Below are 72,089 nucleotides of genomic sequence, written 5' to 3' on the forward strand. Positions count from 1 at the left end.
AAGAAAATCTTAAAAAAAAATCCCAACAAGGGTGGAAAAAGGCAAACTTCAGACTGGGATAGTATATTTACAAATACACATCTAGAAAACATAAAGAAATCCTACCATTGGCCATTATAAGGGATGAAATCTCACAATTTGTGACAGCATGAATGGACCTGGAGGTAAGTTATGCTAAGTGAAATAAGCCAGAGAGAGTAAGACAAATATCATATAATATTACTTATATGAATATCCAAATATATGGGAACAAAATAAAAGTAGACATAGATATTTCTCTGAAATCAAGATAAATGATTTAGCCTGACCTGTGGTGGCGCAGTGGATAAAGCGTCGACCTGGAAATGCTGAGGTCACCGGTTCGAAACCCTGGGCTTGCCTGGTCAAGGCACATATGGGAGTTGATGCTTCCAGCTCCTCCCCCCTTGTCTCTCTCTGTCTCTCTCTCTCCTCTCTCTCCCTCTCTGTCTCTCTCTCCTCTCTAAAAATGAATAAATAAAAAAAAAAAAAGATAAATGATTTAAAAAAGTATGCAGTGAAATCCTTAGACTCTAAATCAGGGGTCCCCAAACTACAGCCCGCGGGCCACATGTGGCCCCCTGAGGCCATTTATCCGGCCCCTGCTGCACTTCCGGAAGGGGCACCTCTTTCATTGGTGGTCAGTGAGAGGAGCATAGTTCCCATTGAAATACTGGTCAGTTTGTTGATTTAAATTTACTTGTTCTTTATTTTAAATATTGTATTTGTTCCCATTTTGTTTTTTTACTTTAAAATAAGATATGTGCAATGTGCATAGGGATTTGTTCATAATTTTTTTATAGTCTGGCCCTCCAACGATCTGAGGGACAGTGAACTGGACCCCTGTGTAAAAAGTTTGGGGACCCCTGCTCTAAATCCTAAGTTTCTAAGTAGAGACACAGTATGGTATAAAATTTGTAACAGTGTATATATGGTAGGTGGCCTTCTAAGAGGACACCCAGAGATCCCTGCCTTCTGGTATTCACTCCTATGTCAGTGACCAAACTGATGGAGGCCAGAGGGACGGGATGTTGGAGGACTGTGTAACAAAAGATGAGGAGATTGAGAAGTATAATTGGTAGTTACAAAATAGGCATAAGGATGTAAGTAAGGTAAAGGACAAGGAATATAGTTATAATACCAGGTAGGCACTTGAATTATCAGACAGAACACTTTGAAACCTATATGAATGTCTATCTGCTGTGCTGTACACCTGAAACTAATACCAAAAAAGAAAGTGTTAAATGCAAACTGTGATCAAGAAAAAAATTCCTACCGATATGTAAGGAAAAGACAACCCATTTAAACAATTGACAAAAGACAGGTACTTCACAAAAGGGGATAACCAATGGTCAGTAAGCACATAAATATTACTGACCTTAGAGAAACAAAGTGAAATTCCCAACAACATACCTCTACACACCCACCAGAATGACTAAAATGAAAAACACTGATAGCACTAGGTATGCATGTGGGTGTATGGAGTTGGTAGATACTGTGAGGCGCCGCCTGGAGCTCTTTTCAATGAAGTGATTGTTGCCCCAACTGCTGAGAGTGCTGACAGCCTCCATCTCCAATCCAGAAATTGCCTGGGCTGCATCTGGTTCAAGGTCACAGTGACAGATGAGTGGAAGGCACAAAGGATTAGTCAGATCAGCCCAATGTGGAGCAATTCTAAGGGGCTATTCTAACCCTCCGCCCCCCAATCCCAGGTTGTTGGCTTGCATTGCAGCCCCACTTCTTCATCTATCTAATTTTACTCCCTTCCACAGGAGTCGGTCCTGATGGATCCTGATGGCACGTGGTCATAGCATCCTGCACACTAAGCTCTGCTGCAGAGCCTGCCTCCCAGGGAGTCCATCCTGGGACACAGTACAGCTGAGTTCGCACACATTGCTTGTTATTGTTCAACCACTTGAGACAATTGTCTATTGTGACTTAGCAATTCTAATCTTAGATATTTACCTAGGAGAAATGAGCATAGTGTCTGTCCACCAAAAATCGACTAGAAGAATATTCATAGCAGTTTTATTCATAATAGACCAAAACTGGAAACAACCCAAATACCCATCAATTGTAGCTTGTATAAATAAGTTTAAGTATGTTTATACACAGGAGTACTGTATAGTGGTACAATGATGACAGAGGAGAAACTGAAATGAAGATAAATGAAAAAAAAGTATGCAGTGAAATCCTTAGACTCTAAATCCTAATTCTCTAAGTCAGTGTTTCTCAAAGTGTGCCCTAGAAGATTTCCAGATGTGCCCTAGAAGATTTCCAGAAATATGTGCCTGTTGGGAACCAAAAAATCCAACAAGGTTTTTGAAGTTTAGATTTTTGGGGGACAGAGGTGCGGGGAATTGGCTGTAAACTGGCAGTCTGCCCAACCCCCCACCTCCTTTGCCTGATTAGGTTGCAAAAGGTTGTTAAGCTGTGGTTCTGGAGTGTTTACACCACCCCCATGTTCCCCAGAAAGACTGGAGGCAAGCTTCTTTTATCCTTTGTTTGGTGTAAAGTTAAGATGATATGTATGGTGGGGGTTTTCTGCACTTGGTAAAATTCTTGGGTTGCCTTGGAAACATGATCAAAGATCTCATTGATTTGCTAATGGCCCACTTTGCCCTATAAATAAAGCAAGATGCAGTTTTTGGGTGCGCTTTGTTCTTGCCAGCAGCAATTACAGGGCCCTCCCACCCAGTATTTTCTTTTCCTTTTTTTTTTCTTCTGTATTTTCTTAATCCCACGTATTTTCCTAATTCTGCACTGTTCCCACTCGGGACCTGGAATTACTAGCTGTGCCAATTTGTGGCATGTGCCCAGATATAAAAACAAATATAGTTACTCTATTATACCATTTCATTATGGAAATACTGCTCTTTTTGTTAATACATCATTATTATATTTATTATTAACACATCATTATATTATTTTTAGATAAATACACCCAAATAAAATGGATAGATTTCTCAAAAAGAAGCGTGATATTGAAGAATCTGACTCTGGAAGTGAGTGAAAGTTAAGTGTAAATAAAATAGGACTTGAAGGCTGACGGGCAGAATTTAATTCATAGCATTTTCCATCACTTAACACTAAATAATACGATTGGATTAGAAACTCATTCATGGAAGCTTCAAGTGATTTTTGCTTAATATTAACAGAAGAAGAACTGGCAGCTATATTCACTGATCTTGGATTGATGATTAAACATAAGGAATTGTCTCTTGAAGCCTTTTGGATTTCTATAAAAGAAGAATATGTGGCAATATATAAAAAAGCTTTGAACATTTTACTACAATTTTCAACATCCTATTTATGTGAAAGAATTTTCTACCCTCAACACAATTAAGAGTAAAAAGAGAGGAATTCTTCAATGTATTGATGAGGAAATGAGAGTTTGGCTTTCAAATATATGCCCAAACATTGAAGAAATCGCTAGGACAAATTAGGCTCATGTTTCTCATAAACACAAGAATGAAAAAACACATTCGTGCTGGGATCTGCCAAATTTACTAAATCTTACTAAGAATGTATTTATGTATATAAAAAGATAACTTTTTTGTCAATTTTTTATTTTTTAACCCCTCTTTTTTACAAATTCTAAAAAGCATAACTCAAAAAATCTAACATAGGCCTGACCTGTGGTGGCGCAGTGGATAAAGCATCGACCTGGAATGCTGAGGTTGCCGGTTCAAAACCCTGGGCTTGCCTGGTCAAGGCACATATGGGAGTTGAAGCTTCCTGCTCCTCCCCCCCTTCTCTCTCTCTCCCCTCTAAAATGAATAAATAAAAATAATTTTAAAAAAATCTAAGATAAACAGTTTTTTAATGTCAGAATAAATTTAATTTTATCGTAATTTATTTTAATTACCATAAAAGCACACTTGGACTTTATTTTTTTCTTTAATATTTGATTTAATTATTATACCATATTTCTCAGAAATTTGTATATAGTGTGCCTACAATTATTTGTAGGATTTTAAATGCATCCCAACTTCAAAAAGTTTGAGAATCACTGCTCTAAGTAGAGAGACAGAATAGTATAAAATTTATAACAGTGTATGTATGGTAGGTGGCCTTCAAAGAGGGCACCCAGTGATTCCAGACTTCTGGTATTCACTCCTGTGTCAGTCAGGGTTCTCTGGAAAAACAGACCAATAGGACGCACTTATTTTTCTTCCCTCCCTCCCTCTTCCTTCCCTTCCCCTTCCTCTCTCCCTCCCTCCCTCCCCTCCTCCCTTCCTTCCTTCCTTCCTTTCTCTCTTTCTTCCTTCCTTTTCTACTTTTCATTTACCTATACAGACATAAAAAGATTATAAGGAATTGGCTCATGGGATTATGAAGACTGGCAAGTCCCAAGCCCTGCAAGGTGAGTCAGCAAATAGGAAGCTGAGAAGAGCCAATGCTACCCCACCAGTATGTGTGAAGAGCCAATAGCATAGTTCCAGTTCAAGGATGTCAAACTTGAGGTCTAGGAAGAGCCAATGTTTCTGCTTGAGTCTGAATGTAGGAAGAAGCCAGTGTCCTAGTCTGAAGGCTATTAGGCAGGAAGAATTCACTCTTCCTTGGAGGAAGTCAGTCTTTTTGTAATATTCAGGACTTCAAGGGAGTGGAGGAGGCCCACCCACATTAGGAAGGGGAATCTAGTTTTACTCAGTCTATTGATTTAAATGTTAATCTCATCCAAAAACACTCACAGAAAAACAGAGAATAATGTTTGACCAAATATCTGGACATCCCATGGCCCAGTCAAGGTGACATGTAAAATGAAACACCATGAGACTCTAGTGTAATCTCCTTTTGGGTGTGGGCCAAACCTAGTGACGTGCTTTTAATGATGAGGCGATGGCAAAAATGGTGAAGTATTCCTAAGATTGAAATATAAGACTGACTTCCGTCTCATTCACACTCCTCTCTTGCTCTCTCACTTGCTCACTAGGATAAAGCCAGTGGCCACACTGTGAGTGGCTCAGTGGTGAGCCCCATGTGGGCAGCCTCAGGCCAACAGCCAGCAAGGAAGTGAGGTCCTCGGTCTAACAGCCCGAGAGAAAGTGAGTCCTGCCAGTGACCACTGAGGGAGGTTGGAAGTGGATCCACCTTGAGTCCAGGCATAAGGTGACTGACCGCCCAGCCCACAGCTTGACAGCAGCCTTGTGAGTGATTAGAGCTGTTGGATTTCTGACCCACAGAAACTGAGATAATAAATGTTTGCTGCTTTAAGCAGCAGAGTTTTGGGGTCATTTGTTACATAGCAATAGATAACTTTCACAGAGTGTGTAAATGAACTGAAAGGTAGTACGGATGCAAACAAACAACATAAATCAAGGGAGAAAGAAATTTAAACTCTACTTATAAGAAAGATGTTGTTGGGCTCTGATGGAAGAAAAGCTGTCTTCTTACCTGAATTTGTCTTCCACTTTCTTTATTTCACTCTCAAGAGGAGGTCAGCTGTTGGAGGATGAGGGGATTAGGACCCCTTTGCCAGAGTAGCAGGCTGCGCAGACAGGCCCCTTCCAGAATAAAGGCCAGGGCTTCTCTGCTCATCCCTCTTCTCCCCTGTGAAGTGAGGTGCCTGGAGGCCCCTCCCACAGGAGCACCCTGTGCCTGTGTGCCCTCCTCCCATTCTCCCAGCAGGACTGGGCAGATGGCCTAGAGCTCCTCGCTAGACACTGGATCAAACTTTCTTGCCCTACTGGTTCTTCTCACTGGCAGAGGTTCGCTAGCCTTCTTTGCATAGCTGGGACAAGATTCAATATTTGGATTCAGGCCCAAGATAGAAGTAGACAGAGGCCTTCGGGTCTGCTTCTCATTCTGGTCTCCCTGGCAACCTGATGTGTGAGGGCCCAGTCAGTGCACTAGCACTCTTCACTGCCGCTTTAAAATGAAAGCTCTAGCAAGTAATTGCTGTCTCCTTCCCCTGGTGTCATAGGGCGGGTCATTGTGTGAGGGTGCATACACCTCTCTCAGGAATGACAGGAGGACAGGGATCAAGGACAGGGTAAGATTCAGGGATTCCTGGATATGCCAGCCAATGTTTCCTTAATGGTACCCCAACTCATCATTTCCTGGCATGAACCGAGGTCAAGGACACTGGCAGTCCACAATGCAATGGGGTGGGTACTATGGTTTGGGGAAGTAAGGTCCAGGGTGCTGTCTGCTAAGAAATGACCCTCTATTGTGAATTGGCCTAGGATTAGACATATAAATGGGCCAATATAGGCTTTAAGAAGAAAACAGTCATTACTTTAGACTTGACCTTTTTCTTGGTTTTATTTTTCCTTTTTCCTCTTCTTGCCTTTCTGAGAAAGGTAAGCTCTGAGGGTCAAGGTTAAGTATGGGTCTGAGGAAAGTATACAGACATCACACACCTCTCTCTTTCTCTCTCTCTCCCACTAGAGTTCTCAGGTTCACACGTGCCCCACATTCTGGGACAGAGTCCCCACAGCAGGGTTTGGAGGGTATTGGTCAAATAAGTTTTTAAATATGACATATACGTTTGCTCATTTTGGGTGTGGGAGACAGGCTGTAAGCTGGCAAAGTTATTATAGCCTAAGTCTTAGTTTTAAGACTAAGCCTTTGCCCACACCCTTGACTGTTGCCTGATAGGGGGTGGTGCACTCTTATGAGGAATCCCATTTATGCCTCAGATAAGTGACTTTGTATCATAGACTTCCTTATTTGTATATTGAATTAAAGGTTTTGATTTCTACACTATAAAATGGGGACAGACCAGGGGCTCCCTCTCAGTTCCTGCTATCACCAATGCAGGGGCCTCCCTGATCCCTTCCCCTTCATGGGAAAAGCAGGTTTTCTGCTTTTTCCCTTGGCTTCCCTTGTGGCTTGCCTGTCTTGGTGAGACACCAATAAACAGAATGGCCCACTGCTGGGCAGTGTAAAGCCAGGAGCCGCCATTGTGGCCATTCACATGCAGGTTCGCATTGGATTCGGATAGTTGGTAAAGAAACAACGGAGCCAAAAACTGGTGGGCCATCATCTTTAATCCTAGCTTGCACCCAGCGGGCAAGTAAAAACACATACTGGGCTCCAAAACCCACTCATTCAGTGCTCACAAAGCTACTGACTTATCCAAGTTTCCTAGAATCAAAGGTTTCTAGCTCACCAGACTTATTCACCTCTGTTCCCCATCTCCTTCCTTCTCCCTGCACAAACTCTGCACAAACTGGCTTCTCACTCAACACTCCACCATCTCGGCTGCTTTCCCCTGGCCCCCTCCATGTGGCCCTTCTCTGCTCTCCTAATGCTAATCTCAGGAACCGAGAGAGCAAGCTCCCGTTCTGCCCCACTTTATAGTGCAGAAATCAAAACCTTTAATCCAATATACAAAATAGGAAAGTCTCTAATACAAAGTCACGTATCTGAGGCATGATGGGACTGTACCACCCCACATCAAAAAGGGTAAGAAAGGCTTAGTCCTAAAACCAAGCCCCAGGCAACAAGGACCCTGCCTGCCCACAGCCCGCCCCCAACACACATTAGTATCACTTGGGTGATGGGCTTCCATGTGGGCAGCACCATCTTTAACAAAGTGAGCATAATATATTTTATCTGCTCAACAATCCACCCCTATGGTCACTTTTCTACCCACAATCTACACCACTGGCATCCCTGTGCAAGGAAATTAGGCATATTACACAAATTACAACAACATGACAAATTATATAATTTCAAGAATTACAAAAGTACACTTCACCAGTCTCTGAGCACTTTGCCAAAAGTGCAAAATGTCCTTGGCCTTCTTTCTAGCCATGGGAAAAGCTTCCCGGGGCAGGGGAGTGCTTCCAGCAAAGCCACCCCCCACTCCCATCAGGGTATTTCACATTGTCCAAAATCCATAAGTCCATCCAACAAAGGAGCCAGTGCCCACTCCAGTTGTAGTCCAGGAAATCAGTCCATCACATGGGAGAACAGCCACCCCCCTCATCCCTGCTATCCTGGCAGGTCTTACACTGTCCCAAAGAGGAGCACGAGGCAATGGCAGTCAGCATTTCAACCTCTGCTCTGGAGAGCATGATGGCATCCACCCCTATATCCCAAAATCGCAGACCTACCAGGACCATAGTAGGTGCTGCTTCTAGCTGGGCTCTCATCTTCTGGAGTCTGCGGATTGCAACTCCAGCCCGATTCTTCTCATCCTCCAAGGAGGAACTGAAAACACCAGCTCCTGCTGCCGGGCTTGGGCTTGAGTCCTGGGCTGCTGCCGGGCTCAAGTCCCGGGCTGCTGTTGCCTTCTGCTCTGCAGACCTTGCAGCTCCAGCTCTGGCCTCAGCCCCAGCCTCCTGCTGCTGCTGGCTCTCCACAACGTCCAGGGCAATCTGCAACTCACGAACCTGTGATTCCTCCTCCAGCAGTTACTGTATTTCCAAGTGAATCTCACGAACCTGGTCGGCCTCCTCCGGTGCTTGCTTCAGCTCCAGGGTCAGCATCTCTTTCTCCCACATTTGCTCCAGCTCCTTCCACTGCCCGATTTGCAGGTCCTGGGCAGCCTCTTACACAGAGCTCTTGGTTTCCTCACGCATGGCTATAAGAGTCAGCCAGCCTATGGTCCCCAAAAGGACAGCCATGGGGAACCATAACAGCAGCCAGTCCTCTACTCCACCGCTTAAAGGTGGTGGTGGCTCCATACTGATCTGTATCGAATCCTGCCACAGACTACGCCAAATGTAAAGCCAGGAGCCGCCATCATGACCATTCACATGCAGGTTTGCATTGGATTCGAACAGTTGGTAAAGAAACAACGGAGCCAAAAACTGGTGGGCCGTCATCTTTAATCCTAGCTTGTACCTGGCAGGCAAGTAAAAATACACACTGGGCTCCAAAACCCACTCATTCAGTGCTCACAAAGCTACTGACTTATCCAAGTTTCCTAGAATCAAAGGTTTCTAGCTCACCAGATTTATTCACCTCTGTTCTCCATCTCCTTCCTCCTCTCTGCACAAACTCTGCACAAACTGGCTTCTCCCTCAGCACTCCACCATCTTGGTTGCTTCTCCTGGCCTCCTCCACGTGGCCTTCTCTGCTCTCTGCTCTCCTCTCTAATGCTAATCTCAGGAACTGAGAGAGCAAGCTTCCGGTCTGCCCCACTTTATAGTGCAGAAATCAAAACCTTTAATCCAATATACAAAATAGGAAAGTCTCTAATACAAAGTCACTTATCTGAGGCATGATGGGATTGTACCACCCCACATCAAAAAGGGTGGGAAAGGCTTAGTCCTAAAACCAAGCCCCAGGTTACAAGGATCCTGCCTGCTCACAGCCCACCCCCAACACACATTAATATAATCACGCCCATCCCAAGCAAGAAGGGCAACCAATAACATCACCTGGGTGACGGGCTTCCACGTGGGCAGCATCATCTTTAACAAAGTGAGCATAATACATTTTATCTGCCCAACACCAAGATTTGAGATGTATTATTGTTGGGCAGATAAAATGTATTATGCTCACTTTGTTAAAAATGGCGCTGCCCACATGAGGCCGTCGCCCAGGTGATATTAATGTGTGTTGAGAATCCTGGTAGCCTGGGGCTTGGTTTTGGGATTAAGCCTTTCCCACCCTTTTTGATGTGGGGCGGTACAATCCAATCATACCTCAGAGAAGTGACTTTGTATTAGAGACTTCCCTATTTTGTATATTGGATTAAAGGTTTAGAATCTACACTATAAAATGGGGGCAGAATAAGGGCTTGCTCTCTTGGTTCCTGGGATGATTAGCATGAGAGAGCAGAGGGAGCAGAGCAGAGAGCAGAAAGAGGCCATGTGGCCAGGAGAAGCAGCCAAGATGGCAGAGTGCTGAGTGAGATGCCAGTTTGTGTAGAGTTTGTGTAGGGAGAAGGAAGGAGATGGGAAACTGAGGAGAATAAGTCTGGTGAGCTAGAAACCTTTGATTCTAGGAAACTCGGATAAGTCAGTGGCTTTGTGAGCACTGAACGTGAGTGGGTTTTGGAGCCCAATGTGTGTTTTTGCCTTGCCCGCCGGGTGCAAGCTAGGATTAAAGATGACGGCCCATCAGTTTTTGGGTCCGTTGTTTCTTTACCGACTGTCTGAATCCAATGCGAACCTGCATGGGCCGGGCGGCTGCTGTGATGGTAGCCCTGGCCCTGGCTTCTGGCTCTACAATTACGCACTTTTCCAAACTTACTTGACTCTAGAATCATTTCCTGCAAAACATCTCATGGTATAAGACCTCTTAGAATGCACTTGGAATAAAACTTATTTGAAGAAATAATGTCCAGGAGCTGGCACATCCCATGGGCAGTTCTCCTTCTGGAACCTGGCCCCCCGTTGCCTTTGGTTCACACTTTGTGTTGGTCAAAATAAGTTTATAAATATGATATATATGTTTGCTCGCTTATAATTTGCATTGTGTGTGGGGAACAGGCTGTAAGCAGGCCGGGTTGTTATAGCCTGAGGCTTAGTTTTAAGACTAAACTTTTCCCCACACCCTTGACCATTGCTTGATGTAGGGTGGTGCACTCTCGTGAGGAATCCCATTATGCCTCAGGTAAGTGACTTTGTATCAGAGACTTCCTTGTTTGTATATTGGATTAAAGGTTTTGATTACTAAAGTGGGGCAGACCAGGAGCTTGCTCACTCTTGGTTCCTGAGTTTAGCATTAGAGAGGAGAACAGAGGGAGCAGAGCAGAGAAAGGCCACATGGAGGAGAGGAGAGGCAGACAAGATGGTGGAGTTTTGAAGGAGAAGCCAGTTTGTGCAGAGTTTGTGCAGAGAGAAGGAGAAGGGGAACAGAGGTGAAAAAGGCTGGTGAGGTACAAACCTTTGATTCTAGAAAACTCTGGTAAATCAGTGGCTTTGGGATCCCTGAATGGAAAGGGAAGTGTTTTCCCACTGTGTGGATTAAAGGTAATGGCCCACCAGTTATTGGCTCCGTTGTTTCATTACTGACTGAATCAAATGCAAACCTGCACGGGTCAGGCGGCTGTGATAGTGGCCGTGGCTACTGGCTTTACACTTTATTTGTTGTCTTACTCAGATTTTGTGATTCTCTTCATGGAAATGCCACTTGTCCTTCCAGTAATAGTGTATAATTTCTAGGTTTTTGTAGTTCCTCAATAAACAATGATTTATTTCAATTACTCTAAATACATGTGAATCGCCCCTTATATGAGCATCTTAGAAAATGCTTTCCAATCCTGATATTTTAAACTAAAAATTTCACTAAAACCTAAAAATGTCTAATCTTTAACTATAGGCAAGGACCCAGGATTTATTCTTCAGTGTAGTATCTGATAGGTTGCTCTGACCTCAGCTTTGCCACTGTCCCCAAACTAGCTCAGTGCCCCCAGTGTCCACCCTCCAGGAGCTAGCCCCTTGCAGATTCTGTTGTTAGCCTAACAGTACCTTAGGAAGCAGATACACTCTTTAATAGCAGAACCCTGGAGCTCTGTTGTATTGCCATCCACCTCCACCCATCATACAGATGCCTCGAATTCCCAGAACGGAAGAGCTCAGGATGGTGATGCTGGCTTTGCAAAACAGAGCCAGCAGCAGTCTCTGTGGGCTGTGCCCAAGACTTTGGTTTGGCCTGTGTTACTCGAGTACTGGCATGCAAAAGTTGAAAAGGTACAAATGGATTATTCCTTGCCAGTAGGTTAATTCATATCTGCTTGAGATAAAGGGAAAGGCAAGGAGATAGGACTAGTGCTATAGACTGACATGTTTGACTCCCTTCAACATTCATGTTGAAACCTAATCCACAGTGTGATGGTATTAGGAGGGGTGGCTTCTGGACATTGACTAGATCATGAGGGTGGAGCCCCCGTGACGGGATTAGTGTCCTCATGAAAGGGACCTCAGAGAACTACCCTCTCCCTTCTACCAAGTGAGGTTACAGTGAGAAATCAGCAGTCTGCAACCTGGAAATGGGCCCTGACCAGACACCAAATCTGCCCCAGTCTTAATTATGGACTTCCCAGCTTCCAGAAGTATGAGTTGTGTTTGTTGAATAGTGTTGGTCAAATAAGTTTGTAAATATGATATATATGTTTGCTCGCTTGTGACTTATAATGGGTGTGGGTGACAGGCTATAAGCAGGCCAGGTTGTTGTAGCCTGAGGTTTGGTTTTGGGACTAAGCTTTTCCCCACACCCTTGACTGATTGTATGATCTGGGTGGTGCACTCTCATGAGGAATCCAATTATGCCTTGGATAAGTGACTTTGTATCGGAGACTTCCTTGTTTGTATATTGGATTAAGGGATTTTGGTTTTCTACACTATAAAGTGGGACAGACCAGGAGCTTGGACACACAGTTCCTGCTATCACAATTGCAGGGGCTCCCCTGATCCCTTACCCTTCATGGGAAGAGCTGGTTTTCTGCTTTTCCCTTGTCTTCTTTTGTGGTTTGCCTGTCTTGGTGAGACACCAATAAATAGGATGGCCCCCATCCTCTGACTCCGCCATTTCTTTGTCTGCCCGAATCCAATGGGAACCTGCATGTGAATGGCCACGATGGCGGCTCCTGGCCTTACAAATAGCCACCTAGTCTATGGTATTTTGTTACAGCAGGCAGAATGGGCAAAGACAATGAAGAGGTCTCTCACATCATGGATTATGTATATGTGCAAGCCTGTGTCAAATGTAGGAGGAACCCTCAGTAAGTAAGAGCTGAATGAACCTGGAATGAGGGAGCCCCATTTCACTAAAAGAATTAACAGTGAGGAAAAGGTGATTTCAAGTAAGAAGCTTGGGTCTGCCCCTTACCTCTGCCATTTCATTAGTTGAATGACCTTCGGTAATTTGTTTTTAGTACTTAGAACCAGTTTCTCATGAGTAACACGGAGTTATTCATCCTTCTACTTATCTCGATGTGTATCTGCATGTGTGTATGTGCATAGAAAAATGTTTGGAATGATTCACAAATGTTAAACATGGTTGTTCTGGGGATTTAGGAATTAGGTGGCTTTTCCTTTCATACTTTGTATTTTTCACTAATAGCTAATTTTTTTAGGGTCAAATATAAGTTATCTCAAATATTGCCATTGTAAAAATTGTAATCATATGATAGAATAAAATATTTGATGCTTTTGAGGTTTTAAATGGGAGAATCTTATACAATTCCCATAAACCAACTATCATCACTTATTTCTTTTTTCCTAACTTGTGTTAAACTAAAAGACTTTTTAGCTTCTTATCCACTATTATTATAACTCTTGGAGGAATTCTCATACAGTAACATAAAGAGTGTTGCTCTAAGAAAATATCAAAACAAATATCACATCACCTTTCTGGAAGAGCAAAAATAAAAAGCCTAATATTTCAAAGGGGGAAAATCTCCCAGAAAATAAAGCCCATTTAGTTAATATTAAAAAATGTAAAACCAGTTTAAATTACTCATTTAACAAATGAAGTGTCGCATTTTTATTCATATTTATATGGAAAGATGGATATTTGAAATTAAGAAACAAATAAAAGGTCAGCAGCTTTTTTAGAGAGTATTTAACAATTTTCTCTGCTTTACAGTTCCCAGAGGTCAGATGGGTTCCAAATTGGTCGCCCTTTATTCCTTCTGCCATTTACATGTCCATTCTACAAGCCATAAACTATGAAACTTGGGAGAGTTTCAAAATACTATTTTTTAGTCCCAAAGAAATTCTCCCAATTGAAATTAGAATTTGATCAATTTACGTGCTTGACAAATGCTTCAAATGAGAATATAAAGCTAACCGTAGATATTTATCCATTATACCAAAATATAGGCACATTTTCCTTAAATATTTGAGATTCTGTCTACAATGCGTCTGTTATATTCAGTCAAATTATTATTACATTCTAAAAACAACACAGCTTCTAAACTGGTGGAATGTTGCCAGGGGATTTCAACAGAATCTGAAGGCTACATAACTAACAGGCATAGTTTAAATTGGCTTAGGGAATGAATGGGCTCCTTATCAGAGCAGCTGAAGCTGTAACAATTAACAGCATATAATCTACTAACCTCCCTTCTTTTAATTATTATGTTTTTTTAAAGACTTTATTTATTCATTTTAGAGAGGAGAGAGAGAGAGAGAGAGAGAGAGAGAGAGAGAGAGAAGGGGGAGGAGCAGGAAGCATCAACTCCTAAGTGCCTTGACCAGGCAAGCCCAAGGTTTCAAACCAGCTACCTCAGCGTTCCATGTCGATGACGTTTTTTCCACTGCTCCACCACAGGTCAAGCAACCTCCATTTTTATATGATCATTTCTCAATTTTATTCAGCTTGAATACTTCCATATAAAGCATTAAATTCATTTGGTGGTAATTCCTAGTTGTTTTTGTATTATATTAACTGTATTTCAATCACGAACATGTACAAAACCAAATAAAATCCAGAAGAAATTTCATTAAATAAATTTATTTGTTAAAATAATTTAACTCCAAATACAACTGCTGAATTTACATTGTTATTACTACAATTCATGTTTTAATTGAAATGTCAAGGTTTAACAACTGACATTGTTACAAAACAATAAACTGTTTTTCAATTTTAAATGGTCAGTTGTATTAGAGCTCAACAATTTACTGTGAACTATATTTATCTCTTGGAAACCCCAAATCAATAATGAAAAGTCTGTTTTCAAAACCCACTGCAGTCATTCTTGAAACCCTGATCAAGGTTTAATAGATGCACAATGGCATGTTAATTAAAAAAAAAAACACCCCAAAACCCCCTAGTCTTTACCACTTGATTGGCTAAGGAGACAATTAAAGCTTACCCAGTGCTAACACAAAACTACTGAGAACAAAAAACTAAAAAACAAAAACAAAATAAGCACTTTCATATTCACATATAAAAAGACACATTCCCACTGGACAACTCTTGAAAACAAATAGCAGACATTCTTAGGCAACATTTTTTATATAGAAAAGCAAATACAGTATCAGTAGTTTTACCACAGACAAGCGATGGCAACTGCAGTGATTAGAGTGTGAAGTTCAGTCCTAATTCTACAAAGCAAAGGAGAAAACCATCAAAGCACCTTTCAATAGTTTAAGATTTTATGTAATACTTTTGACCAGATGCTGGCTTGTTTTGTGTAAGTTGAAAAATGAAAAGCATCAGTTACCATCGCTACCACAGCTTACAAGAACCAAAAGAAGTTGCAACGTAAAAAGAAAAAAAGCTTTAACAAATGCCACCTCTATATAAAAATGAGACAAAACAAAAAACCTTATCGTAATTGCTTAAAAAAAAAAAAAAGTGGGTCTTTGGATCAAACCATAATATTTAAGGCATGTTAGAAAAACTTCCACTTACCTAGCTGCTAGTCTGATCAGGGCATAAAATAATAGTGACACAAGGTCATCACCTCTTTTCTGTAGCCACTATTATTTCATGTGCCAACAAATTTAACCTTCCTGTTCTTAAGCTTTTTATTAACATCTCAACAAACACATTCATTCAAGCTGAATTATACTCATACCAGATGAAATACCAACAGTAAAAGCACACAAGGGTTTCCCCGTTTCTGGATGTCTTTGATGCTTTGTCACTAAATATGTAGGAAACACTGTGATCATGTAACCAAGTCAGTTATTATTATCATCTCTACAGTAAAAGCCCACCTATTGTCTGACACAAACACTTCTAACTAAAACCTCAATTTTTAGATAGTTTTTTCACCTTATATTTTACCACACCAGTCATATTATTATTAAAGTTTTTTCTTGTCTGCATAGCAATCCATTATGTAAAACTGTAAAATCTTTACAGATGTTTCTAGAATGTAATTAGTGGTCATAAATTACTATTGAATGTGGAATTCAAAAAACCAGAATCATTCTGAGAAGTTAGAGGCTTCAAAATTTAGCCAATTTTCTAACAAATATTTCCATTTTAGTATATAAATCATAATCCTTAATCTTTGATTTCTCTACATGCTGAGTCAAATCAACTTTTACACAGTGAAATTTGTTTCAATATAACCAGTTAAAACGTTTTGTCCTATAAACAAGGTGCTTCATCATTGGGATTTATAAAAGACCTATACTGAAGAATGCAAATGTTCACAATTCAAAGACTTTTGACAACCATGGCCTGGTTTTACCCATCTATCTGTTTTCTCATCTATGAGAAGTTACTATCCACCATTTTTCCTATTCTTTAAGCTTAATGCCAGTTTATTAAACACTCGGGGGGCTACCAATGATTTCAATGATATATAACAAACACAAGTAATATTTTAAAAAAGGTATTTTTGATACACTATATTCTGCAGCATGGATTCTCAGTATAGGCAATTATCTCTGACTTGTGCCAAATCCTTAGGAACAATAAACATACATGCATACACAAACATACACTATTCTCCCACTTACACACATAAGACCAGAGGTTACTTGCACAAGAGTGTGAAATCAGCAAAATGTGGGGCAGTATGCAGATCACAGGCTCAGTGATATTGCAGTTCTGAAGGCCAAATTTATTTCCAGAGAATCAGCTCAAGGTACTCTCTTCGGCATTTATAACTCTGAAGTTAGTTACAAACCCTTCTACACCAGATTGTAAAACTTATGTGTAGGTTTTTCCTGTGCCATTAGTCATGCAAATGGTAAATACTTCACAACTATGAAAACCAGAAGAGTTAGAGCTTGAGCACCTTTTCAAAACAAAGTATTCTCTAGCTTTATTTGCCACTTCAGTAATCAGGGAAAAATTGTTATATGAAAATCTTTATATAATGCTCCAGGAAAATTAAAGAGAAAAGATTTTTTTGTCCCTTCCCTTCCACTCTATAATTTGTTCTATTTTTAAGCCCAAATTATTTCCCATAATTATTCAACCTTTTTAAATGCCTGCAATAAAGCTCTGCTACAGCAAACTTGATTTTGAAAGCAGGTTAACCAAGAATCATACCAAAACCATAGCCCTTAAAGGCAAGAAGGAATCTGCTGTTTTACCAAATGTAAAAATGCAAGATACTTGTACTGTCCTGTGAGGTTTCTGCACATGGGAACATGTGGACGCAACATGGCTTCATTTTCCTTACATGATGGGACTAATCTACTTCTAGACGTTTCCTGTTAGTAAGGCTGGGCAATCTCTTTGCATCACAGTTGCTTCCTTCTTGTTCAGTAATACAATAGACCACACCTGCTTGGTTAACAGAGATGGCTTTTGGGTTTTAATTCAGATCAAACCCTTGTCACAGCCTCCATTTTCTGTGGCAAAGCAGGTGATTTTACACATTCTTAAACCAGATTGCATTTTTACACAACCTGTTTTGACTTTTGCTCTATCAAGGATTGATGCAGGAGTTAGTTCTGTTACAAGTTAGGATAACATCTACAATGAAGCATCAATTTTGAAGAACAAATGTGTCAGCTGAGCAGAGAATCCCTGTGATGCTGTTGGCAGGGCAGCTGTCACCTTACTTGGTGGAATACACTGGTTAGAAGCACTACCTCCATTCCTGCAAGTCAGCACTCTCATAGGAAAATATTTCTCCTTTACTCATTATTTTAAAGAAGATAAAATATTTTAATTGTAGTGGTCATAGGAATTCTTCTGATTTCTCTCACATGATTATTTTAAATTATACAACAGTTGCTTCGGTCCACTCAGCGACAATGCCACGTAGTTTTCAAAGATCACTGTGTAGATAGACTGGCTATGCCTCAAAGTTGCAGGAGCGTATAAGAGACTGTGGACAATGGTGAAAACCATAGTTGCTGAACCCAAATGTTATTCAGAGATATCAACGGACAATCACTGCTGAATTCTGAATAAGGGCTGCTATTTCACTGTAGATTCACACCAGACATCCTGCAAACTCTGCAGTTGAGCAGATGAGGTTTGTATCGTCCATGATGTTGGGCAAATCCTGGCCGGGAAAACCATTTTTGAACGCTATTGTATGTTACATGCAGAACAGCACGGGTCATCTTTGTCAGGCTGTGCCGCATAGTTCATTTGCCTCACAATTTCTGCAAAGAGTTCGTCCACCATCGTTTTACTTTTAGCAGAAGTCTCCATGAAGGGGCAGCCCCACTCTTCAGCAAGGGCTCTGCCTTCAATGGATGACACTTCTCTTTCACTTTCCAGGTCCACTTTGTTCCCAACCAAGATGACTGGCACTTTCTCATACCTATGAGAGAATAAACAAAACACACGTATTGTAGAAGTTAGCACAAAGTTCAACAGGTAAAATGTATTTTCTCTTTTTTCACTATATTCTACTACAAATATTCTCTTTAGCTGCATGGAAAAATATTTGCCCCATTGGCTTGACATCTACCTGAGGGCATTTAGAAGCTGCTCCCATAGCAGATCAAAAAATGGGTTTTTCAAAATGATGTTTTTAATTATTCGATTATACATTCTTTAAGGAATGCTGTCCCCCCGGGAGTATGCCCACACCTTTCTTCCTCTCAGACGTGCATCTCTGACCCTCCAGAGTCCCCAGGAGACTTGCCACTAGGCAAGCAATGGGCAGCTCGTCCTGGGCTAACTCCCTCCCCTGAACCTGTCTCCAAGACCCCTCTTTTCTGATTTTCTAGTGACTCACAGCAGCCCCGTCGTGGCTTACTTCTTAACTGGAATGTTTCTAGACAGCCAAAGCAGCCTTGCCTACTCTCTCCTGTCGCCTCTTCTATCCTTGGCCTTACCGTGTTTCATTGTCCCCAGCTTTAATAACTGTACTCTCAAAAAAAAAAAAAAAATCAATTTACCTTTCCAGATATACTTGAAAAATTATTCTCAGAATAAATCCTCTTAGATAGATTAATTTAAACTTTTTTCATTATACGAGATGCTTACTCAAAATTTCAGTTGATGCGGTAACAGCCCTACTGAGTAAGCCATTTATAATTGTCAACATTTTACTATGATCTGTAATATACAAAATTGATCATGTTCTAATAGTTCCTAAATAAGAAAAAAAGCTGATAGAAATCATTAGGATGGAAACCATCAAATGAAGCCACACTGCATCCCTTAAAACTGCTAGACATTAGCCCGTTGAAAGATAATCACGGTTCTTTTCAAGGATTAAGCATCTCTGACAAGGATTAAGCAGTTAGATCATTAGCTTTATTTGATGTTATCTCTTTTTTTCCTTCTGAACTAAAATAGGTGTGCTAGAGATGAAATGTTTGTGTCCACCACATATTCAAATGTTGAAACTTCATTCCCTATATAGTCATATTCAGGTCAGGCCTTTGGGAGTCACGAGGTCACGAGGGTAGAGCCCTCATGAATGGTGTTAGTGCCTTTGTAAAAAACACCCTTGCCTCCACAGCCAGGTAAGGATACAGGGAAAAGACAGCAGTCTATGAACTAGGGAAGTGGCCCTTACCACACACTGAATCTACCAGAGCTTCGGTCTTGGGCTTTCCAGCCTCCAGAACCGTGAGAAATAAATTTCTGCTGTTTAAGTAACCTAATCTATGATATTTTTGTTACAGCAGCCAAACTGGACTCAGATAAGGTGTCTCTGAATGAATGTGTTTGGTAAAAGCTAAACTAATAAAGATAACAAATGATATGAAAAGAACAAAGCAAAAAGATTGAAAATATCTTTGGAATCTAAAGATGATTCCACAGTGGTTACTCACTGTTTAAAAAATACATGGTGCTACTTTGCAGGTTTATTTACTATTCTTATTTATGTTGGTTCTAAGAAATGTTGATAATATATTTTCATAAGGCTATCAATTTTACTTTAAACATCATTTTACAAGCATTTTGTGATTTTTAGTACAAATCAATTGTGTATGTGTGTGTATGCATGAATACTTTCCCCTAAGCAGAATGCATTTCCAATTAATAAGAGAAGTAGGTCTTGGCCAGTTGGCTCAGCGGTAGAGCATCGGCCCAGTGTGTGGAAGCCCTGGGTTTGATTCCTGGTCAGTGCACACAGGAGAAGTGCCCATCTGCTTCTCCACCCTTCCCCATGTCCTTTCTCTCTGTCTCTATCTTCCCCTCCCACAGCCAAGGCTCCATTGGAGCAAAGTTGGCCTGGGCACTGAGGATGGCTCTATGGCCTCTGCCTCAGGTGCTAGAATGGCTCCAGCCGCAAAGGAGCAATGCCCCAGAGGGGCAGAGCATCGCCCTCTGGTGGGCATGCCAGGTGTATCCTGGAAGGGTGCATGCAGGAATCTGTCTACTTCCCCACTTCTAACTTCGAAGAAATACAAAAAAAAAAAAAAAAAGTAAACTGCAAAATTACACATAAGTGATAAATGTGACTGGACATAACTAATCTGTTAGAAGAAAAAACTACTACATAGTCAAGACTTTACTGAGGCAGGAGTTATGCAGAATTCTTATCATTCAGGAAAAATTGGCAGGTAGTTAATGTTAGCAATAATACTTTACAATTTCATCATACTTTCAAGATGGTTCTCTCCACATGCCCCGCCATGTAAAGCAAACTGTATTCCCAACAGAGTCTATTTCTTCCTTTGGCTCTAGATCAAATCGAGAGTGGTTTCAACCTGAGGTATAGTCGAGGCAGTGTGCTATGTAGCACTCTGAAATGGAAAAATAATTTAAAAATGAGTGTGGAGAACAACATCCAAAGTAAAATCTAAAATTTGGATATTATCATCTTGCAGAAAATAGATTTGGACAACTCCAATCAAAGAACATCATATACATTTACTGTGTATCAACTGTATCTGTGCTCTCTGGCCTTAGCTCACACAGATGTTCTGAGCATATGACACAAGGGTTTTACACATTTTCTAGGGCTCCTACACACAATCAGTTGTGTGTACTCCTTGGACTCTGGGCGGACAAATGGCAATGAGAATGAAGCTGCATTACAAACCCTATACATCAGCTGCTTTGCACACAAGCCCTCTTGACCTGCTAACAGCGCAGCTTTGCAGGGAGCTAACACTGCCAGTCGTGTCAGGATGATATCAGTTTGAATCTGTTTTATTTGCAGAGATATACAACTCCATTTCATTTCTCTTATGAGAAAAATATACTTTGTTTGGCAGTGAAGTAAAGTAAACATTAATACAATTCAGACTCTGGCTAGAAAGCTCAGTTGGTTAGAGCCTCATCCCAGTACAAGGTTGCAGGTTCAATCCCCAATCAGGGCACGTAACTGGAATGTTTCTAGATAGCCAAAGCAGCCCTGCCTACTCTCTCCTGTCGCCTCTTCTATCCTTGGCCTTACCGTGTTCCATTGTTGATACAGGAATCAACCAATGAGTGCATAAATAAGTGAAATAACAAATCACTCTCTAACATCAAGAAATTTAAAAAAAGACAATTTAGTAAAATGTATTGGTTGAATTTAACTAAGTTAAAAATGAATTTCAAACCTGTGTTTGAACCAAGAATCTAAATAAATTTTACAAAGATGCTCAAAAGGGCAAGAAAACACTGCAAACATAGGTTTGCATTTAATAATTGTTAAACAAAGATGGCAATTTAGTCAAAATCAGAGAACCTGTCCATAATACACTAACCAAACTCAGTGGTCTTTTCTAAAACCAAGATGCTCAAGATGCTAGAGAAATTCAGATTCATATCTTCAGAAAACTTTAAAAGACTGAATAAGATCTTCAGGAAGAAATGATATTATGTACTTTTAGAATACCAGTCAGCGATACATTTTTGTCCCTGTCTGTTAACACTAAAATGGGAAACAGTAGAAAAGATATAAAGTAGGATATGGAAGCTCAGTTTTCAGTCCAGCCACTGAGAGGCTGCAAGCCGAAGCAAGATCTCTATTTCACTTCCTTGTCAGTCAAAAAGGGAATAAGAATATCGGTTTCCCCTTAACACAAAAGGTTGCTGAAAAGGTTAAAGGAGATGACGCAGGAAAATGTGAAGTATTAGATAAATGTAGGATGGTGTTCCTTCTTCTTCTGTAGAGACCACAGCTTCAGTAAGACAAGAAGCAGGAGAAACTGATCAGGGAGAGGAGCTTCTGAGGAGGAGCAAACCAAGTCAGGGTGTGGTGTGGTACAGGCACAAACAGGCAAAATATTGAATAGATGGAGTCAAAAGGAATAAAGCAGCCACCTGTCGTCAGCCTATCCATTCTCTAGTCCCGAGCTGAGTATCACATTATTGAGAACTTTATTTTCCAAACAGGGATACCTGTGGGGAAGGGAATCTAGGGAGGCTTTGGGTTGGGATGATGGAATAGGTCCTAAATGTGGAGGTAAGATTTGGAGAGACCTGGACGCTCCTTAAGGAAGATGAGTGAGGAGACGGGAAGATGCGAAGTGTTGTGTTGACAAAAGTGTTTTTGAGAAAAGTGATCTTGCAGTGGCACAGTGGATAGAATGTCAGACTGGGACACGAAGACCCACTTTTGAAACCCCGAGGTCGCAGTCTTGAGCGCAGGTCATCCGGCTTGAGTGCAGGCTCAGCAGCTTGAGCATGGGGTCACTGGCTTGAGCATGGGGTCACTGCCTTGAGCGTGGGATCCTAGACATGACTTGATGGTCACTGTCTTGAGCCCAAGGTCACTGGATTGAGCAAGGGGTCACTTGCTCTGTTGTAGCCACCCAGTCAAGGCACATATGAGAAAGCAGTCAATGAACAACTAAAGGAGCTGCAACAAAGAATTGATGTTTCTCATCTCTCTCCCTTCCCGTCTGTCCCTATCTGTCCCTCTCTCTGTCTCAAAAAAAAGAAAAGAAAATTGTATCTTTTGTTATAGCATGGATGGACCTGGAGATTATTATGCTAAGTAAAATAAACCAGGCAGAGAAAGACAGGTACCATATGATTTCACTCATATGTGGAATCTAACAAACAAAATAAACAAACAAAATAGAAACAAACTCATAGACACAGAGAAGAGACTGACAGGTGTCAGAGGGGAGAGGGGTTGGAGAGCTAGGTGAAAAAGGTAAAGAGATGAAGTAAAAACAACTATATAAGTAAAAAAACAGATAGACAACGGCATGGTGATTGCCAGAGGGCAAAGGGGGTGGGAGGTGGAAGAGAGCAAAGGGGGTGGGGGGGTGGAAGAGGGCAAAGGGGGTGGGGGGTGGAAGAGGGCAAAGGGGGTGGGGGGGGTGGAAGAGGGCAAAGGGAGTGGGGGGTGGGAGAGGGCAAAGGGGGTGGGAGTGAAAGAGGGCAAAGAGAGTGGGGGTGGTGGGAGAGGGCAAAGGGGGTGGGGGGTGGAAGAGGGCAAAGGGGGTGGGGGGGTGGAAGAGGGCAAAGGGGGTGGGGGGGTGGAAGAGGGCAAAGGGGGTGGGGGGGTGGAAGAGGGCAAAGGGGGTGGGGGGTGGGAGAGGGCAAAGGGGGTAGGGGGTGGAAGAGGGCAAAGGGAGTGGGGGGTGGGAGAGGGCAAAGGGGGTGGGGGTGAAAGAGGGCAAAGGGAGTGGGGGGTGGGAGAGGGCAAAGGGGGTGGGGGGGGTGGGAGAGGGCAAAGGGGGTGGGGGGTGGAAGAGGGCAAAGGGGGACACATGGTAGTAGAAAGAGACTTGACTTTGGTGGGGGAGCGAATGATGCCTTGTGCAGATGATGTGTTACAAAGTTGCACACTTGAAACCTGTATGATTTTATTAACCATGTCACCTCAATAAATTCAATTAAAAAAGGAAAATAATTTAAAATAATAAAAATAAAAGGGACAGAGAAAGAAAACATGAAACAGCCAGCCCAAGTACTCTCGCTGCAGAACTGCCTCCAGCTAGTTCTGTGAATTTAGAAAATTAACTTAATTTCTTGTTTCTTAAACTATAAAATGAATTGGACTACAGAATTTCTAATATGTTCTTAAACTCTGAAGTTAAACATCAGAACAGACATAGTGGGTCACTCCCATAATCAACACATACCCTTCACCGGGTAAATGCCCAGAGCTCAGCACTGCTCTAAGGACATCCATCAGGCTGATCCTTACAGGAGAGATGGAAGGGCACAGCAGGAGGAAGGCGAAAAAGTAGGCGAGAACCTCATCAGATTCCGTGGGGCCAGGACACCAAGCAGCAGAGATTCTCAACTCTACAAACAGAGCAGTTACTGCCAACATGCTGACTCACAGGCAGAAAGCATTCAGGACTTAGGCAGTTCCATTTCACTGACAACACTGTTCAAATACAAAAATGGGGGGTGGTTTTAACTATGTGAATACTGAAGGCACTATTGAAAACTGCCTGTTGCTGCATAAATAGTAATAAACAATCACGTATCATATATTTATTAATCTACTTAACACATAGTTATTTGGTAAGAGCCTACTATGTGCTAGATACTATTCTAGGCACTGACAATATTTCAATAAATGAAACAAAGATATCTGCCCTCCCAATAAACAGTAAATTATAGGTTTACTGCAAAGTGTTAAGTGCAATGGGAAAAAGAAAACACGAGATCAGCAAGGGGCCTATGGGCACAGGTTCAATTTAAAATGGTATGATCAGGGTAGGCTGGGAAGGTGGCATGAGAGCAAAGATGTGAAAAGAGTAAGAGAGTCTGCCAGGCAAGAACCTGTGGGAAGAGTAGTTCAGGCAAGATGTACTAGACAATGTGAAAGCAGTGGCAGTGGGCATGGTGGTTTAAGAAAGAGCAAATAGCCTGTCCGCTGGATAACCTCCTGTAACCTCTATAGCCAAAAACCTTGCAGTGTGGGAAACTTGCTCATTTGAGGTTAACAAGAACTTAGAAATCTGGGTAGCAGTGGTAGCCTCGAAGACAGATGATGACAGGGCCAACTATAGTGTTTAAGAAGACAAGATGCTTGGTTAGTGGTGATGGCACTTACTTTCATGTTCTGTATTTATGAAAGTTTTAGGAGCTGTCTTTATTTTTTCCCTTTTCTAAATATCATTTGGGAATAAAGATGCAAAATTCTAAAAATATTCTATTTATGTATTATTGTTAACCTGAGCAAGATACCACCTTGTCCACCTCTTAAACATCAGCTGGTTTCTCATCAACTTTAGTGCAATCTTTCTTATTTCCTTTAAGAGCAGGACCAGAGCCATACAGTGACTACTGTTTATAGTTTTATTAACATGAATTTTCATGTTGTTTTTTGTATTCATGATAATTACATAATGTATAAACAAATAAAACCAGTTCTTTTAAGCAGCTTTGCGTAATGCAGTGAATGAAACATCAGTAATGCTGGCTTGAGAATCACTTAGCTGTAGAATGTCAATGAACTTCTAATGGAGGCAGCTTTGTAAATACAAATAGTTAAAAGCATTTGATGTGTTCATCAACAGACCTTATGTTTTCTCCTTTTTTTGTAACTGTCCCGGTATGTGTATGTGTGTCACCTATGAGTGCATTTATACTTTATTTTGGGTATATCTAAACTTGGCTGATTATCAAAATAATTTGAGAATTATAAAAATACTGATGTCCAGGTCCCACTCCAGAGCAACTGAAGCTGAACTTGTGGGATCAGAACCCAAGAGCCTGTTAAAAATACATCTCTGTATCTGTAAGCTCTAAGCAGGGTTTAGGAATCACTGGCCTCATCTATTACCTTGTGACCCCAAACAATATTGTATGTATATAGTTCATGGTTTTATAGTGTGGCAAGTCCAGAATCAAGTCCTTCTTTTCATTTATTCACCACTGATAAGTGGTAGACGGATACCACTACTTTTAACTTCCATTTGAGTGTGTTGTATTGTAACATTGAAAGGCTATTCTTCACATAAATTTTATCATCCTGTTTATCTTATTTTTTCATAAGTAACTTGAAATATAATTATTTAAAATTTTTTTTTCCATTAATTTGAGAGACAGAAAGAGAGAAATTAGCATTTACTTGTTTCACTTAGTTGTGTACTCACTCATTGCTTCTGATATGTACCCTGACCAGGAATTGAACCTGCAATCTCGTCATGCCAAGACAATGCTTTATCCACTGAACCAGCCAGCCAGGGCCAAAATACAACTCTCTTTGAATTCAGAAATGAGAACCAAAAAGATTTTTACAGGTCTTCTTGTTCAACCTTCCACCCATTGTTAAAAAATACTCATGCACCAAGAGAGTCTCAAGGCAAAATGTCAACTTGATTTCCAGTTGAGGCTTCAATTACTTCTGTGACATCCTTACCAAATGGTTATATTTGAACACCTTTAGTGATGTAATACTCCTATCTCAGGCAACCCATTTGTCCTTTCCGTCAGTTCTGTTAAATGTTAGTGTTAAAAAGTTTGCTTTTACCTAATGAATGAGGTATAATCTGTAACATCTTGCCCTTTGTTCTCATAGGTTCTAGTGCTTTTACCCTTTAGAATATAGAAATCCTTTCTTTTCTTCAAAATTAAAATAGGTCTTCTTCTCCTTGCTCAAATTAAATAAGTAATACTTAGTAATTTTTAAAAAGTCTTTGGAAATAAATAGGTAGAGAGGGAAATGAACAAACATTCTTCTCTCACCTTCCTGAGAATAACCACTATGACTATTTTGGTGTATATCCCTCCAGAATATTTTCTTATACATATCTATATAAACATAAAATATAAATTTTTATAAAAAATATACTGCCCTGACTGGGTAGCTCAGTTGGTAGGGCACTGTTCTGATAAGTCAAGGTTGTGGGCTTGATTTCTGGTCAGAACACATAAGAGAATCAACATATTTATATAAATGCATAAATAAGTGGAACAATACATTGATTTTTCTCTCTCTTACTCTCTCAAAAAATAATCAATTAAAAATATACTGAATTTATTTAGTAATTTCAATTTTCATTTACTATCATGGAGCTTCCCATTTCAATATATGATATACATTATATTGATGGCTAAGTAGTATTCCATTTATGGAATCTATGCTGTAACTGTATCATAATTTACCTATTCCTCCCCCATTAATGCATATGAAGGGTTCCTATCCCCTCATTTTATCACTAACATTAATAATAATCTGATTAACAACACCTAGGAGTATGATTTGTGTCTCAAAGGGGTGTGTGTGTGTGTGTGTGTGTGTCTGGCATACCCTTTGAACCAGAAAAATCTCACTTCCTAGGTTAGTTCATTAGATTGCTGTGTGCATGAATGCATGCACATGCACACACAGACACAGTCTCAATAGACATCCCAAAAATCATACTAAAACCTACTGTGTTTAAGTTAAGAGTTCCTGTTTCCCCACCCTTGGGATTGAAATTTTTAATCTTTCAATAAAGTATTATGAAAGTTCTGCAGAAAGAACTATTTCTGACCAGAAATTGAAGGTTTCTACCGCAACATGCTATCACGAAACATCAATACTTCTGGCAAGTAAAACATGAACTAAATAAGGCTGGCCTCTTCCTCTAAATTGCCTTGTTTCAAAGTGACTAAATATTTCATCTTAAATGACATTTCTGGTAATTTAGCTTGCATAATAAAAGAAAACCACAGTCTTTTGCTCTGACTTTCTCTTGGTTTCAGAATACAGTGGCTGTGCCTCTGGACCCTACAGAATACTGCCTACACCACTCTACCAACCTGGGAGACATAGCAACTCTACCTAATACATAGAAACAAACACAGGGAGGCCGCCAAAATGAGGAGACAAAGGAACATGTCCAAAATGAAAAAACAGAACAACATTTCAGAAAAAGAACTAAACAAAATGGAGACAAGCAATCTATTAGATGCAGAGTTCAAAACACTGGTTATAATGATGCTCGATGAACTTAGAACCTCAACAGCATAAAAAAGAACCAGTAAGGAATTAAGAATACAGTAACTGAAATGAAGAATAACTTACAGGGAATCAACAGTAGAGTAGATGAAGCCAAGAATCAAATCAGTGATTTGGAATACAGTATAAAGAAACAAAAAACATCCAATCAGAATAGCAAAAAGAAAAAAAAATCCCCCAAACAAGGATAGTGTAAGGAGCCTCTGGAACAACTTCAAGGGTACCAATATTCACATCATGGGGGTGCTAGAAGGAGAGAGAGCAAGAAATTGAAAATCTATTTGAAAAAGTCTTTCTCTCAATTTTGCCGTGAACCTAAAATTACTCTAAAGAAAAGTCTTTAAAAAAAAAAAAAAAATGAGCCCTGGCTGGTTGGCTCAGCGGTAGAGCGTCAGCCTAGCGTGCGGAGGACCGGGGTTCGATTCCCGGCCAGGGCACACAGGAGAAGCGCCCATTTGCTTCTCCACCCCTCCGCCGCGCTTTCCTCTCTGTCTCTCTCTTCCCCTCCCGCAGCCAAGGCTCCATTGGAGCAAAGATGGCCCGAGCGCTGGGGATGGCTCTGTGGCCTCTGCCTCAGGCGCTAGAGTGGCTCTGGTCGCAACATGGCGACGCCCATGATGGGCAGAGCGTCGCCCCTGGTGGGCGTGCCGGGTGGATCCCGGTCGGGCGCATGTGGGAGTCTATCTGACTGTCTCTCCCCGTTTCCAGCTTCAGAAAAATGCAAAAAAAAAAAATGACACTTGAGAACCTGTAGCATAGCCAAGATGGTTAAGTCCACTAAAGCCTTTATCTTTCACTGATTACAAATGAAAACTCAAACAAAATACAAAAAACAAAAACAAAAACCACACACAACTCTAGAAGAACTCTGAAAATTAAAGAAAAGCAAGTATATTGGGGAAGAGAGTCAACAGCTGCAGAAAAGATGTATAGAATGGTGTGTTTCCTGGCTTTTCCCTTTTTTCTTGTGGCTACCCTTTTCTCAGGGTAGCTGAGCGTGGCTACCCTCTGGTGTATATACAGCCAAAACTCAGGGAGACATTCTATTTTTATAAGTGGTCCCTGTGGTCAGATTAAAGGGGTCCCTGTGTGCTGGAGAGAGAGAAGAAGTGAGAGGGAAGGAAAGGAAAGAGAGGGCAGAGAGAGAGGGCAAGAATCCTTTCTCTTTTCTTTTGTTTTCATGATCACAGCTAGAGTAGGTTCCTACTACAGCCAGTGGGGTGGACAGTGCCAGCAGCTAAAACTTCATTAGAAATCTTTCTAGCTAGAGAAGCTGGGGAAAGGGCCCCTTAAAGTCCAAAGAGGATGGGACAAATCCCCATTTATACTCCTTGTATTTTTTCCTCTGCCCACTTTGCCAGAAAGGTGACCCCAATTGTAAGAACCATGTGGCAGTATAGAAGGCTACCAACCAACTTTATCTAATTAACAACTATAGAATATTCCACCCTACAAAAGCACCTGGAACATTCATTAAAATAGACCACATTATTGGCTAAAAATAAAAACTGTAACAAATGTATAAGAACTGAAATGATATAAAACATACTCAAATCTTTGGGAATTACACTATATACTTCTATTTAATCCATGGGTCAAATAAGATATTACAAGGAAAATTAAAAACATTTACTTGAATGAAAATGAAAATAAAACATCAAAATTTATGGGATGCAGCCTGACCTGTGGTGGCGCAGGGGATAAAGCGTCAACCTGGAAATGCTGAGGTCGCCGGTTTGAAACCCTGGGTTTGCCTGGTCAAGGCACATATGGGAGTTGATGCTTCCAGCTCCTTCCCCCTTCTCTCTCTCTCCTCTCTTTCCCTCTCTGTCTCTCTCTCTCCTCTCTAAAAATGAATAAATAATTAAAGAAAAAAAAAAGAATTAAAAAAAATTTATGGGATGCAGTTAAAGCAGTGTACTGAGAAAAGTTACAGCATTAAAGCTTTATATTTGAGAAGAAAAGTCTCGAATCAATAATCTTCCTTAACAAACTAGAAAAGGCACAGAAAAATGAGGAAATAATAAAGAGCAAAAATCAAATAAATTGAAAACAGAAAAATAAAGAAAATCAATAAAACTAAAAAGTTGTCTGAAAAGATCAATAAAATTGATAAATCTCTAGCCAGAGGTTTTTTAAATTTATTGATTTTTAGAGAGAGAGGAGAAGGGGGGAGAAAAAGAGAAAAAGAAAGAAACATTGACTTGTTGTTCCACTTATCTATGCAGTCATTGGTTGATTCTTGTATATGCCATGGTCAGGGATCAAACCTGAAACCTTGGTTTATCAGAACAATGTTCTTACCTATTGAGCTACCTGGCCAGGGCCCTCTAGCCAGATTGACCAAGAAAAAAATGACACAAAGTAACTATCATAATGAAATAGGGAAATCACTACAGACCCTACACATATTATGCTCCTAAAATAGAAACTTAGATGAAAGCCCTGATTCATTAAAAAAATTTCCTTATATGATGTCACCTATGCTCCCCTACTCAGAGGCTAACAATAACTCTCTACTCCTGACCAGATCATATCTAAACCCTTCTGTTTAGCCTCTCCAGCTATCCAAGCTCTTGTTACTCATATCTAATTCAACATTATCCTTCTACAACTTTCCAAAGAAAATCTTCTCTTTTAAATGGTCTACTTGTTCATGATGGTCTTCTAACTGTAGTGGTCCCCACTAATCAAATTCTGACTAATATTCAAAGCTTAATTCTAATTTCATCTCTTTTAAAGTCTTCCCTTGCTTTCATAGAAAGCTCATTTGTCTAAATTCTTATTCATAGTTTATATCATTAAAAAATTAAGGGTTCATAGGTTTTTTATTAATTTATTTTTGAGTAGTAGGCATTATGTTAGGAAATGGAGACATAAGACAAATAAGGTGTTAGAGACTATATTCATATATGGGGAAACAATACACAAACATATAACTAAAGATTGTGATAGATGTTACAAAGAAAGTAAATATTGATGAATATACAACAACTTGGGCAGGTCAGTATTATATGAGGTGATCAAAAAAGGCACCTAGGGAAATGAAATCTAAGCAGAAACTTAAAGGTTGAGAATTGAATCAGCCATGAGAAAAAACTAGGAATGAAATATTACAGATGTAAGGAAAAGAAAATGTGAAAGATAGGCATTAGGAAAGTGCTAGGCTTATTCAAGGAACAAAAATAAGACCATCATGGCTAGAACATAAAGAGCAAGGAGGAAGAAAAGCATGAGGAATGACAGAAGAAGAATCTATGGCTGCTGTTCTAAGAACAGAAGAAAGCCACTGAAGGCCTTTCAACAGTAAAGTTACATGGCATCTATGTTAGACTAGTGTGGCTAACATACAGAAAATGGATTTAGGGGCACAACAGAAGCAGGAAAGCAGTAAAGGGACTGCAGTATTCTAGGCAACAGGCAAAGATGGCTTGTAGTGCAGGGGTAGTTAACCTTTTTATACCTACCACCCACTTTTGTATCTCTGTTAGTAGTAAAATTTTCTAACCACCCACCGGTTCCACAGTAATGGTGATTTATAAAGTAGAGAAGAAACTTTACTTTATAAAATTTATAAAGCAGAGTTACAGCAAGTTAAAGCATATAGTAATAATTACTTACCAAGTACTTTATGTCGGATTTTTGCTGTTTGGCAGAATAAATCTTTATAAAACAACTTACTATAGTTAAATTTATATTTTTATTTATAGTTTGGTTGCTCCGCTACCGCCCACCATGAAAGCTGGAACGCCCACTAATGGGTGGCGGGCAGTAGGAACCAGGTTGACTACCACTGTTGTAGTGGGATGAAGGCAATGATAAAAGAGATAAATAAGATTTAAAATACATTTTGGAGGAAGCACCAAAAAGACATAATAATGGACTGGTTGAAGGAAACAGAGTGGGTAGTGGCTTTGACAAAATAAGTAATGATCCATTCATAAACTACTTTATATTATTTTTACAAGTATAATTTTATTGCAAGACTAAGAACATAAAACCCCAAGGAGAACTACCATATGCCTCCTATTACCCTGATTCTAATACACTGCACTATGATCTTAAAATAATCTTGGTTATCAAAATAATTATTTATTATAAGGTAACCTTTAGTATATCATGAAATTCTTAGTAAACATTAAAAATAATCTCTTAGGTTAAAACTTACAAAATGATTTTTTTCCCTGTAGAAGTTGCTACTTCCTTTTCCTATAAAAGTCTAATTTTTCAAATACCCTTCTCAAGTTAATTCACTCACGTTTACCTTAAGTGTTATTTTTGGATTTCCACCTATCCTTTACTGATTATCTGGGAGTCTTTTTAAAGATGTATGTTGTTTCCAGGTACAAACTGTTCTTTTACTATGTAAGATAAAAATCATTTGCCAGTCTAATTTTACCTTGTTGAAAGTCTTTCCACATATTCTAAAAATTAGTCCTAATAGAAAGAGAATGAGATTTCAGCCTTCAACTTTTACCATAAACTTGGACATTTCTAAAAGTTTGTGAATACTCAACACTGAAAATATACTTTTAGACAGATCTTTCTAAATTGTTACTTTAATCAAGTCTTTAAGTCTTAGAAAAATATATCAATCTCTATCTCTAAGAAGCCTCAAATAATTTTTGATAGGAGGGACAATATAAATAAATAAAAACTTCCACACAGCATCCCTCAGTTTTAGGGCCCTTGTAAGAAGGAAAAAGTAACTACTGTGTTATATTTCTCTATATGACCTTTTCAGTATTGTGTTCTCTACAGGCCAAGCTTTCCAATTAAAGAAAAATAAAGATAGTGTTTCAGGGGGCAGAACAGAAGGGAAGGGGAGAATAAACTGGTAAAAGAAGTCATAGTCTTGGCTTCGGCTAGGGAAAAGGTTAATGCTACCCAATATACATACCTAAGGGCAATTAAAGGTTAATCAATCAATTCCTTGAAAAGTATAAACGATCACAAATTACCTCATAAGAAACAGATCATTGAAATAGCCCTTTAAAAACTGAAGTCACCAGGCCCAAAATGAAAAAATCTTTCTGAAACGGAAATCTCTAGGCTCAAATGATTTCACTAGATAATTCTACTAAACATTTAAATAATTAACACCAATTTTACCCAATATTTTCCAGAAAATAGTAGACAGAACACATGTGAATTCATTTAAAAGAGAGTATTGCCCTGATAGCAAAACCAGAGTACAAAAAAGGAAACTATAACCCAATATCTCTCATGAAAACTTTTAGCAAATACATTTCAGCAATATATAAAAAACAATTATACACCATGACCTGGTGGGCTTTATTGCAGGAATGCAAGGCTGGTTCAGTATTTAAAAAATAAACTATGTAATCTACCACATTACTAGGCTAAAGAGGGAAACTCAAATACTCTTATCAACCAATACAGAAAAAGCATTTGATAAAACTCAATATATTTATAACAAAAACTTTCAGAAAAATAAGAGTAGGGGGAACTGCCTTAACTTGACAAAGCATATCTGCAACTCTACAGCCATTATATTTAATGGTGAGGACATGAATATATTCCCTTTAAGACCAGAAGCATGGCAAGGATGTCCCCTCTTATCATTCTTACTACTCAGTTCAAACCATATATCCAACAAAGAACTAGTATCTAAGATATATATATTTTTAAAACCCTCAAAACTCAATAGTAATAGCAAACAGTCCAAATACAAAATGGGTAAAAGCCATGAACAGGTGTTTCACTGAGGAGTTTATATAGATGGCAAGTAAGTACATGAAAGATGTTCAATATCATTAGCTATTAGAGAAGTATAAAATAAAACCACAATGAGATATCACAAGTATTAGAATGTCTGAAATGAAAAAGTGACAACACCAAAATGCTACTGAGGATGCTGAGAATCACTTATACATTGATGGTAGAATGAAAAAGGAAACAGCCACTTGAGAAAAAGTGTTTAGCAGTTTTATAAAAATTTAAATATGTAAATACCATTTGATAGAGGTGTTATACCCCTGAGCATTTAACTTGGGGAAATAAAGACTGACAGTCAGTCACACAAAAACCTGTACACAAACATTTAGGGCAGCTTTACTCATGATAGACAAAAATTGAACCAACCAAGATGTCCTCCAATGAGTGAACAGTTAAATCGTGGTGATCCATAACAGGAACACTACTTAGCAATAAAAAGTAATGAACTGTTGATACACACAACACCTTGGATGAATTTCCAGGGAATTACAACATGAGGGCTGCTGTGGGGAAGGAAATGGTCTATATTTTGGCTATCAGTGTCGATATTCTTTCTGTGATGTTGTACTATATTTTTGCAGTGTGTTACCACTGGAGAAAACTGGATTATTTCTTACAATTAATGTGAATCTACAATGATTTAAAATAAAAAAAGTTTAACTCAAAAAAGGTAATTATTTATATAGTTATGCTTCACAACAGAAATACTACAAGAAATCTCTGAATTAAAAAGAACCTTTAAGTTCAATTAAGTTCCCAGCCAGTGCAAAAAGGCCAAAATAAATAAATAAATAAAATAAGGATAACACAAACTAACGTAAGTCATAATTTACAAACTTTTAAAAAGCAAAGTAGCTGTAAATATAAGGTCAATCTATATACTAAAATCAATTGTATTAGAATTAGAAACAATTAGAAAATCCATTAAAAGAATTTAGTGTAGTGCCAAATAATACTGAATACCAGACATAAATCTAATAAAAAATGGTAAAGACCTTTACAATAAAAATTTTAAAATGGTGCTTAGAGAAATTAAAGACCTAAATTAACGAAAGGATGTATGTACTACATCACTGATTGAAAGATTCAATATTATTAACACATTAATTCTTTAAAAACTGATTTAAGATTATGGATTCCATGCAATCCCAATCAAAACAACAGCCGTTTTTTGGGTAATTTTGTGTGTATGGATTTTGGAAATCAAAGGATTCTATGGAAAAACAAAGGATCTAGAATAGCCAAAGAACGTCTGAATAACATCAACAGAGCTGGAGAATTAGATACTGATATCAAGACTTACAATGCTATAAGACAGTGTGGTCAGACATAAGAAAACAGAAAAATGAAACAGAATAGAAAGCCTAGAAAAAACCCATACATATGGATTTGTCTGATACAACAAAAATACATCTAATAGTTACTGGGGAAATAGTCTATTAAATTGGGTCAACTAGATATCCATATGCAAAAAAACAACAACCCCCAAACACAAACAAAAACTCACCCTAGACGCCCCCTATCTTATGTGACTACTCATCACTCATACAATTTAATTACTGATGAATCAGAGAATGAAAGTCAGATCAGAAAACTTACAGAAATAAATATGGAGGCTGGATTTTCATAACCATGAAGTAGAGACATATATATTAGATAGGGCACACACACAAATATAACTATAAACAAAAAGATTAATGAACTGCATTTCATTAAAATTAAGAATTTATGCTAATTAAAAGAAACACTAAAGCAAGTGAAAAGGCATGCTGTAGACTGGGAAAAGGTAATTGCAATATATGCATCTGACAAAGGACTTCTAGTTACAATATAACAAGAATTTGTACAAATGAAAGAAAAGGACAATACTATTTTTTAAGGGACAAAATACTTGACTAGGTATCTTCTTAAAAGAAGATACTCAAATAGTCATTAAACATATGAAAAAGTGCTCAATATCATTACACACCAGAAAGTTACCAGGTTCGCCAAAATGAAAAAGCCCAACAATGTCAAATGTTGGCCAGGATGTGAAACAATTGAAACTCTGGTTAAAGAGTAACCTCTGGTACAACTACTTGGGCAAATCATTTGGCAGTATTTACTGATGTTGAACTTATGCATTTATGACCCAAAAATTCTACTCCTAGGTATACACCAAGAGAAATTGTGTGTGTATACCAAAAGATACATACTAGAATGGTCATAGTTATATATAATAGCCCCCATCCAGAAACTATCCATATGCCCCATCAACAGAATAATGAAACCACATATATTCATACAAGGGACTTCACCTCAATGAAGAATTAACAACTGCCACAAGAAACATAGATGAACTTCACAAAGAGCTGTCGAAGGACAGAAACCAGAAGCTCAATAATAGACAAAATTAAACTGTGTTGATCTTTGAGCACAGAAATGTCAAGGCTGGAACATGAGGAACCCACAGTATTGCTTGAAATGTCTGCCCTACATCTTCATCTGGGATTTGGTTGTGTGACAGTACCTCAATAAAATAAAAATAATAATAATAAAAAACTTAAAAGAAATCAATAAATGAGATTATTATCTAAATGATTTCCTCATTGAAATAAGAATAGTAAAATAATCTTTAAGAAAAACTGAGTGAACATGCATATTGGTTATGGGGTTTAAGTCACATAAAGTGCATAATTAAGTTGATCAGTCAGTTTATTACTCAGCTAAATAATGCTAACCAATTTTAAATTTCTGTCTAAGTTCTATGCTGTCTAATTTAGACTCAAAATAGGCTAATGACTAAAAGTGTAATAAATACTAATTTTAAAGTGAATGTTATTAGAAATAAAACAATAATTTTGAGCATTTTCTTCATTATCAGACCTATAAATTGTATCCATCAGAACACAATTTGTTCAGGTATATCAAGATACCACAGTACTTCAAATATCAATGTAAAAAGAAAAAAATATAATGACTTAATTAAACTGGCTTTTTTATTAGAAATGGAGATGATCCACCCAAGTAATGTATTATTTGTAAGGAAGTGTTCTTAACTAGAAGTCTTAAACCTTGTCATTTAGAAACCAAATACAAAAACTGTTTAGTGGATTCCTTATTTTTTTAAAAGCAAAATATCCAAGACAGCAGAATAAGGTACAAGGAAAGCAGTTGTTAGTCTATATTTGATACTTTAATGTATAACTAAATTTCAACCTGCATTTTAATGTATGTTCGGACACGAAATCAAAAATGTCATTTTTTTATATTTGTGAACAAAGTATGATTCTAACATAATTTAAATAGCAGGAAATATTCAAGCTTAGACACACATATAAAGAATACACAGCTTCTGTCTGACCAGGCAGTAGAATAGTAAATAGAGCATTGGACTGGGACATAGAGGACCCAGGTTTGAAACCTCAAGATTGCCAGCTTAAGTGCAGGCTCACCAGCTTGAGCGTGGGGTCTCTGGTTTGAGCAAAGGATCACAGACATGACCCTATGGTCACTGGCTTGAAGCCCAAGGTCGCTGGTTTGAGCAAAGGGTCACTTGCTCTGCTATAACCCCCAAATCAAGGCACAAATGAGAAAGCAGTTAATGAACAACTAAGGTGCCACAACAAAGAACTGATGCTTCTCATCTCTCTCTGTTTCTGTCTGTCTGTCCCTATCTGTCCCTCTCTCTGTCACATACACACACAAAAGAATACTTAGCTTTCATCTATCAAAGGGACAAAGCTGTTCAGACATATCTTTAGTGAGTGTTAAAATCTGAAACCTGTGCATTAAGAAACAGATTCACCTATTATACTTAAAAAGACAAAATTGAATCAATTGTTCAGGGATATGAGAGTTATTTGAACTGTTCTCAACTTCATAGTTGGATTAAATTAAAGGATATACTATATCTTCTCAACACACCTTTTCAGAATTCTTGACAAAAATATTTATGAATGAAAATTCATAGGTATCTGGTACACAAAGTTCAAAAACAAATACTTTTTAAAAGCTACTTTTGATGAAGATTTAAGGATACATGCAAGCTCTGAAGAGCTAAAGCTTTTTAGGAATTCTTAAAATTATTAATAGAAGAACATTTGTCCTGGGAGAGTTTTCTACTTGTAATAGTAAGATCTTAAAATAGCGCTTATTTCCAAATCACTAACAGCACCAAATAAAAGTTAAAAAAAAAAAAAAAAAAACTCATGAAAGAAAAATCTACCAGCTTTCTAGAAAGCTCAGGTTATCAGACCAACAGAACTATCATTTCTTCTAATAATAAACAGCTCAGGGGAAAAAGACATCAGTTATATATGCATGTAACTGGTTGGTTCAACTGGCAAAAGACTGATTGATGATGTCTATTTAAAAGGTTTTTTCAGTTGAACCAGGAGAAGTAACAGGTGACAGATGGAAAAGGCAAAACAAATGCACAGTAAGAAGCTGGTAACTCCCATTATTGGCAGATTCAGGTGCCCAGCAGCAGCCAAGGAGAATGATAAGCTACAGATACTTTCACAGGATTCAAGTCAACACCCCAGTAAAAGAAGTTAGAAACAGTTACAGGAAATCATGGTGGGAGTAAGGGAGAATGGATGGAAGGCGGAAAGTCTTCAGTAGTCTCTAGCAGTAATTAGGTTGGGATGTGAAGCTGTAACAACAGGTCTAGTATAGTAGTGATTACAGGAGATGGGCAGGTTGTACCTTCATTTTCATTTTCACTACAAAACCCTTTTCATTTCTAAAAGAATTCATATCTGAACTATGTAATAGATTCCTAACTGGTACCACCTCCAATTTCTCAACCCTTCTACTCTGTTGGCCACTTCATAATAATAATCTTAAAAAATTGCTTTTACACAGCCCCCTCCCAATCTCTCCATTCCACTACCTCAGAAAACTATGTGGTAGCTCTACAATGAATAGATAATGTCTATCCCTATGTTAACAGTCAAAGGCAAACCACAATTTAGTCACTGGCTAAAATCAAGATGAAATGTACCAGAAAGGAGAATTGGATTTGGATTTAGAGGACCTAGAAATAAGACCCAACTCTGATCCCTTGAATACATCATGTGACCTTTCTGAGCCTTAGGTTCCTTATTTGTGAAAGATACATTAACATTAAGAAAGATGACAGTGATGACTACTGGTAATAAAGAAGGGTTTAGTCATTGCCAGATACTACACTAAGCAATTTAAAGTATTATGGATATTGTAAAATACTACAGAAATGCTAATTATTCCTTCTTTTGTGTGTATGTGTGTGTGTGATAGAGACAGGGAGAGACAGAGAGACAGATAGGAACAGACAGGCAGGAGGGGAGAGAGATGAGAAGCATCTCTCTTGTTTATTGATTGCTTTCTCACATGTGCCATGTGCCTTGATGGGGTGGGGGGCTACAGCAGAGCAAGTGACCACTTGCTCAAGCCAGAGACCTTGGGCTCAAGGCAGAGACCATGGGGTCAAGTCTATGATCCCACGCTCAAGCCAGCAACCCCGCACTCAAGCTGGTGAGCCCCCACTCAAGCTGGTGACCTCGGGGTTTCGAACCTGGGTCTTCTGCATCCTAGTCCGACAATCTATCCACTGTGCCACTGCCTGGTTGGGCTAATTATTCTTTCTTAAGTTCTCTCAAACCATCTGTTAGTGTCAGTTCTAGAATATTTTTATTTTTATTTATTTTTTTATTAAGAGAGAAGCAGACTCCCATATGCACACCTACTGGGATCCATCCTGCAAGCCCCCTAGGGGGAGATGCTCTGCCCATCTGGGACCATTGCTCCACTGTTTGTCATATTTTAGCGTCTGAGGCGAAGCCATGGAGACATCCTCCATGCCCGCGGCCAATTCTGCTCGAACCAATAGAGCCATGGCAGCGGTGGGAGGGGGCAAAGAGAAAGAAGGAAAGAGAGAGGGAGCAGGGGAGAGAGATAGAGAGAGAAAGAAAGAGAAAGGGGGAGGGAGGGGTGGAGAAGCAGATGGTCACTTCTCCTGTGTGCTCTGACTGGGAATCAAACCCAGGACTTCCACATGCCAGGCCGACACTCTACCACTGAGCCAACTGGCCAAAGCTCAGTTCTAGAATCTTAACTGTGGTGATACATTCGTAAGAGAACAAAAATTTTTACTTAGTATCTTATCTCCTATCTCTGGCTTCCACTCCTCTGGCAAGGAGAGCCAAGTCTAATTATTTAGTTTGAAGACCATTAACCCTTGTAGAAAAAGTTTGAGAAAAACTAGATAGTATTCCCTGTAATGAGAGGCTGATAATTTACCATCTTCTTTAAAAAGAAGTATCTTTCTTTATCCTATTTATCTTCTTGCTCCAAACAAGACCATGTGGGGTAATTAAACAAGACAATGTGGGATAATTAAACACAACAACAAAAGGAAGAAAACAAAACTCAGTAAGAATTAGGAGTCCTAAAATAAAGTCTTGTTTCTGCTCTGAATCAGCTGTGCTGTCTCTGAAGTTACACTTGGGACCTCAGGGAAGGAAAGGGCCATGTGAGTTTCCTATGTACCTGTATCTCCAGCACTGGAATCAATTGTCAACACTTACAGGCATACAAAACAAAATGAGTTAATGAAGTGATGATCTTCAAATATGACAATGTGTGCATGCAGCCCATAGTAAAACTGTCACAGAAATAATGCAAACATATCCATAGTCACCAGGCTGAAAAAGCATTTCTGTATGTACCCTATTTACAGTGTTTTACTTTTTATTCTTTATCATGCCTTGCATTAAATGCTGAAATGCTTAAACTAATTAGCAGGATAAGGAGTCTCAGAGATTTGGGAGGAAATGGACAAAATACAATATGTAATGACCTGAAGGGACCTTTACCCATAAATTCAATGAACATTTACTGGGTGCTTTCTATGAACCAGGTGCTGGGCATCAAAACTGAAGCAGATTACCACCAAATACATGGAGGAATCTTTTTCCGTTAACATAAATTAGATAGTATAAAGGGGGAGATAGGTTAAGGGGCAGGAAGCAATGTAGCCTATTATCATAAGCATTTGCAAAGGGCAAATATATATATATATATATATATATATATATATATATATATATATATATATTTTTTTTTTTTTTTTTTTCACATTTTCTCCTGAAATTAAACTTTACTTTATATTCTTAATAAAATTAAAGGTAACTAACCTTCAAAGTGCAGTTAGTCATGTGTGGGCAGGAACAGTAAAATGACACACAGGACAGTTATACTCTGAGGGCAGATGGTAGGTGCTTGCATTAATTTGCTACCTTTTAAGAGTTAAGACACATTCACTCATCATCCATCTTTTTTAAAGAGCTTCACAGAGAAAGCCAGAAGATCAATAGTACTCATTTATCAAAATAATTTCTAAAATATCAACATTTATGTAAAAATATTTTATTTTTCCAGATAACTACTGTTGCATAAAAACCATTCCAAAACTTAATGGCTTAACATAACCATTTCACTCTATTTTGTGATGCTGTGGGTTAGAAATCTGGGGAGAGCTCAGTTCACCAGGCCTGTGGTGAAGCCTTCTTTGACCCTCCACCCAGCCCAGCCCTAGTGGAACACCACAGAGTGAGTACCACTTGGAGCAGAAGAATCGCTGGGTATTGCTAGAAGGGTAGCTCCCTCCCCTCTCCATGTAGTCTCAGGGCCTCTTCATGTATTCTCTTGCAGGGTAGTTGGACTTCTTACATGGCAGCTCCTAGAGACTACTACAGTGGAAGGTGCTTCGTCCTCTTAGAGACTAGGCTTAAAACCAGCTTAACATTGCTTCTGCCATACTTTATTAGTCAAAGTAGTGATGAGCCATCCCAGATTCAAGGGGTGGAAAAAACAGATCCTATTTTTCAATGGGAATTGTGTCAAAGAATCTGCAGCTGTCTTTAATCCAGCACATTCATGTCTGGATGTCTTCTTCTAAAAGTGAACAAAATTTTCATTTTATGAGGATTTGCTATCTAAAGTAACCAGGGCTGCTAGTCACGTCTGGGCAAGAACAGTAAAATGACACAGGACAGATAAATTATGAGAGCAAATGGGAGGTGCTTACATCAACTTGCCACCTTTTAAGAGTTAAGATATAGTCATTCTTTCATTTATCATTTATTTCCAATAATTTACAAAAATATTTCATTTTTATAGATAACTCTTAATACATAAAAAACTATCTTAGCTATCTTTTCTGGGCACCAGCTAATCTATTACTTTCTCTCAATTTCCATAAATTGGTTTACTTTTCTACTGCTTTCTAAAATAATAATTCTGCTCAAACCATTCTATAACTAAATACAAATAGAAAATAAGATTTCATTTCCAAGGAGGATCAAAATGACTAAATATAACAAAATAAATACAGCTGCTCCTTTACTTCTGATAAATCTACTGTGAGTTGAAAAAACAGTGAGTTAAAAATGCATTTAATACACCTAACCTACTGAACATCATAGCTTAGCCTAAGCTGACTTTAAACATGCTCACAACACTCACATTAGCCTATAGTTGGGCAGAATCATCAAATACAATGCACACACTATAAAGCAGCAATTTCAACCAGTGCACTGCACTGTGAGAATTTTTAAAACATGCAATAACTGAAAACTTAGGGGCACTGACCTCTTATCCCATAGATTGACAAAAAAATGATAACAGTCAACACAATAGCCGTCTGGTGTGAATGAATCAAAATTATACCTATGTTTTTTGTCAGATCAGCAAAAAATATATATTTTTGGTATGCTGCAGAATTTTAGTAATTTATGTGTGCCATGAGATGAAAAAAGTTTGAAAATTGTTGTTTATCTTTGTGAGCACAAGGCTGAATGGAAGCTGCAGTTCACTGCTGTTGCCCAGTACAGGAGAGAGTACGTACCATGTATTTCTAGCCCGGAAAAGATCAAAATTCAAAATTTAATGTATGGTTTCCATGGAATGCATATTGCTTTCGGACCAACATCTAGTCAAAAAATCTTTTTTAAAATGCATTCATTAGTTGATTCTTATATGTGCCCTGACTGGGGATCTAACCCACAACCCTGGTGTATCAGGGCAACGCTCTAACCAACTTGAGCTACCTGACCAAGGCAAGTCAAAAAATCTTAAGTCAGGGATTGTCTGTACGTAAGTGTTGGCATTTGTCTTCTAGACAAGTTTTTGACTTTCTATAATGATTCAGAATGCACAAAAAAATCCTTAGAAAAGATAGCCTGGTAAAGGCAATGTTCTTAGTGGAAAATATTTTGAAACTAAAGCAGTCAAATTGTTTTTAAAAATGTATCTCTATTTATATATAATTAACACTGTCGAATATGTATTTATTTATAGTAGATTTTGACATACCAGAAGGATGAAATATCATCTTGCACTTATTTTGCATAATGCCCTGGGCAATGTTATGTTTATGAAGTGGCTTAAACCACAGTATTTGAGTTGACAGTGATGACTTTTATAAAAAGACAGATAAAACTTCTGGAATCAATTTATTTAAAATCTCTGTCAACACCTTACTGCATGTATACATCCATAAAGACTGTTAAAATTTTCTTTACATCATGCAGTTTTCAGTATTTATAAAAAGGTCTATTATTGACTTTTTTTTTCTTTTTGTTAAGTGAGAAGAGGAGAGATAGACAGACTCCCACATGTACCGGACTGGGATCCACCTGGCAATCCCTGTCTGGGGCTAATGCTCATCAAATCAATCAATCTATTTTTAGTGCCAGAGGCCAATGCACTTGGACCAGCCAAGCCATCCTCAGCACCGGGCAGACACTTGAACCAACTGAGCCACTGGCTGCCAGGTGGGAAGAGGAAGAGAAGGTGGAGATGGAGGTGGGAAAAGCAGATGGTCACTTCTCTTGTGTGCCCCGACTGGAATCAAACCCCAGATGTCCATATTCCAGGCCGATTCTCTATCCACTGAGCCAACCACCCAGGGCTATTAACAATTATTTTAAAATAAAAATGTTACTTAGCAAATATTTAATATTATATACCTAATTGCTTTTTATAAAGTATTTTTTTATATTTAAAATATATGTATAAAAAATCATCACAATTTTCTGTGTGTCACAAAGACATACTGTCTCCATGTAAAGCCAACACACAGCCAACACTCCATGTAAAGTCTTCAGGAGAAGACTTTAAGCACTCCGCATCTATGCTCTAAGTTCTATAACATACTCTACTAGCATTTCAGATTCAGAGGAGAAAGCAAAGGAGAAAATGGAAGTGAAATACCAGATTAACTATAAAATTTATCTAGATAAGGTAAGGCAACTGAGTCTAATTCCTAAGAAATCATGAAGCAGTACACTGTTTTATAAAGTCAGATAAATGCCTGGGTGTCATTCCTATTTCTGCCAATTTTATGAATCATCATTATTGATATTTTAGAGTTATTATGTAAAGAAATATTTTACATTATCTTTTTTTCTTCTTCTTCTTTTCCAAGTGAGAGGAAGGAAGATATACTTTCTTATGCACTCTGACTGGGATCCACCCTGCAACCCCTGTCAGGAACCAATCCTCTGCCCATCTGAGTCCATGCTTGCAATGGAGCTATTTTTAGTGCCTGAGGCAGAGGCTCCATGAAGCCATCCTCAGTGCCTGGGGCCAATGTACTAGAATCAATCAAGGGATGGCAGCAGAAAGGGAAGAGGGAGAGAGAGACATGGTGAAGGAGGGATGGAGAAGATGGTCACTTCTGTGTGTCTTGACAGGGAATTGAACCAGGCCGGATGCTGTACCACTGAACCATCCGGCCAGGGCATTCATTATCTTATTATTTATTATATTACAGCCATATCACAGATGAGAAAATTAAGATGCAGATAATGTTAACTTGATCCTGATTACATAACTAATATATACTGGAGGCTCAGCTTTAATAAGAGTAACACTTAACTGTCTTCAGAGATGAGATAAGATCAATATACACAATTAAATAAAATACTGAATTGCAGCAATTATAATATACAGAGTACTTGTTATGCTCATTTGAAACCTAAGAATGGATGAATTTAGAACAGAATTCTCCAACTGAAAAGAGAAAAAACATTCTTAGATTTCATTTGTGGAGCCTTGTAAAGACATCCAGTAGAGAAGAAAATACTAATATGTACTAAATTATTACTATGATGTAGGATTTTCACATCTGAATTATTAATATTTAAGGGGCTACTCCTAGGAAAGCATGAAATAACACTCCTACATGTTTTAATAAAGGTTTGCAATGTTTCTCTAGGGTAATTTTACTAACTGGTTTTAAGATATCCATGAGTATAGTTATCTTCATCTCTATTTATTGTCTTAATAGGGAGACCTGAGTCACTATTTTCCTGGACAGATGCAACACCTCTCAAAAATATCAGTTTCCAAAACCTTCTCAGCAACGTGTTGTAGTAATGGAGAACCCTTGCAACTGCACACTGGTTTGAATCCTACTATAATAGTCCTTTCTCCTAAATTTTCACAAGGCAGGAGCTATCCTGCCTTATCCGGATGAACAAAATAAAATATGCACAACAAACAGTAAAAAATGCTTCCTCAAAAGATACACTTTATGTATCTTTTATTTTTGGTGACTAAATGTTACCTTCCTCTGTAACAGAGGTAGTATTTATTAACTCATGTTGGGAAGTATTTCATTTTTATAGTATTTATGTAACTTTGCTGAAAACTAAAAAAGCATGAAGAGTTATTTCAAAATACTGTAGAGAAAGTTCCATTTATTTTCCTTACAGTTAAAAATGTTTTACAATAACAGTTTTCAAATTGTGTAGGACGAAATCAATTTAGCGGATCAAGGAGAGCATTGAAAAACAATAAAATAGAAAGCCTAATGCAAGAACACAGCAAGTGTAGCTACTGTGTGTGTGTGTGTGTATGTGTGTGCGCACTGTGTCACAATGTAAAATGTGCTTCCTACTGAGGACCATGATTAAGAAAATATGGCCTGCCCTGTGGTGGTGCAGTGGATAAAGCGTCGACCTGGAAATGCTTAGGTCGCCAGTTCGAAACCCTGGGCTTTCCTGGTCAAGGCACATATGGGAGTTGATGCTTCCAGCTCCTCCCCCCTGTCTCTCTCTCCTCTCTCTCTCTGTCTCTCTCTCTCTCCCCTCTCTAAAATGAATAAATAAAAATAAAAAAAAAAATTTTAAGAAAAAAAGAGAAAATATGAAAGCCATTGCTAAGTGACTGCATAGAAATAGACAAAGAGATGAGCTACTTTATCAATATTGTTTTACAGATAACAATTAAAAAAGAAAAATTATAAAACATTTCTGAAAGAAACTTAAGACCCAAATAAATGGAAAGATATTTTGTGCTCATTGATTGGAAGAATCAATATTGTCAAAAGGTCCATACTACACAAACCAATCTACATATTCAATGCAGTCCCTATCAAAATTCCAACACCATTTTTCACAGAAATAGAACAATCAATCCTAAAATTTGTATAAAACTATAAAAGACAATGAACAGCCAAAGCAATCTTGAGAAAGGAGAACAACGCTGGAGACCTCATGTTTCCTGATTTCAAACTATATTACAAAGCTATAGTAATCAAAACAGTATGGTATTCACATAGAATCAGATATATATATCACGGAAATAAAACAGAGAACATGAAAATAAGCCCATAACATATAATTAAGTTATTTATGACAAAGGAGCCAAGCATATACAATGGGGAAAATACCATCTCTTCAAAATGATGATGGGACTAGACAGCCACATGCAAAAAAATGAAACTGGATCACTTTCTTACACCATGCACAGTAATCAACTCAAAGCGGGTTAAAGACTTGAATGAAAGACCTGAAATCACTTTGGCCAGTTGGCTCAGTGGTAGAGCATCGGTCTGGCATATGGATGTCCCAGGTTCAACTTCTGGTCAGGGCACACAGGAGAAGAACCCATCTGCTTGTCCACCCCTCCTCCTCCTCTCGCTTTTCTCTCTCTGTCATTTTCTCCTGCTCCTGCAGCCATAGCTCAATTGGAGCAAGTTGGCTCTGGGTGCTGAGGATGATGCCATGGCCTCTGCCTTAGGCACTAAGAAGAGCTTGTTTGCTTAGCAATGGAGCAACATCCCAGATGGGGAGAGATCCTGGTCAGGGCACATGCATGAGTCTGTCTCTGCCTCCCCTCCTCTCACTAAATTAAAAGAAAGAAAGAAAAAAAGACCTAAAACCATAAAACTCCTAGAAGAACATAAGCTCCATGATATCAGTCTTGGCAATTTTTTTGGATCTGACACCAAAAGAAAAAAAAAAGGCAAAATTAAATAAGTGGAACTACATCAAAAAGTTTCTGTAAAGCAAAGGAAACCTTCAACAAAATGAAAAGACAATCTATGGTATGAGAGATAGTATTTACAAACCAGGTATCTGATAAGGGGTTAATATCCAAAGTATATAAAGAACCCTTTTTCCAAAGAAGATAAATGGTCAACAGGTACACAGAAAGTCGCTCAACACCCCTAATCATCAAGGATATGAATTCAAATCCAAATTTCAATGAGGTATCACCTCACACCTATTAAAAATGGCTATTTCAAAAAGACAAGAAATAAGTGCTGGCAAGGATGTGAAAAAAAGGGTGGGTAGAATCCCTAGTGGAAATGTAACTGCTGCAGCTACCATGGAAAACAGTATAGAGGTTCCTCGAAAAATTAAAAATAGAACTACCATATGATCAAGCAATTCCCCTTCTGGGTGTTTATCCAAAGAAAACAAAAGCACTGTCTCAAAAAAGATATTTGCACCCCAGGTTCACTGCAGCATTATTTATAATAGCCAAGATATGGAAACAACCAAGTGTCCACTGGTGGATGCAGGGAGATACACACACACACACACACACACACACACACACACATACACGAATATTATTCAGCCATAAAAAGAAGGAAATCCTGACATACATGACAACATAGATGGACCTTGAGGGTAATATGCTACATGAAATAAGTCAGAAAGAAAAAGACAAATACTGTACGATTTCACTTAAGTGTGGAACCTGGAAAAAAAAAACACCAAACTGAACTTAAAAAGAGACTAAATTAATGGTTGGCAGAGGCCAGGCCTAGGGATGGGGAGGGTGGCTGGCGGAGGGAGAGTAAGGAAGAGTGGTTGAAGTGGTCAAAAACTAGAAACTTCCAGTTATAAGAGAAATAACTACTAAGAATGTAATATATACCATGGTGACTATAGTTAACCATACTGAAATGCATATCTGAAAGTTGCTAAGGCAGTAGATCATAAAAGTTCTCATCACACAAAAACAAATTGTAACTATGTGGAATGATGGACCCTAACTAAAATTGTTTTGCTAATCACTTGGTAATATATACATAAAATCATTATGTTTTATGAGAATAACACTTCTAAATGTTTTAAGTAAAATTTTATAATGTTACTCTTGAAAAAAATTGAAAAAATCTAAAACTAATTCAATGTTATATGTCAACTAATCTCAGTGTCAAAAAATAAAAATTTATAACCTATAAAAATGATAAATCACTGTATTTCTACCTACAATATCAATTTTGGTATGTTTTCAAATCTTAACATGTTAAGCATAGCAAAACAAAAAACATATTTAAGAACATTAGAGAAAATAAAAAACAAAACAAAAAACCCCCACCCATCCTATTGTGCCACTGATTACATTTAGTATTTTGAGTAAAAAAAGAATATTTAATTTACAAGTATATTTAATTTACATGCTCTAATCTATTTTAAGTAGCTTATTCAGATAGTTTTCAACCATGTGTGGTAAGTATATTTCCAACATTAAGTAACCACTCATCAAACTTCCAAAGAATTCTAGCTGTTGGTTTGTTTCTGGACTTTCCAAACCATGATTTTAATATGCTGTTGATATGTGATTCAAGTACCCGATAACCTTATTCTGACCCAGAGGCTTAAAAAAAAATCTTATTCCACAGCAGTGACCCTAAATTTAAACTGAAATTTATTAAAATAAAGTTTAAAAGGTGTATTAGAGTTTTCCCACAAGATTAAAGGCAAAATAGTTGGACTGTTATATTGGGTCTGATATTTTAAAGGTTTCAATGTTTTAGGAGTCTAAAGATAAATCTATTCAAATATTATGTTTAATATATACCATGTTAGACTGACCAGGCAGTGGCACAGCATCAGCCTGGGATGCTGAGGGACCCAGGTTTGAACTCCAAGGTTGCCAGCTTAAGCACAAGCTCATCTGGCTTGAGCACAAAGTTGCCAGCTTGAGTGTGGGATCATAGACATGATCCCATGGTTGCTGGCTTGAGACCAAAGGTCGCTGGTTTGAGCAAGGGGTCACTCGCTCTGCTGGAGCCCTTTGTTAAAGGCACACAGGAGAAAGCAATCAATGAACAACTAAGATTCTGCAACAAAGAATTGATGCTTCTCATCTCTCTCCCTTCCAGCCTCTCTGTCCCCATTTGTCCCTCTCTGTCTCTGTCTCTCTATAAAAATATATATATTAAACTCTTAGCAACTGAAAATTTTATAACCATAAGCTTTAGCAATATATTTATATTTTACTTATACATTATACTAAAATGCAGGTGTCTAAAATCATAGCATTACTATTATTGATGTTATTCTACTAAAAGACTCAGTTTGATCTGGTAAAGCATAAAGGTATGTTAGAAACTTTTCCCTGTCAGGCTGAGAATAATTTTTAATATAATGAACTACCACAACTGTCAAAGCAACAAAAAAATAAAAAAGCAAGTATTTATGTCATATTTCTGCATACTATTAAAACTTCATGACACATTTGCTACAGAAATACTATCTCTAATTTTTACTTTTGTAACTATTTTGTGTTCCCCAGTTTGATCACATTTGAAAGTCTACTCTACACGCTCAAATATTTTCCCAAAAACAATGTAAAGAACTTACAAACTTTTTTATACCATAGGCCAGAAAAATATAAGTACATAAGAAAACAGTAGGTAAGAACATATGGAGAAGCAGGTAACAGGGCAAAGTTGAAACAGAAGGAAAGGAAATCCTAGAGTAGAATTACACATCCTTCCCCAGAGACTGAGGGTCTGAAGACAATGGCTAAGAGAAAAACTGTGTAAAATAAAAACTGTCTTAGAAAAAAAATCCTTAAATTAAATATGAAATGTGGTTTTATGTAAAAATCATAGCTTAAAAATGTGTATAAATGTATAATCATTTTAATGTACCGTATATATAATAATTTCGCAGTAGATAGTACACAGAAATTAAATTACTGCCAACTTTGTTGGCACTTCCTCTGGTTGTACCCTCTATTTTCAGTTCCTCCATCTCTTCCTTAGTGTTTACCTGTTAATTACCCAACTTCTTCCTAAAGGAGAGCTAGAAAGTCAACAATTATCCACTTGCCTGGTGGCCTGAATTTTCTCATTCAGTGGTCAGTCACCTTTCAAATCACTCATTTATTCTTGTCAGGATTTATCAATACGTAGGGACAGTTGATATGTTTTGTCTGAGTGTAGTAGAAATGTTAGCTGGCTATTTAAATTATTTTTGTCCCCTCTCCCATAAAAAAATCATAATGATTCCTCTGATTATAGATTTTATTGATACAATTATCACTAAATCTTAGCTAGACAAGATTGCAGATAATAGGCTGCTGGTTCTGTAGGTTGATATTAAATTTTACCTCTTTCCTCATGAAACCAACTAGACAGAAGTACTCAGAATGTTAGAGCTGAAGGATGATCATCTACTCCAACAGCAAAGCGAACTTAAAAGAATTCCTGGCCACGGCTGGGTGGCTCAGTGGATAAGCATCAGCCCAGTGCGCTGAGAGGCCGTGGACTGATCCCCAGTCGGGGCACACGGAGAAGCAATCAATGTGTACATAACTAAATGGATCAACTAAGTGGAAAAACGAGTAGATGCTTCTCTCTTTCAAATCAACGGAAAAAAAAGAAATTCCAATCCTGGGATGGTAAGAAAACTATATTGTAATGTTCTGTTTTTTGTTTTTGTTTTTATAAATAAATTTTTATTTTAATGGAGTGACATCAATAAATCAGGGTACATATATTCAAAGAAAACATTTTCAGGTCATCTTGTCATTTAGTTCTATTGCATACCCATCACCCAAAGAGAGATCGTCCTCCGTCACCCTCTATCCACTCTCTATCCAGTACCCCCTCCCCCTCCCCCTCTCTCTCCTTCCCTCCCCACCCCCCCCCCGTAACCACCCCACTCCTGTCCATGTCTCTTAGTCTCGTTTTTATGTCCCACCAATGTATGGAATCTTGCAGTTCTTGTTTTTTTCTGTTTCACTTATTTCACTCCGCATAATGTTATCAAGATTCCACCATTCTGCTGTAAGTGATCCGATGTCATCATTTCTTCTAGCTGAATAGTATACCATGGTGTATATGTGCCCCATCTCCTTTATCCAGTTTTCTATTTTTTTTTACGTGATTAAAAGCCTTTAAGCAAACTCTTGGCCAATACAGCAAGAATCCATACTAATTTTATAATGCAGCAAAAACAAGTTTCCCTTGCCCTGCCTGGGTAGCTCAGTTGGTTAAAGTTATCCTTATATACCAAGGTTGCAGGTTGACCCTGGTCAGGGAATATACAAGAATCAACCAATGAATGCATCAATAAGTGGAACAACAAATCAATGTTTCTTCCCTTCTCCTCTCTCTCTAAAAATCAATATAAATTTTTTATAAATAAGTTTCCCTTTCAGAAAAAACTTTGGGTTATAAAACGACTCATGGCAATTAGGCTCTGTACCTTGGAGGCCCAGATTTTGATTATAATTTTGGTTACTGGAGGTATCAAATTGGGAAAGGAGGTGTTTGTGGAGGAAGGAACTGTGGCAGACTACAAAAGTTCACTTACTTTTATTCCCTGGTTTTGGCTCACAGAACCAATTTGTTATGGATCAAGATTTATGTGTAGCAGTTGGTAATCTGGCTAATTATTGTGAAGAGAAAAAAGTATAAACAATTATTTTTGCCATTTGAAAGTGATTGCTTAAATAATATAGAAATATTAATAATAAAAAAAATAGTAGCTTACTCACTTTTGGTAGTGTATATCCAGCACCTTTTCCAACCGTTTCCCCAGTCTTAAAATGCCCCACGAGTACTTCTAGTCATTGAGAAGTATTCAGTCTCTATATACCTTAAAACTCTCAAGTTCTGGCCCTGGCCGGTTGGCTCAGCGGTAGAGCGTCAGCCTGGCATGCGGGGGACCCGGGTTCGATTCCCGGCCAGGGCACATAGGAGGAGCGCCCATTTGCTTCTCCACCCCCCCTCCTTTCTCTCTGTCTCTCTCTTCCCCTCCCGCAGCCAAGGCTCCATTGGAGCAAAGATAGCCCGGGCGCTGGGGATGGCTCCTTGGCCTCTGCCCCAGGCGCTAGAGTGGCTCTGGTCGCAACAGAGCGACGCCCCGGAGGGGCAGAGCATTGCCCTGGTGGGCGTGCCGGGTGGATCCCAGTGGGGCGCATGCGGGAGTCTGTCTCACTGTCTCTCCCCGTTTCCAGCTTCAGAAAAATACAAAAAAAAACACAAAAAAAACAGAATGTGGATTAATAAACTTGACTTGCTGAGTCAGTTTGAAAAACAACAACAACAACAAAAACTCTCAATTTCTATCCTTGGCGTTTTTGTGTGTGTGTATTTTTCTGAAGTGAGAACGGGGGAGGCAGAGAGACAGACTCCTGCATGCATCGGTCTGGGATCTACCTGGCTAGCCCACTAGGGGGCAATGCTATGCCCGTTTGGGGCGTTACTCTGTTGCAACCGGATCTATTCCAGCACCTGAGGTGGAGACCATGGAGTGATTCTCGGCGCTTGGGGCAACTCTGCTCCAATGGAGCCTTGGCTGCAGGAGGGGAAGAGAGAGACAGGGGAAAGGGTGGAGAAGCAGATGGGCCCTTCTCCTATGTGCCCTGATCAGAAATCGAACTCAGTACATCCACACGCTGGGTTGATGCTCTACTATGGAGCCAACCGGCCAGGGCCATATCCTTGGCTATTTTCATTTCTAATATCTATTTCTGGCCATATCCATTCATTTCTGTCTCTACACTTTACCGGAACAGATTTTATCCCCTCTGCAAATAAGAACTACACAGCTCATCCTGAGTCTTTATATTCATACATCAACTTTCAGGCTTTCCTTAAATATTCTAATTACTTATTAGATGCAGCTATCTGGAAGGTTACCATCTCCAAAACTTAAAATAATCTCCTCCAACTATTCCTCCATAATTCTATTCACTTATTTTCAAAATGTCAAGGTTACTTTTGACCTTTCCCTCTTCCTCTCCAATTCAGTTTGATTAATTCATTGTTTACAACAGTGGTCCCCAACCCCCGGGCCGTGGACCGGTACCGGTTCGTGGGCCATTTGGTACCGGTTCGCAGAGAAATAATAACTTACATTATTTCCACTTTATTTATATTTAAGTCTGACGATGTTTTATTTTTTAAAAATGACCAGATTCCCTCTGTTACATCTGTCTAAGACTCACTCTTGACGCTTGTCTCGGTCACGTGATACATTTATCCATCCCATCCTAAAGGCCGGTCTGTGAAAATATTTTCTGACATTAAACCGGTACGTGGCCCAAAAAAGGTTGGGGACCACTGCTTTACATTATTTGCATCCATTCTTTCCTTTGTTTCTACAGCCACCACGCTAATTCAGAATCTTTTTTTATTATTACTATTATTATTATTTGTGAGGGGGGGCAGAGAGACTCTGCATGCACCCGCACCCACACGCACCCAATCGAGATCCACCCAATAAGCCAGGAGGGGGCGATGCTATGCCCATCTGGAGCCATTGATTATTCAGCAACCATGCCATTCCTTTAGCACCTGAGGCGAAGGCCAGGAAGCCATCTTCAGTACCTAAGGCCAACTAGCTTGAACCAAATGAGCCATGGCTGCAGGAAGGAGAAGGAGAGAGAAAGAGAGAAAGAGAGGGAGAGGAGGAGAGAGGGAGAGAGAGAGAAAAGGGAGGGGGAGCTGTGGAGAAGCAGATTGCAGACTGTCACCTCTCCTGTGTACCCTGCCTGGGAATTGAACACAGGACATCCACACACCAGACTGATGCTCTACCACTGAGCCAACCGGCCAGGGCCCAGAATCTTTATACTTCATATGGAAACTAGATTATCACACTATTTCACAACTACTCCCCCTTTGTCTCTGGTCTATTGCCACTAAGCCATATATCATATCACTACCATATTACTATTTCTATGACAACTTTGATCAATCATGGTCTTTGACTACTAAGATCAAGTTCAAAGTCTTCAACCTCCTATCATTTAACTTAATATTTTTAAGCCTTACCTCATCTCACACTTCTATATAAATTTCAGATTTAGCCAACTTGGTCTATTTAACAGCTAACAAACATAGTCAATGCCATTTCCCATGCCATTTGTGATCCTGATTTTTTTTAAAGATTCACATTAAATTGTGTCTCTTCCCCTGTTGCCCTAACTGGATATAAGAACTTGAATGTTAGAGCTGAAGGAAGATCATCTACTTCATTTACAAAATGAGCTTTTTAAAAAAGATTTTATTTATTGATTTTAGCGAGAAAAGCAGGAGCAGGAAGCGACTCATAGTTGCTTCTCGTATGTGCCTTGACCAGGGATTCAAACCAGCGACCTCAGCATTGCAGGTCAATGCTCTGCCCACTGCGCCACCATCTGGTCAGGCCAAAATGAGCTTTAAAGAAGTATTACCTCTGGCCCTGGCCGGTTGGCTCAGTGGTAGAGCGTCAGCCTGGTGTGCAGAAGTCCCGGGTTCGATTCCGGGCCAGGGCACACAGGAGAAGCGCCCATCTGCTTCTCCACCCCTCCCCCTCTCCTTCCTCTCTGTCTCTCTCTTCCCCTCCCGCAGCTAAGGCTCCATTGGAGCAAAGATGGCCCGGGCGCTGGGGATGGCTCCTTGGTCTCTGCCCCAGGCGCTAGAGTGGCTCTGGTCACGACAGAGCGACGCCCCGGAGGGGCAGAGCATCGCCCCCTGGTGGGCGTGCCAGGTGGATCCCGGTCGGGCGCATGCGGGAGTCTGTCTGACTGTCTCTCCCCGTTTCCAGCTTCAGAAAAATACAAAAAAAAAAAAAAAAAAAGAAGTATTACCTCCATCTATAAAATAAAAATGTTTGGGGAAACTGAGGTCAAAGGACAGTGAAAGTACTTTTCTTTCTAAACACTAGTTTTTTCGACATATTTTCTTGTTTGCTATGTACCAGCAGTTGTGCTAGCCACATGGGGTTCGAGTCTAAGGATCAAGTGTATGTAAAACATCACACAAATAAAGCTGTCATGAATGACGGCTACAAGAAGGAAGCACACAGGTTGTCACTGGTTGAGATAGAGGTGAAACAAGCAGTTAATCCAGAGTGAGAAGATAGGAAGGAGTTAACTCAGCAGGGGAGGAGGAAAGCTTCCCTGAGGGGGAAGTCCTCTGAGCAGGGGCAAAAGAGGAGGAATTAATTCTGCAAAAGGTAGATTTCCACAGATAGAAGAAAAGCCCAGAGATAGAAACTTTGAAAAGACTAAAAGAAGGTCTGGGTGTTGCAATCTAAGGGATGAAGAGTGTTGCAAGAACTGAGGTTACAAAAGCAGGGAGCCAAGAGTCTGCCTGGGAAGATCATGTTGAAGATTCCTGGGCTTTATCCTAAGAACAACATGCCTGTTCCAAGATACTTCAAGTCAGGACCAGGGCTTACTCTGAGTAGAATGAGAAAAGCAGTTATGAAATCAGAAAGAATTCTAGTTTTCTTTCGCTTGAAACATTTTCCTGTATCCTATCACTCTTTCTTGTGTGATCTCATCCAGAGAAAAAGAAAGCTATGAATAGTCATTTTCAGTTGGTCCACTTGGCTTTGACAAAAGGTTGTGTACATATGCATACATCTGTGCATCTCTAAATATGTAGAAGAGTACTGACCTGTTTTATATTTTTTAAAAGCAAAACATTCATAAATAACAATTCAACGAAAAGCTCCACTTCACTGTTTGGCCATACACTAGTATTGGATCTGAAGTTAAATGTCCCTTTCCCTGCCCTTAATAAGGAAAAGTATTTTAAGAAAACATCAACAAAATCTTTTTAAAAATTATTTTAATCCTAATTGCTTTTTAGCCTCGTCTTGTCTACACTAAGTCATTCATTTCAAAATGCAATCACAGATTTATTTCCTATAATATCACATTTATATTAAGGATAAAATTTAAAGAAGGTGGGGTGACAAAGTTATTAATAAAAGAACTGGCCCTGGCCAGTTGGGTCAGTGGTAGTGTATTATCTGGCGTGTGGAAGACATGAGTTCAATTCCAGGTCAGGGCACACACAAGCGACCATCTGCTTCTCTAATTCCCCCCTCTTCCCCTCCCGAAGCTATGACTTGAATGAGCAAGTTGGCCCTGGCGCTGAGGATGGATCCACGGCCTCACCTCAGGCGCTAAAATAGCTCAGTTGCCAAGCAATGGAGCAGTGGTCATAGATGGGCAAAACATCAGCCCCAGATGGGCACTCCTCTGGGCGCATGCGGGAGTGTCTCTCTGCCTCCTTTTTTTATCAAGTGATAAAAAAGTGGAATTTTGGAGCAATTTCTTTGTTCAGGTTTAAATATCTCATTTAAGAAAGACTCTTAAGGGTGCATGTTATACTGTAATAGATAGGGAAACTGAAGCTTAGAGATGCAAGCATTTTCCCAAAAATATGTACACCTTAGACCTGTGCGCTACAATATGGCAACCAGTAGCCACATGTGGCTAGTGATTGAGCACTTAAAATATGGCTAGTCTAAATTGTAATGTTCTGTAAGTTACACAATGAATTTTGAAAATCTAGCATGAAAAAGAAGGTAGAATACATCAATACATTTTTAATATTGATTGCATGTTGAATGGTATTTTACTTTTTATCTTTGCAGGTTGAATAATATTTTAGATACAGTGGTGTAAATAAAATGCATTATTAAACAAGAATGAAGTAAAAAGCTACCAGACTCTTATTTTATTTGATTTTAGTGGGAGAGGGAGGGGGAGGGAAAGAGAAAGAAACATCTCAGTGAGAGAGAAATCACAATTTGTTGTTCCATTTACTTATGGATTCAATGATTGATTATGTATGTGCTCTGAGTGGAATCAAACCCACAACCTTGGGGGATAGGGACAATTCTCTAACCAAGTTACTTGGCCAAAGCCTACCAGATTCGTATCTTAGAACAGCAGCTGAGGCCATGAAAATATCCACTTTATTCTAGTTTGAAATTTAGCATAATACAGAAAGTTTTAGTTTAGCTATTACAGTATATATAGTCTTAGAGTTAATGGGGGGGGGTGGTCTTCGGGAGAGGATCTCTCCTTTGAGCTCGTATGTTGCATTAAAAATCCATACCTGATGAGTTTTTGAGCACTTCCTGAGTACACTGACTTCGTCCTTGCTCTTTCTCAGTAGACTCAGCCTGACTCATATGTGATTGTATCTACTGTACTCCTACAACTATCTTTTTGTAAATGTCCTCCAGTTTTGAGCTATAGATAGAATTATGTGAGAAAAAGAAGTGACAATAAATCAAACTTATTAGCAATTATTAACTAATTATAACCAGGCAAAACAAAATATAATTAAACAGTAATTAGAAAAACTTGCTAAATCTTTGAACTAAGATATTACACTTCTAATGCCTGAAATAAAGAAAATACACTAAGTCAATGTAAGAGAAAACAAACATTTTAAACCATTTCAACTACCAGCCATATTTCCAAAATACGTATTTTAGAAAGGAGTTATATTAAGGAAGAGCTTAGCTGCATTAACTTTACATTAGATAATATACTTAAGTTATGGCTCTAAAGAAACTTCTGTTCTGTTTCCAGAAATGCCTCCTCTCCTCCTTTTTTGAGGGGGATAAGGCAGTAAGATATTTTTAAAAGTTAAGCCATATTCTTCAGAGTGAATGGCATATTTGATCTCCTACATGCTAAACACTCGCTCAGCCCTACTGAGCTGTTATGATGTCTTCAAATAATTTGATAATCTATCTTGAAAGTTTCGTTCTTAATTGAAGAGTTCATTTTTTAAACCGCCTTGGCACCATTCAATCTTTTATGAGATGAGCAAGGTCTCCTTCCTCTCGACTTGACATTTTTACAGTATGTACACTGTAAAAATTGTGAGCAATTTTTGCTGTCAATTATTGCAAAGGTAGATTTTTGTTGTTGTTCAGTCTGAAACGTCTCCACTATACTTGCACAGCTGCTCTCTTACCATCATCACAAAACAACCCCCTCAACCCCCCAGCAAGTTTTAAACTTTGTTTCCTTTGGGGTTCTGCACAAGCGCTACTAATAATATCCAAGAGACAAAGAGCTGTGCTGTGGGTCACAGGATGCCAAATTTGAGTTGTGAAACAAAGCACTCAAATTTGAGATTTAAGATGATGATGGCGGTGATGGTAAAAAGAAAAAATATTATAAAGCATAAGATTCCTGAGGCATCTCCACAGACAGCTCCCTCTGCCCACGGCCACCCCAGAACACGGGGGAGGGAGACCTGGCCCCGGGACGGTGGCTTCCCGGCTGCACAGCGAAGCCCCCTGTCCGCGCCCCGGCCCTCTCACCGGCCCTCTCACCGGCCCTCTCACCGCTTCACCCGGATAATCTGGTCCCGCATGGGCTTGATGTCCTGGAAGCTCTGCTGGTTGACGAGACTGTAGACAAGGATGAAGCCCTGGCCGTTCTTGATGTACAGGTCCCGCATGGACGCGAACTGCTCAGTGCCCGCCGTGTCCAGGATCTCCAGCACCGACGGCGAAGAGTCCACCTCGATCTCCTTGCGGTAGAAGTCTTCGATGGTGGGGTCGTATTTCTCGATGAAGGTGCCGGTCACAAACTGCACGGTCAGGGCGGATTTGCCGACCCCGCCCGAGCCCAGCACCACCACTTTGTACTCGCGCATCGTCCCTCCGCGGCCGTCGCCGCCACCGCCGCCCGCGACATAGACCTACACCCGCCGCGCTGCGTCTCCAGACCCTGCCCCGGCGGCCCACCTCGCCGCCTTACGCGGCCGCTCCCACCTTACAGCCGCTGCGGCCCCCCGGGCGCCCGCGGAGGGAGCAGCGGGCATGGGCCAAGCCGGGTTGCAAATCGGACCGACCGGCGCCGGCGAGCACTGAGGGCGAGCAGCGAGTGGGAGCTGCGGGCGCCGCGCGAGCCGCTGGCCCGCAGTGCTGCCCTCCCACCCCTCCCCGCCCTTCCCCGCCCAGCCCCTCCTCTCCCAGCCCCGCCCCTCCTCTCCCAGCCCCTCCCTTCCTCCCTAGCCCCTCCCCTCCTCTCCCCTCCCCTTGGGCCTCCACGCCCAACTCCCCGCCAGCTACCGCCCCCGCCGCTTTCCCTGACTTCTTAGCGCGCGCCCGAGCCGGAGCTCTAGCCGCAGAGCTGCCGGGGGTGGGGCCCAGGAGGTGCAGCCCCACCCCTGCTTCCCCGTCGCCTAGGCGACCAGTCGCGCGCGCTCCCGGTAGGCTCTGCGCGCCGAAGCTTCCGCCCCGCGCTTAAACAACCACCTTAGCTACCCAAAAACACCCCAGCCCGCGCTCCGCGTCGAACCTCAGGGTCTGCGTACTGAGCTTGCGCAATTCATCCGCCTGAGTCGGGAACCGCGTCGACTTGAGAATCCTACGCTCAGTATTTGGCGGAGACAAAATGCAGAGCAGTCTGCAGCAACCTCTGAGGCGGGAAGTGAAGAGGCAGACAAGGTCCACAAGGAGGCCTTGGCTTTATCGTGTTAAAAAGAACGAGAAGCTTTGTTCAGGAGCCTGAACATAAAGTAACGGTTTGTTTTAAGCGTCAGGACACTGAGAAGTGACAGATCATTGCAACCACTGCCCCAGGCGAAGGCCAGAGGCCGTGGAAGTCCGGAATACGGGGCTACTTCCCCCCCGGCCCCGCCCTTATTTAGCGCTGGGCTGAAACAGGGCACTGCCCATCCTGAGTGAACTAGGGGTGCTTGGAAAACCTGGAGAGCGGAGCACCGACCTGAAGTAGAGGGCTTAGGGACACCTCATAGCAACAGCCCGCTGGGATACCTAGTGGGAAGCTGGAATTCATTCTAGCCAACCAGACCACGTCTCTGAACCGTTGGTCACATTCTCGGCCAATAGCGGGTCTCTTCATACCACGTGCCTCCCAGCCCACAGCCAATGGGAGAAAGGTAGTCGCAGGATCGACCAGCCCTTCTCCACTGACTGTCAGGTTGGGTGTGTCCTTCCGCTCCTAGCCAATCGTAGGTGAGATAATGAATGACGAAGGTTTGAGCTGAGCCAACCAAAATTCACGATTTCCTTGCCACCAAGGGCAGGTAGTATAGAGGCACCGCCAGTGTTGGTGGCGTTTGGGAGGGGTCAGAGATTATGGGGCCGGTGTCTGAGCTCTGTTCTTTCAAAGGAAAACGATTTGTTTCAGGCGAGAGTGATGAATTCGCTTTTAACTTCATCTCCGTGGCATTCTGCCTAAATGATGGGCATGAAAATAGTTCTGAGGGATGTGGACTGAATCGTGGGATGAACAGAGAAAATAGGGACTTTGTCTCTAGGGTGAGGCATTTTCTGGTGCTTAAGGAGAAAGGCTGCAGCAGTTGCACCGGTGCCTCCTAAAACAGTATTAACAACTCAGCTTTAAAACTTAACCATTCTGTTTCTCTGTAGTATTAGTTACACACTCTCTCCCACCCATAATGTCAAATTTAGGTGGTTATATCCCCAAATATTTCTGTATTATATTTTGTAATAACTGGTTATTGAATTTACCTGCCTTAAATTATGTCCTCCTCAAACTAGTCTACGTTCATCATTCATTGCTAGCTCACATTTCTTGGGAATAATAAGTTTCTATAGGTCTAATTTTTTAAGACTTTATTTATTGATTTTAGAGAGAGAAGGGAGGAGGAGTGGGAAGCATCCGCTTGTAGTAGTTGCTTCTGATATGTGCCTTGACCTGAAAAGGCCCAGGTTTCAAACCAGCTATTTCAGCATTCCAGGTGGACGCTTATCTACTGAGCCACCACAGGTCAGCTAGTTCTAATGTTTGATCATGGCATACCTCTTCAGTCTTCCTCTTCCTCGCAAGGTCATCATGTAGAGGGGATTTTGGTCTGAGTTCCTAAAAAACCAGGTTTCTTTTATTGTCTTTTCTGTCAGTTATCAAACAACTACAAAGGTGTACTCAGATTTGGCCTTGTCCTATGGCCCTGCTGCTCCATTTTATTAGAATGGATAAATTGCCTTTGCATTATCTTGCTGTACTATAAACACACACCAAGTTTTTGTTTAAAACAATGGAGGGCAAGTATCCTGTCAAAATACGTAGTAAAATATATCTTAGACATTATTTCTTGATTACATATCATCAAGATATGAGAGGTTCTATCCGACCTGCCAGAATTAGCAGAAAAGGCAATTTGCAAGAACTAAGAATCAGGAATGTTTTAAATTCATTGAAACCAAAGAGGATCTGATACTTTATTCTCAACTAATAATGTGAATAAGTAAATTAAAATTAAGAGAGCTTGCATACATATGGAATGAATCTTCATTCTTGAACTTTCTTGGCATGGATGTTTCAAGAGGATGTATTGTAGAAGAACAGGGCTCACCTAGGTTTTTAGAAGTCTCATATGTTGTGTAAAACTTTTATACTTATTTGTGGTTACTTTAGTAACAGCTATACTTCTTTCAAAAAAAAAGTCAGTCTCTTTTAAGATTCAAATTATTGTAGTGGTAAGAACTTCCCAGGCTTGTTGGAGGGTTAAAAAGAGCCAAGAAGCATCAAACTTTCTCCTTGTTTAGTACCTGTGTAGTGCCTTGCAAAACAGTGGAGCTGAAAATTCACTTTGCAAGGAATAAAGCTCCAGTGACTTTTTTTTTGTTTTTAAGAAGTTTGCTTTGGGATTCTGGGTCCAGAATGTAACCTCAAACAACTGGTTTTCTTTCCTAGGTCCCTAGAAGTTGAGAAGCTCTGTGCTGTAGTGCATGTCATAGAAGTTGTTAGATACACTCACACAAAATAGTGAGTTGGCTACTTAGTCACTCCGCTTAGCATAACATTTCTCAGGCTATGTTCTCTGGACTTTCATCAGTGCTTATTTTTTAAGTTTATTTATTAATTTTAGAGAGCAACAGAGGGAGAGACAGAAATGTCATTTGTTTCTGTATGTGCCCTGACTGGGGATTGAACCAGCAACCTTTGCATATTAGTATAATGTTCTAAGCAACTGAGCTATCTGGCCAGGGCAATGCTGATTATTATGATAAAGAGAAGTGCAGAGACTAGAGGTCTTAGGATAGTTGCACTTTATTGATATATCTCATATTGATTGGCCTTAATTTTTATTCATAATGTTGCCATAAAAGTAGATTTGTAATCACTAAGAGGCAAAAGAAACATAAGTAGGAGCATATTTTCTCCCCTGTCTTGGATGGTGGTATTTACTTGATTTGAGGCTGTATGTGAAATGCTGGTTGAAGGACTAGTTGCTATTAGAAAGGATGCCAGGATGTGCAGAGAATTTTGAAGGTTTGGGTGGGAGTTGGGTGTCTGTCTTCTTGATCATTCCCAACATGAACTATCTCTTCTGAGAGTGACTTTAGAAATAAAAACTTGTATCTCCATTCATTTGTTTATGAGAAAGACAAAGTTAAAATGAGGTAAAATGAAATTGATCTTTCCCTGAGAACTATAAATCTGTATGATAGTGAAGACTTAACATGGAATAGTTACACTTTAGGATCTCTTTAGCTTCTGAAGTGCATTGCTGGGAGAAAAAACAACTTTATTTCTCCTCTCCCCACTGAATCCAAGAGTTATCTCACTTATGCCCAGATACCCTCAACTGTCAGACTTGTGTTACCATGGAAACCCAGCTCCTTTCTTTGCCTCTGTGAAAGATGTTGGAAAAGGTGGAATGAAATACACTATTCTGGGTTGTTCTGATGACAGCAAAAAGCAAGTATGCAAGGAATTTAATATAAGTTAGTAGAGGGTGTTTGTAATATGGCCAGTGCTTCCTGGCTATAAAATTCTGATTCCTATTGCTTCCTATTAAATCCTACATATCTGATTAACCATAAAGGGAAGGGATAAGTCAAGTACACTTAGCACCTATGAAAAGCTGCTGGCAGTTATAAAGAGAGCAGAAGACATTGTCTTGGCCTCTGAGGTTATTAATGCAGTTCAGAAACAGGTGTATATATGAAGAGTGGAAAGGGAGGGACAAAATAAATGTTGCCCTTTTGAAAATGTGATATGTCTCAATACATTTGCAAAGAAAAATAATAGAATGCAGAAATTAAGTGAGTATTTAAAAAGTCAATGAAATAACCTTTTAGTTGAGAAAGTAAATGATTCAATAGGCAATTTTAAACAGAAAACAGTTTCTAAAAGAAAAGGCTTGATGATTAAAATATTGGGAGAAACTCTGGCTGGGAAGCTCAATTGTATCATGCACCAATGTTGTGGGTTCAATTGCCAGTCAGGGCACATTCAAGAATCAATCAATGAATGCATAAATAAGTGGAACAACAAATAGATGTCTCTCTCTCTCTCTCTCTCTCTCTAAAATCAATTAATAAATTTTAAAAAAAATTGAGAGAGAAAAAAAGGCGAAAGATTTATACGATCTGAAGAGAAACCAGAGCATTGAGAGAGAAAAAAGAAAATACTCAAAGAAACTTAACAGCTTGAAGATTCTGAAGAAAATAGAACTTCTGTGTGGTTCATGTAACATAGCCAAAGAGTGGGCACAATGTTGATTGCATACCCAGCAATCCCCCTACCTGTTTTTTTCCAGGAAAAAAGGGGGGGGGCTGAATCAGATGGACCTTTAATGGCAGTGCTTTCCCATCTGCCCAGGGTTAGTCCAAAAGTAGGCATACGACTCAATTTTGCCATTGGAGCCAGAAGAAGGCTTCTGGGACGAGGGATATCTAGAATTTTAATAAGAGTGAGTAGATATCCCCATTTTTCAACATAACTGCCTTTTCTTTCCTTCTTGTACTTTCAAGTATGAGAATATGGTCACCATCTTTGGGCTGTTATGCTTTATGGCTGGAAACCAAGAAGTTCTGGATGGTTAAGGAGAAGGGTGGGAAGAACATAGGTCCTGGGTGACAACATTGAACCGTGAAAACAATACTATACATGCCCACTTTTGGACTCTGGCTAGGTAAATAGCTAGTTTATTTTAGTCTTTTGGTTTAAGTCAGTTAGTTTAAGTCCATTAGGTTTTCTGCATCTTGCAGTTAAATACTTCCCAACAATTACAGAAAGCGTGAGAGATTTGAGACAAAATGGTGTTTAAAAAAATCATAACAAGCATTTGTGAGCACTTTTTATTTATTTGTGAGCACTAATAATATGAATGGTATTTCAAAGATCTTATACTATTTATTCAACACTTACTATGTAAATTATTCTAGGCTCTGACAATACAACCAAATGCAATTAGCCAAAAGTGCTTGCATTCTAAGAGGAAACAGAGATATTTACAAACAGAAGAGACAGATATGAAGCAACTGATGACATATTTACATTCTATTATAGCAACTATAATTAATGCTAATAAGAAGGAAAAATTAGATTACAAGGGTATATAATAAAATGTAATATAAATAAAATGTAATAAAATATGTAACTAAATAAAAATTCAAAACAAACACATGTACATGATAACATTATGTGTCATTTATACATGAATTGCTAGAGGTCAACAGATGCAGGGAGTAAATAGGAGTGGGTTTAATCAAGTAAAGCGGTCTGAAGGAAATTAATATGGAGCTACATTTTGAAGAAAGTGGCAAAAAAATAGAGTAGATGGGACAGAAGGGAGCACTCCAAATGACAGGAATCAAAAGAGCAAAGGAAGAAAGCAGAACTGAAGTAAGAATGAAAAAGGGAAATGCAGAATTACTTGATTCTTTAATTCCCTGTAGCTATGCCATTCTAGGACAACTATCAGGGAAAAAAATCAGAAGCCAGAATTCTTAAAACAAGATGATGAAAGATGTAATAATATAGGAAAAAAATAATAGAGAAGAAAAAGTAGAAAGCATACAAGGTATATATCAATACGAAATTATAGTAAGCCCTGGCCAGTTAGTTGGAGTATCCTCCCCAGATACCAAGGTTGTGGGTTCCATCCCAGGTCAGGGCACATACAGGAAGCAACTGATGAATGCACAGCGAAGTGGAAGAACAAATGAATGCTTCCCTGTCTCTCTATCTCTCCCTTCCTCTCTCTGTTTCTCTAAAAGCAATCAATTTAAAAAAATTAAGTCATTATTCAAAATAATGAATAATTTATAATATGGGTGTCATGAAGCAATTATAATTATGGACTTGAAGGCATCAAGGGGGAGAGATTCAAACTTTCACAAATTTAAGTAGGAAGAAATATGAGGAGTAGTGAAAATGAAAACAAGCAGGAAAACCATTTTTTCTTAGGGTTATTTTTGCATGGTAGCTGTTATTGACATGCATTATGTAAAAATGAATGGAATTCAACTGAAAAGAAAAATTTCAATAGAGCAGTAATATATAAAGATAGTCGTTTTGCAACGTAAAATATTTTCCCTAGAGTGCCTTTTTAAACCTTGCCATAGAACAATCTTTTCAGAAGAACTTGCACCTACTCACCCACGTAAAGACCCTGTTCGAATTCTTGGAGCCGTAGCTCTGAGACCTCTGATGCCTCAGAGAAGAGTGTCCCATGAAGGCCCAAGGCCCACGGAGGCACAGTTAGCTAGGCCACCTGTCTCTTCCTGGAGGCTAAGTGCAGGCTCTGCCCACTGACCCCTTGCTCCTCTGGCCTCTTAGGGTGAGGGTCCCAGTCCTAATGCAGTGCGTTCCTTCAGCCTCGGCCTTGGTCTTTTCTCCTGCCCATCTGAAGAATCCGGCCACCCAGGTTGTAGCTTCACAACACGAGCAAAAGAGAGAGCCCTGAGGGCCACCAGGACAAAGACAACCACGTCCCTAGTTGGTGCAGTGAAGCCAAGAGGCCATAGTCTATGAAGGCCAGGACAACAACCAAGAAATGTGCCAAATCTTGCTCATACACGAAATCATGTGCAGCTGCTGTTGTGACAAGAATAGCTGTGGTAACAGAAATGAGACTCCCTGAAACCTAGTGATAATTGACAGACTATTACAAGTAAAAGAGGAAGACTTCAGACAAAGAGCCCCTCTCACCGTGGATAGAAAAGCTATCAAGAAACAGAAAACACTGAGAAACAGCAGAGTCCTACTAGCTCACCACCCTATGGGAACTTTAGATCCCCCCCCCCCCCCCCGAGAAATGTTCCTAACTCCGACACATTGGGGTTGAATCCTCCCAATCCCTTTCCTGTGCACTCTGCTGGCTCTGTGCACTCTGCTGGCTCTGCCCACTCCGCCTGGTCACCATGGAAACGTGCTTAGGTAGCTGCCAACATTCCAGTTCCACATTCCGGGCTGTGAGAGTGGAACAGGCTCCAACCAGCTTTATCCGCTGGAGAGGGGAGAGTGAAGGGATGCCGGACCATCATCTTGTGGCAACCTCTCCTGGGAGCCGACCCAGCACGATGGTGGGGAGCTGGCAGCACTGGGTGCAGGGCTGCAGGTGTCCAAGGGAGGGTGAGCTTAGCGTGGTGGGGACTGCCCTGAAGATTCAAGGGCCCCGTTCCTTGGGACTATTGAGGTACAAAAGCAACCTGGGGTATTGCTTCCCCTGCAAGAACAAGGGTGTGTGGTTCAGTTTTGGCACCCAGGGGTCTGGGACCAGGACCTCTGGGGACAGGAGTGCTAGGGCTGCACAGCCTAAGACCTCAGTGCCATGGAGGATGAAAGCGCCGCCCACAACGACAGTGCCGCTCAAGTCCGCCCAGGTCAAGACTGGGCTGCGCTGCGACCCGCGGGCATGCTGGACCGTGCGGACTGTTGCTGAGTCCAGACCCCAGAAATCGCGAGTATTTTCTGCACGGGGCCACCTTCTGCACGAATGGCCGTCCTCTGAAACCACCTCCTTGTCATCTGTTGCTCTCAGTGACACATGGGATGAAGGCTTGAATGGTGGAAGCAAGTTTGTTGAGGACTTAATTATTCCCTTTACATCATGTGTTCGTTTAGTGAGTCATTTTCTGAAGCCGGAGAAGCCAACAAAAGCGGCGATGCGACTTATGGAAAGAACAGTGGAAGTGTTGAAGCTGGACAAGCAAATAAAAGAAGCTCAAATTCAGCAAAAAGCTGTATTGGAGGAAACCAGGCTGCTACTCAATGAAAAGTTCAATGTCCAGGCTGACACTAAATTCATGCTGGATCACTTGACCAATAAAACGAAAGAATACAGAAGGGAAATTAATAGGCTGTGGGACAACTATGCACAGGAAAGTGGGGAAATCCAACGAAGGAGACAAGAATTAGCCTCCAAATATGCGAAACAAACTTCAGAAATTCAAAAACAGCTCTTAGAGAAGGCAAAGAAGGAATTTGATTTGAAGCAGCAGTTAAAGGCATTGAGGGACATTTCGTTAATAAAGGAGAAACAGGACAGAGAATTGCAGACATTACAGGAGGAGCTAAAGGTAGCCCGAGCTGAGACAAATGCAAAAGTCTATGCCCAGTACCTCCAGGAAGAAGCATCACTGGAGAAGCAACTGAGCGAGCCATATGCAGGCCTATTGGGAGAGACAGAAAGAAAGGAACTCAAAAGGAAGGCCCAGGCCTTGGAGTTGGAAGCAGAGAGGTGTGCATGTGAGTGTTGCTGCAACCTGAGCACAGAGAACCAGCAGTTAAACAAGGAGTTAGCACAGGAGTGCCAGCAGTACAGGAAGGTTCATGCCACCCGAAGTCGCTTACAAAATCAGAAGCAGGAACTGCAGCAGAAACAGTGGTATACAGAGTGCTTAACCCGAGGGAGACGACAACTGCAACAGAGTGCCCCAAAGGCCACCAGACCCCTTCCTTAGGCACCAAATCAAAGATGAAGTCAGAGTAACTCCTAAAACTCACTGCTTCAATAAGGACCAGAGCAAGCATTCTGGATGCTGCATAAACCTAGTTAGAAAGACTTTTAAATCTCATTACTACTGTATAATATCCATCATGAAGTGTTAGTGTGCAGGGTTAGGTGCTGCTTTTTCAGCTGTAAGACCAGGTATTTGTGTAATCAGCTTCCTTTAATTAGATTTTCCTTTGATTAGCTCTTGTTAATAAACAGGATGTTCCTCAACCCTCCAGATAACCTAGCATCATTTGTCGAACACTCAAACATGAGACCACGTGCAGAAAACCACCTTGAGGAAGTGAAAGGAAAAACAGTTGTGTGATTTATTTCATCTAGCTTAGTCAGATTTCTTGATTAAAAAAAAAAAAAGCACCTTCAAGGATAGCATCTCAGATTGACTTTATATAGTCCTTTCTGCTCTGTAAACAACTTCGGTTTATCTTTATTCCTTTTGGCCAACTCAGAACACAAAGGCAAAGTATTTTTAAGCTTTTTTAAAAGTTCACATCAGTGACTAGGTAGATGACTTCTATAGTTTTCTCATGAGTGGCAAGGTGCTCTAATAGCAGCAAGATCAATGAATGCTAGGCAGAATGACTTTTTGCCTGATGCAATCCTTACAATTCTAGCTTTCAGTAAATTGAGATGGAAAGATGGGAAGTATATTATGTCAACTCTTTCAAAAATGTTTTCTGTGAGGAAATATCTCCAGAATTAGTGAGGTGGCTGAACATTTCTGCTTGTTTTAGGAAAATATATGAAAACTTTTTAAATATCTAGATGCCTTTTTAAAGGCTCTTGTGCCAGATAAATCCCTAGCAACACCTTATAATCTAAGATGACAAGATTACTTAATGTTAAATATAATAAGTACTTTAGTTTTAGGTCCCCTAATACATATTCTTACTATGGGAGCATTTAATAGTACATGAAATGCCTTTGATAATTAATAAATGCTATGTATTTATGCCTATTTAATAGAACTTGGAAAAGTATTTTAAATTAGTAGACTGTTATTTTTTAAAGTTTTTTTTTGCCTTTACAACATGTTGATAGCTAGACCAGTGACTTATTTGAATACTGAATCCTAGTTAAGATATATAACCACATATTTTAACATTGTTCCTCAATGAGAAAATATAGTCAACTTTATGTTTTCTAGAAATTGTCAGTAATGAAAAACCTCAAAATTTCTTAAGTTTTGTTTATTGATATGTAAAATGGATTCCTTTCTATTGGATTTTTAAAAAGGACTTTCTATCAATGTGCCTTTAACTTCTATTTATTTATTTTAAATTTTATTTAGAAAATGAAATTTAACAGGGTGACATTGATCAATAAGAGTTGTTCAGGTAAACATCTATATAGCATTCGAACTATTGATTATGTTGAATACTATCACCCAAAGTCAAATCATTATCTGTCACTTTATATTTGTCCCTCTTTACAACCTTCCCCCCATGCTCCCCTCCCCTACATCCCCTTCCCTCTGGCAATCATTTTACTTTTATGTATGTCCATGAGTTCAGTTTTATATCCCACCTATGTGTGAAATCATATAGTTCTTAGCTTTTTCTGATTTACTTTTTTCACTCAGTATAAAGTTCTTAAGGTCCATCCACGTTGTTGTTAATAGCAATATATCATCATTTCTTATGGCTGAGTAGTGTTCCATTGTATATAGGTACCACATCTTCTTTATCCAATCTGTTATCAAAGGACACTTTGGTTATTTCTATGTCTTGGTCACTGTGAATAATGCTGCAATGAACATGGGGGTGCATGTGTCTTTATGTACCAATGATTGCTGGGTCATATAGTAGTTCAATTCTTAATATTCTGGGGAACCACCATACTTTCTTTCATAATGGTTGTACTAATTTACATTCCCACCAGCAGTGAATGAGGGTTTCTTTTTTTCCACAGCCTCTCCAACACTTGTTATCACCTGTCTTGTTGATAATAGCCAATCTAACAGATGTGAGGCGGTATCTCATTGTAGGTTTGATTTACATTTCTTGAATTGCTAGTGAAGATGAGCATCTTTTCATATATCTGTCGGCCATGTGTATGACTTCTTGGCAGAAGTGTTTGTTCAGGTTTTCTCCCCATTTTTAAATTGGATTGTTTGCTTGTTTGTTGCTAAGCTTTGTGAGTTTTTTTAATATATTTTGGATATTAAACCTTTATCAGAGCTGTTGTTTGCTAATATCATCTCTCATTAGGTGACTGCCTATTTTGTTGTCATTTTATTTTGCTGTGCAAAAGGTTTTTTTTTAATCTTTTTAAAAAAAATTTTATTTATTCATTTTTAGAGAGAGAGAGGAGAGAAAGAGAGAGAAGAGAAGAGAAGGGGAGGGAGGAGCAGTAAACATCAACTCTCATATGTGCCTTGACCAGGCAAGCCTAAGGTTTTGAACCGGCGACCTCACGTTCCAGGTTGATGCTTTACCCAATGCGCCACCACAGGTCAGGCCATGCAGAAGCTTCTTAATTTGATATAGTCCCATTCATTTATTTTTGCCTGTACTTCCCTTGCCTTTGGGGTCAAATTCATAAATTATTTTCTATGGCAAGGTCCATGAGTGTACCTATGTTTTCTTCTATGTAGTTTATTGTTTCAGTTCTTATATTTAGGTCTTTCATCCATTTTAAATTAATTTTTGTGCAGGGGACGACCTGTACTCAAGTTTCATTCTTTTCAATGTGGCTTTCTAATTTTCCCAGATTTTTTTTTCTTTTGACAGAAACAGAAAGAGAGACAGAGAGAGGGGGACAGATAGATAGGAAAGAGAAAGTTGAGAAACATTAATTCTTTGTTGTGGCTCCTTAGTCTCCTTAGTTGTTCGTTGATTGCTCTCTCATATGTGCCTTGACCGGGGCCTGCAGCAGAGCAAGTGACCCTTTACTCAAGCCAGCGACCATGGGGTCATGTCTATGATCCCACGCTCAAGCCAGCGACCCTGCATTCAAGCCAGATGTGCCCGCACTCAAGCTGGTGACCTCAGGATTTCGAACCTGGGGCCTCCGCATTCCAGTCTGACCCTTTATCCACTGTGCCATCACCTGGTCAGGCTTCCCAGCACTATTTATTAAAGAAGTTTTCTTTTCTCCATTGTGTGTTTTTTGGCTCCTTTGTCAAAGATTATTTGTCCATATATATGTGGTTTTATTTCTGGGCTCTTGATTCTGTTCCATTGGTTTGTATGTCTGTTTTTCTGCCAATACCATGTTGTTTTGATTATCATGGTTCTATAGTATAATTTGAAGTCAGGTAGTGTGATACCTCCAGCTTTATTCATTTTCCCCAGGATTTCTTTGGCTCTTTGGGGTTTTTTATGGTTCCATACAAACCTGGTGATTTTTTGTTCTATTTCATTAAAAACTGATATTGGGATTTTGAGAGGATTGTATTAAATTTGTATATTGCCTTGGGTAATATGGCTACTTTAACTATGTTGATTCTTCCAATCCATGAACATGGAATATTTTTTCATTTCATTGTGTCTTTTTCAAATTCTTTTAATAATGTTTTGTAATTTTCAGTATATAGGTTCTTCACATCCTTTGGTAAGTTTTTTCCCAGGTATTTTATTTTATTCTTTTTTGTTGCAATTGTAAAAGAAATTGTTGTTTTGTGTTTAGTTCATTTGCCAATGTTTCATCATTGGCATATAGGAAAGCAATAGATTTTTTTAATCTTGATTTTGTATCCTGTGACTTTACTGTATTGGTTTATTGTTTCTAATAGTTTTTTAGTGGACTCTGGGGTTTTCTAAATACAAGAGCATGTCATCTGCAAAAACTAATACCTTTATTACTTCTTTCCCAATATAGATACCTGTTATTTCTTTCTCTTGCCTGACTGCTCTGGCTAAAAGTTCCAGAACTATGTTGAATAAGAGTGGAGAGAGTGGGCAGCTTTGTCTTATTCCTGATCTTAGAGGAAAAGCCTTCATTCATTTCACCATTTAGTATGATATTAGCTGATGTTTGTCATATATGGCCTTTATTACATTGAGATACTTTCCATCTATTCGTTTTATCGAATGCTTTAAATATAAAGGGATGTTGTATCTTGGTGAAGGCCTTTTTAGAATCTATTGATAAGATTATATGATTTTTATTTTTTGTTTTGTTGATATGGTGTTTTACGTTAATTGTTTTATGTATATTGAACCATCTCGTGCTCTTGGAATAAATCCCACTTGATCATGATGTATTATTTTTAAGTGTGTTGTTGTATTTCATTTGCTAGTATTTTGTTTAGGACTTTTGCATCTGTATTTATTAATAATATTAGTTTGTAGTTTTCTTTTTCTGTGTTGTCTTTGCCAGGTTTTGGTATCAGGGTTATGTTGACCTCATAAAATGTGTTAGGGAGTATTGCTTCTTCTATTTTTTTTTTGGAAGACTTTGAGAAGGATAGGTACCAAATCTTCTTAAATATTTAGTAGAATTTAGTAGTGTAGCCTTTTGGTCCTGGACTTTTATTTTGGGGGAGGCTCTTGATAGTTGTTTCTGTTTCCTCCCTGCTTATGGGTCTATTTAAGTGTTCCACTTCTTTATAACTCAGTCTAGGAAGATTGTATAGTTCTACAAATTTATTCATTTCCTTTAGGTTGTTGAATTTGGTAGCATATGATCTTACATATTCTTACTATGATCCTTTGTATAGCTATGATATCTGTGGTA

The 72,089-nt window shown here is 39.4% G+C and overlaps 1 protein-coding gene across 1 annotated transcript; it reads right to left on the reverse strand.

Moving 5' to 3' along the window:
- Nucleotides 1–14,366: 14,366 nt before the first annotated feature.
- Nucleotides 14,367–58,597, reverse strand: RAP2A (RAP2A, member of RAS oncogene family). The gene is made up of 2 exons (XM_066235646.1): nt 58,009–58,597; nt 14,367–18,115 (listed from the first exon to the last, which is right to left on the reverse strand). Exons 1-2 carry the CDS (start codon nt 58,320–58,322, stop codon nt 17,878–17,880), a joined length of 552 nt encoding a protein of 183 aa, XP_066091743.1. The 5' UTR covers nt 58,323–58,597; the 3' UTR covers nt 14,367–17,877.
- Nucleotides 58,598–72,089: the final 13,492 nt, after the last annotated feature.

Source organism: Saccopteryx bilineata, chromosome 6 (genome assembly GCF_036850765.1).
Source record: "Saccopteryx bilineata isolate mSacBil1 chromosome 6, mSacBil1_pri_phased_curated, whole genome shotgun sequence".
Taxonomy (NCBI): Eukaryota; Metazoa; Chordata; class Mammalia; order Chiroptera; family Emballonuridae; genus Saccopteryx; species Saccopteryx bilineata.

Bases quoted from the DNA above. Each gene is read 5' to 3' on its own strand.
- RAP2A (XM_066235646.1), bottom strand. From the start codon at position 58,322: ATGCGCGAGTACAAAGTGGTGGTGCTGGGCTCGGGCGGGGTCGGCAAA. The intron at 18,116-58,008 runs GTGAGAGGGCCG...ATTCTCTCATAG, and splicing joins CAGATTATCCGGGTGAAGCG to GTATGAGAAAGTGCCAGTCA.